Source organism: Rosa chinensis, chromosome 5, assembly GCF_002994745.2.
Source record: "Rosa chinensis cultivar Old Blush chromosome 5, RchiOBHm-V2, whole genome shotgun sequence".
Taxonomy (NCBI): domain Eukaryota; kingdom Viridiplantae; phylum Streptophyta; class Magnoliopsida; order Rosales; family Rosaceae; genus Rosa; species Rosa chinensis.
In genome coordinates, this window is record NC_037092.1 from 40,101,757 (window position 1) to 40,173,845 (window position 72,089).

The following is a 72,089-nucleotide window of genomic DNA, read 5'->3' on the forward strand; positions in this document are numbered from 1 at the left end:
ACAGTCACTGAAATCAGAAAAATTCAGTTTTTATAGAACACCATCTTTTATTAACAAATTCATTCTTTCTTTTGAAATGTGTCCTAATCTTCGGTGCCAAAGTGTCGCTGAATTTTCTTTAAACAAAAGTCTTTTAACACCAATTGTTGTTTCTGTGTTTGCAACAGCCAAAACAGGTTTAGAAAAATTGCAGTTTAACATTAAGTAATCATCAATATAAGAACCAGAAGCAATTTGCTGAGAATTGTTAAACTCTTATTCCAGAATCATCAATCAAGAAACTACAACCAAGTTTGACTAAACGAGAAACACTTAACAAATTCCTTCTCATGGAAGGTATAAAAAAGACATCATCTAAAAACAAAAAGTTTCCAAATCCTAAGTCTAGCTTTAAACTGCCTATGGCCTTCACAGCTACCCGCATGCCATTGCCTACACAGATGTTGACTTCATTATTCCTTAGTGCCCTCCTTTTTGTGAACCCCTATAAACAATTAGTGATGTGAATAGGCGATCCTGAATCAATCCACCAATTACTTGGTGTTACATCTAATAGATTAACTTCTATTGAACAAATAGGTTCAGACATGAAATTAAGGTTACCTTTCTTTGACACCCAATTCTTGTACTTATTACAGTCCATCTTCATATGACCATTTTTCTTGCAGAAATAGCAAGTGAACTGGAAAGGTTTGGATTGCTGTTCAGGTTTCACAACAGCAACACCGTTTGTTTTCTTTGATTTCAGCTTGTTGGCATGTTTCCACTTGGGTTTGTTGACCAAATTCACAGTAAACTCTTTCTCCCTCGTCATTCTATTCTCATCTTGAGTACAGATGGCAATAAACTCATCAAGGCTCCACTTGTCCTTCTGAGAGAAATAGCTGGTTTTCAGCTGGCTGAAGCTAGTTGGAAGGGTGTTGAGTGCGTGTTGAATGACATAGTCATCCTTCAATGGCATCTCAAGGTCATTCAGCTTGGTTGCAATATCTATCATCTTCATTATGTATTCCCTCACATTCCCAGTGCCATTATACCTCAGTGTCGAAAGTATGCATAAGTTGAGAGGCTTCAGCTTTTTCATTTTCCTTAAATTTCAAGGCTACAACTTCGAGGTATTCTTTTGCCAACTCCTTCTTTGGTATGCTACCCTTGACAGTTTTGGACATGGAGAGTTTTATGATGTTGAGAGCTATACTGTTTGCTCTAACCCACTTATAATATTCGTCTTTCTGATCTTTAGTGCTTGTTGGGGTGAGTTCAGCAGGTTTGTCTTGCAATAGACACACATCTAAATTCTGCATTCCTAGATGTAGCATAAGTTGATCTTTCCAGTCATTAAAGTTGGAACCTCCTAGCATTGGTATCTAGTTTAGGCTGAAAACTAGCATTCCTATGGAGCAAAAGAAAATTTTATGTAAGTATATCTTTAGTTTTGCTGAGATTAAGAAATTGTTCTTAAAATTCTATGTTTAGTTATGAGAATAAACAAAAGAACAGTATAAACACAGAAAATGCAAATTCAGCAAAAACAAACACAATATATTAGACATATATATCTCAATCAAAATTAACCATAGAGAGAAATTTCTTTAACAATACCAGCCTAACATGTGAGCATAGGACATATATTCCTTAGTTTCCTTTTTATACGACTAAAACAAGTAAAACATGGTTGTTCTAGACTAGTCATCACCTGCATGGTTGAAGAAAAAATCTAGAAGTCTAAATATGTTCCAGCTGCCTTATCATATGCTACTTTCATACATTTAATTATGTAAAGTTTATAGCCTCCTGTAAGAGATACAATCACAATTCTATTGCATGAAAGTACAAGCTTTGATCAATTTTTAACCTTATGATTACATAATGAACTCAATGAAGAATTGCTGAGTGCAACATGTTCATTAAGTCCATTATGCAGCCATCGATCAAATACAAATGGTTTCTTTATCTTTTCTTCTGAAAAGCCAACTTATGTTGCTTGTGAAAATCTGTAAGCAATACTTTATGGAGAATGTTTTGCATCCAATTCACAACAGCAATGTATAAATGTTCATTGTATCAATGTTCATAATAGCAATATTGTTTTAAAGATTAATTTCAGTTTACCACTCTGAGATTTGGGGGTGTCATCATTTCACCCCCTCTACTTTCAATTTTGAATTTTTACCCCCTAAACTTTCCAATTTCAATCAGCCATGTCCAATTTCTACTATTCCGTCCAAATTGGACGTTAAGTTTGACTTTTGAGGGCTAAAATGGTCATTTCAACATAAAAAATTAAAAAAAAAAAATTCTGTTTTTTCTTTTTTTTAAAAAAAAAAATTTTGTTTTTTTTTTTATTTTGTCTTCAACCTATACACCACAAGTTATAATAGATTTATAAAAACAAAAAAATACTCTAGGTAGTTGAAAGCCGCTCGCTGGTCCACGATATTTGTGACATATCTCCGATAAAGTGAAGAATTTAGGATATATCTCCAATAAAGTGAATAAATATCTGTAAAAAATAATTTTACACTTTATCTGTAAATAAATATCTGTAAAAAATGATTTTACACATATATTTCTTCACTTTATTGGGGATATACAGATATTTACAGATAAAGTGTAAAATCATTCTTTACAGATATTTCTTCACTTTATTGGGGATATATCATAAAATTCTTCAATTTATTGGAGATATATCACAAATATCGTAGACCAAAAATGATTTTACACAGATATTTCTTCACTTTATTGGGGATATATCCTAAAATTCTTCACTTTATCGGAGATATATCACAAATATCGTAGACCAGCGAGCAGGTTTCAACCACCTAGAGTATTTTTTTATTTTTATAAACCTATTATAACTTGTGGTGTATATGTTGAAGACAAAATAAATAAAAAATAATTAAAAAAAAGCCAAGAAACATAAAAAAATAAAAAATAAAAAAAAAACAGAAAAGAAAAAATATATATATTTTTTAGTTTTTTATGATGAAATGACCATTTTAGCCCTCAAAAGTCAAACTTAACGTCCAATTTGGACGGAATAGTAGAAATTGGACATGGCTGATTGAAATTGGAAAGTTTAAGGGGTAAAAATTCAAAATTGAAAGTAGAGGGGTGGAATGATGACACCCCCAAACCTCAAGGGGGTAAACTGAAATTAATCCTTGTTTTAATCACAATCTTCGCTTCACATATAGGAACTTCATACTTATTCCATTCAACCCAAAACAGAATTCAACAAATTTGATGCCAAAACTGAGGCCTTTACAAAAAACTAACCTGCAAATCTCCAAGGCACTGCATAAGAGAGTTAGCGGAAGCAAAATAGATATGCAGACAAGCTTTTCGAAACCTTCTGACCCTAATTCAAATGTCAATTTTATTCCAAAAGCTGTATTTAGGGGAATCCTAATTTTCATGTTCAATGATGAACCCTTGAACCCAAACCCAGAAAACGAGTTTATGAACAAATACGCTACACATCCGTTGAAATCTTTTTTTTTTTTTTTTTTTTGATGACGGGCTTGGGCCAATTTGGGTAAAAAAACTTTAGAATATAATAGAATAAACTCGGCCTTGAGTGGTGTTTTCCTTAAGTGAAAAATATTCAAGCTATTCAAAAAACCAAGCATGTATAATAAATTGATCTAAAGATTTGTGAAAGAAGCTCTGATACCAAATATAAGATCAATACAAACAGACAAGGATCACAATCACAAAGTCTATAGATACAAAAACATGCTTACGTGAACTATGTAGAGAAGAATAGTACTAACCTTTAGTGTTCATGTTGATCAAGTTGTCGATGGCTAGGGTCTTCTGCTTTTCACTAAGATTGAGTTCCTCTCTATTGGTCAAGGTTCTGTATTCTCGGTGATAGTGAAACAGGGACCAGAGCCTTATATAGAGAACCTGCAAAGATATCTCCCATAAAGAATATCTAAGCAATATGTTCTCTATAGATTTCCTTATGACATACCATATACTACTTACCATAAGTAAATAGTTATAGGATTCTCAAATATTCAACATTCTAGATTACATGTTGAACTACAAGATTTAATTCACAATACAACCCCATTATTTGATCTCCAAGTAAGGCATACAATCAGTGTTAATTAACTAGATGATAGTGATGAGTTCACAAATTTTCCTTACATCTCTCTCTCTCTCTCTCTCTCTCTCTCTCTCTCTCATTTTTCCCGAATTGCATTCACTTAACTACAAGCCAAAGAGATTCATTGATAAGCTTTATTCTTGTTCAACCTTTTTTTTTTAGAATATTATTCTTGTTCTACCTAAGCTTTGCATAACCAGTAATACGTAGCTTCCATAAGCATTGGAGCTTGTTCCAATATTTGAGATTGAAATATGACCGTAGCAACTCAAGTAATTGGCTCGGCTGATGTTCAGATGGAAGGAAAACATGAAAAATGGCGGGGGCTAAGATCCAAATTTTAGGGCTTGCCAGAAAAAAAAAAAAAAAAAAAAAAAAAAACTGTACATGTAGAGTAAACTGCCGAGTAGTTTTAAATACACACCTCAATCTACTTAATACACATCCAAATATTTATCTTTTATCTTTGTTTTTGGAAAAACTGAATTCCTATATTACCTTTGCAACAACTAAAAAGAAAACCAAATCAAGCGATATGAGTTGAAGAATGATCGAAGCACAAACCAGGTACCAGAGGGATTTGAGAATTTTTAAACAATTTCATATACCCACGCTATTCAATAGCAATTGCAGTCTATTCTTCTATTCTCTAATGAATATGTACTTGTTGTAAATATTATATATATATATATATATATATGTGGCTGTCCACTGTAAATACTCATTAGTTATTTAGTTATGTCCTTATGATGTAAACACTATTCCTATATAAAGGAGTCTAATGAAAATGAAACACACACTTCTACCTCCTTCTATATTCTGTTTTCTCTATTCTATCTCTCTTAAACTCCATGATGATCTGCAAGCCTATGGTGCAACATAGTTGGCTAATGATCTATGAGTTTTTCTCTCATTCTCAACGAATTGGTTCATATATGACATAGATAAATTATATTATCGCATAACAGATATGTGTTTCATGTTTATCATCTTTGTTCCTATTACATATGAACATCAAATTTTTTTATGCAATCATACAATTTACATATATTTATATGTATCTTTTATATTATTTAATTGTTGAGATTTATGTTTCATACATATTTGACTTTGAGAACCATTGTTCCAATAGTCAAGACTCGAGTCCGCTGACCAAGTAGTCTTAGACCTATTGCTCTACAGACATCACACAAATGTTTTTTTTTCCGTGATTTTCTCTTTGTAGAAAGATGACGCATCTAACAAAATTGGACATTGATCCTTCTGAAATTTCTGGCAATAACTATTTGATGCCAAAATTCACCTTATGGCACCTTGGAAACGCCATCAAAAATTGACAATAAGTCATCAGTGCAATATCACGCCAAGGCTATGATTTTCTTGCGTCATCATATTGACAAGAGCCTAAAAGATGAATACCTTACGGTGAAAGACCCGCTTAAGCTTTTTCAAGTATTGAATGATCAATTTGCTCACCAGAAAACCATTGTTCTAACTAGAGCACAATATGAATGGACGCATTTGCGCCTTCAGAACTACAACTCTATCACTGATTTCAAATTTGCTATGCATCAGATTACCTCCAAACTAAAATTATGTAGAGAATCTGTCAGTGAAGATAGCAAGCTCAACGTCTCTGATATTCCATTTCCAGGACTTGAACCCCGGTCCTTTAGGTGAGAGCCAAATGTCCTAACCATCTCGACTACAGCAAATTTTTGATTATTTTGTTACAATGTTATATTAATGCATGTATCAATTATTGACTTTAAATGAATACTCTATTTTGACATTTGGTACTCACCAATTGATATCAACAATATCATTATATTTCCAACAGAATCAAGGTATGTATTTTTATGAGTTTGACGACTTCAATTTGATTTCCATCTTATTATTTGATCTGATAATTTGATAGTAAATTGTCAATTTATAATGACATCGAAACTATGTTTTGTAATAAAATTCCTCCACTGATTGTTATACAATCAAATAGATTGAAACCTCTTGTTTCTTGATATTCAATGATGTTCGGATTTTTGTCCCTTCTCTTTATGAGTACATGTGAATCTCTGTTCACTCCACTTTTAGAACATGCTTCTAATTGTGAAGACACAAACCAAATATTTTGAGTATGAGGGCTATGATTCCTAAATCTATTATTATTGGAGTATACACTTATACTCACATGGACCACTGTCCCAAACTCAAAATTCGAGTATAATATTTTGGCATTTATTTTCAGTGTCAAACAATAATATGAACCACATGTTCATCAATAAATTCAAATTGACCTATGAATGGTCATGATAAATTGTCATGCCCCTGATTTTACACACATGAAAATCGATACATATAATCCCAAAATTATACATGCATGAACGTTCAGTCACCAATACAAAATACCTGGAATCTTTTTCCTTTTAAACCAAGTACATACTAATGCCCTGAACCCTCAAAGTTAATATACACTTGCTCCAAAGAGTTATATATTACACAAACTTACGAATTAAATTGTCAACAACAACATAAAACGTAAATGCTCCTCAGAGCTCACTACAAGAGAAAGTCTTAATAACGGTAAGGTCACAAAATTGGCTTCCTACCGTAAAGTTGCTAGTTCGCTGCCTCAGTCTTCAACCCCGATTACCCTGACCTACAGGATTAACCCCTACATCGTTTGAATAGTGTACCGCGTTGCCACACAACAAACCCGGTAAGCTTTTGCAAGCCCGTATGAGTAACTCAAAACACACATGCACAACTCACGCCAAAAACGAGGAAAACCTTTCAACTCGCGAATAAAGAAAACATACCATGCTTCCAAAAACAATACTCTTTTCCCAAAAGAAACAATGAAAGTCACACCGTGACAAAATCATATAAATCGTTAACCTAACAATTCAAATATGATAAATCGATCCAACCTGGACAAAACTATAATTAGGTCCAACCTGGACAAAACATCAATACAAATCAATCATATCTATAGTTAACCTAACAAATAGAATATGATAAATCGATCCAACCTGGATAAAACAATAATTAGGTCCAACCTGGACAAAACATGAATACAAATCAATCATACCTATCATTAACCTAACAAATAGAATATGATAAATCGATCCAACCTGGATAAAACAATAATTAGGTCCAACCTGGACAAAATATGTACCCAGGAGTCTTAAGTAACCTACTTAGATCCATGAGGTACGATAGCAGACAGACTAGAGCTCTAACTGAATCGTAACCTGTCACCCGGCCAAGGTTCAACCTTACGATATAATATTGCCATGAGGATGCAACTTGCAACCCCAGATCCTTAGGCCGACTTGACCCTTAGATCAAAACGTCAAATCAAATCAAAAGGAGAAATCACAACCTGTGACTCTCAAATCCTCAGACCACCGGTCGTAAGATCAAAACGTTAAATCAAATCAAAATGAGAAATCACAACCTGTGACTCTCAATTCCTCAAACACTTTTCAAAACAATAGAAATATCATTTCCCACCAATCATTTGTTTTCCAAAAGTCACAACCCAAAACAATAAAAAGCATCATTTCATGCATATTGTTTCAAAATCCACAAACCACAGAAACATATATATTTCACGTATATATATATATATATATATATATGTAGTCATCCGCTCAGGAATGCCTACTAATACCAACTATAGTTTGCAGTTAACTAAATAACTCTCAAAACGATAAAGGTAAGCCCGTTTGTGAATGAACTTCGTGAGATTACTCACCTCAGAATCCCGCTGCGTCTTCTATACAGAACCGAACTAACACTATCACCAACAACTCGTCCAATTCACCTTTAGAAGCATCTAATCACCAATGATCTCAAATCAGTAACGATTCACAATGATTTAAGTCCGAAACCCTTGTTTTGAACTAAAATCCTCAAAGTGGCGCCAATCGAGGCGAAACCACATCCGAGACCTCCCAAAGTCTCCGGAATACGTCCATGATCGATGTGACCAAACCACAAGTCGATCGGACGCTCAAATCCTCACAGATAGAATAAATCGATCGGTATGAAACTGCAAAAATCATAACAATTCCAAACGAACTCCAAAATTTGCATATTATATATCGAAACGCTCGTGTCAATGAGTAGAACATATATAATACCAAAAACAGTTCCTTAAGTGGCTGGAACGCCGCCATAGGCGGTGGCGCACCGCCGCCGGCCAAAACTCAATATTTCACAAAACTCCCAACATCAAAGTTCTTCATCTAAGCATGCTTGTGAACTTTCATAACTAGCTCGAAGTCAGAAAACAAGCATAAAGAGTCGAAAACTACCTCACAAGCCATGAATAGTAATTCCAACTGAGTTGAACCAAGTTTCACGTGAATCGATCCAAACAACCACCAAGGATCGATCAAGGAGGCTGCTCTGAGCTCAACCAAGAAGACTTGAAGCCTCACCTACGTCGGAACAAGGATTTCCGACTGGGTCCGAAATCACCCAACTGCGCCGCCTTCTACCGCCGCATCACATAAACATAATGACAAACATATTTGTTTTGTACATAATGCAACTATGGACACGATCCATTGCAATTGTTGATAATTTTTCACAATTGATGCTTCAAAAAGCCAAGGTAACAATCATCTCAAGAGCTGCAGATCTTGATTGATGGCTCCATATGAGCTCATGTTATGTTACCCATATGGAATACCATTGCATATATTGGTAATGAAATTTCCACCTACTTTATGTTGTATTAATCAACTATGAGTATACTACTGTATACTATATCATGAATTAAAAATTTCATTGAGCCAAATAAAAATTATTTTGGCGTGACCATTGTGTCCTTATTTTATGTAATATGTCATGTAGACTCATCTACATACTTTACATTGTTATATAATACAACAATAATTGCAAATCTTCCTAACGAGGATATTATAATTTATCGCATATTTGCGAGTTGTCACTTTAATAAGACAATCTCGCGCTATTAGGGGAGAAATATCGTGTATGAAAAAAAACATGAATTGATGTGTGATATCTATCTACCATGTCTCATTTAATTTTGAGGAAAAAAAAATATAAATTCATTATCTTTTTTACCTAAAATTTGGTTTGGACTCGCCGCCCCCCAATGGATATCATAGATCCAATATTTTTTATCGCACATTTTGCGAATAGTCAAACTATATAGTCTTCCCGCAGTTAGGGGGAGGAAACACTATTGTAACGGCGTGAATTTATGTGGAATATATCCACCAAGTCCAATGTTTCAAGGTCCCTATAAGAGAAGATTATACAAGCCCTATAACACTCTTCATAAGGTTATACAAAGCTCCACATTCTCTAATTAATTTGTCATTGAGAGACAATACATACATTCCCTAAAAGATGAATGAGTACTTGATATCCATAAAGCTTATTATAGCTAATGCATGCATATATGAATGTGTGACAGATCTCTAATTGATTATCATTGATGATATCTCATCTATATATAGTAGCTACTAAATATCATCAAGGGCTGTATACTATACCACGTTTTGCTGTGTCGACAAATTATAATATTGGCCAAATTGGAAAGAGACAATTCCAACGAATTTGATTATTGGAAACGTGATAAAATATTTGGACTTTATAACCTCTAAAATACAATAGGGTGTTCATTCTAGTGAATTGGAATCACTATGACACAAATATCTCTTTATAGAGGAATACGATTATCATTCTTCTCTAAAGGACAACTTTTCTATAAGTATAGTGTTACATATAGCTGTTATATTGACGAGAAGTTTATAGCAGGTTGTCATGGTTATTATGAAGATCTAAAGGCAAATTGCTAAAAGCAAATCTCCAAATGTGTCATTATAAGCATATTGCTTACTCAAATCCTTGACGGATCATCATATTGCCAAAGGCAAGTCCATGGATGAATGAAAGAGTTTAAAGCTCACTTATGGAATCAAAAAGTCTCAAGCTCATATATACTCATTCAATTATGGTCAATGTGACTTATTGCCTCAATGAGTACTATGACAAATACTAAGAATTCGAATTTGTATCATGCTCACAATGTTGCAACATATTCTAACTTTCGAGAAATTATGAATTTATCTAGAGCTCATAGTGAGCCTATATGAAATTATCAATTACACAAATTGATATTTATGGCTAAGTACGCCATACTTAAATTTCAATGCTCAGACAAAGGTAAATGTGTCAATTGTTGTTCCTTTATATTGTTATTCTTTAACTTATATCTTTATCTATAATTTGAGCATATGAAATTGGTTCTACTCTTATCATGTTAGGTAAGATTAATTAAGAATATCATAGTTTTATTGGTATTGCCCTAACCTTTGCAGGAATTGCAATTCATGATGAGTCCCTTTTATGCAAAGCACACATAGTCTCACCTATGTGATCGACACACCATATCTAATATACATGGTGCATATATTTTATTACATACATGATTGAAGCTTGCAACAATCAGGGGGAGATTCTCATCAGGGGGAGCATTCAAAATTATGCTACCTAGGACATATGCGCGTTGCACTCTTTTTCTCCTTCGACCAGGTTTTTTTTTTATCCCACTGGGTTTTTGTTATCTGGCAAGGTTTTTGATGAGACAACATTTAGCGCGTCCAACACCAATCATTCAGTAGTGGACATCTAAGGGGGAGTGTTGTAAATATTATATATATGTGGTTGTCCACTGTAAATACTCATTAGTTATGTCCTTATGATGTAAACACTACTACTATATAAAGGAGTCTAATGAGAATGAAACACACACTTCTACCTCCTCATATATTTTGTTTTCTCTATTCTATCTCTCTTATTCTCTAAAAATTGAGTACTGTTATAAATTGATGCAGGTGTGGGAGTCGCAGCTATAGCTAGGCCTCTTTTACATGCTCACTCTGCTTTGCATATGGAGTTTGAAGTATGTAGAGTGGGTCTTTTACTTGGTATCCACCAAGGTTGGACGAATGTTGATATTGAGAGTGACTCTATCCTATTGATTACTGCCCTGAGTAGGAATGAGGAGGATTTGTCCGAGGTGGATCGTGTCTTGGAAGATTGTAAAGCTTACATGACAGCTTTTCAGTCTGGTTTCGACACATATATAGAGAAACAAATGGTGTAGCAGATCGCTTAGCACACCTTGCTAGTGTTGGCTTACTTGATGATGTATGGTTAGATGAGACTCCTGCTATTATTCAGGATGTACTCTATGAGGATTATTATAATTACTCTGATGTAGCACGGGGTTCAGGTTTTATGTCACCCATGTTGCAAAATTTTACTATTAATATAATAAGTGGAACCGGGCGTAGGGCTGAGCCTCCCAGCTAGGCTGGGTTCCAAACCCCTTTAAAAAAAAAAAACAGTACTCAATTTCACAAGGATTTTGTCTTTTGTCTAATCCAGTGCAATTTATTTGCATGTTCAGTACAAACTAATAAAAATTTTATGCTATATATATATATATATCATAGATTGTAGAACATTTCATTCTTTTAATTGGCACTGAAAATAAAATATCACTATATGGCGAAGTTATAGGCTCTGTTGTTGGAGACATAAGCAGTATTGAAACATTAAACCATTCTCAAATTAATTTTCTTCATGAGGGTTTTTTGAATAGTGAAAAAAAAAATTGTTCCAATGATTTCTGCAAATTGAGAAACATATAGAGAGGTACAATTGTATATATTGAAGAGAGGCAAAGTAGGAAGTTGGGGGAGAAAAGTATTAAAAAAAAAAAGGAGTCTGTATTAAGAAGATTGGGATGTGTATATAAAATTTCTCTACACTGCCATAACGTGTTGGGAAGTTAGGATGATCGTTTCTTCCTTGTACAAAAGTATAATTACAAAACAAGAGGAAGAGTTGAAGTTTTCTTGGGAACTTGGGATGATTGTTTCTTCCCTGTACAAATGTATAATTACAAAACAAGAAGAACCGTTGAAGTTTTCTTGGGAACTTGGGATGATTGTTTCTTCCCTGTACAAAAGTACAATTACAAAACAAGAAGAAGAGTTGAACTGTTGAATTTTTCTTTGAGGTAATTATATATGCTTTGGCAAACTTGATTGATCAAGTAATTTTGAACTCATTACATCTTAAAACTTGCAAATCCCATGTTGTACATACAGTTTGAATATGGCCAAAATTCATGCTAAAATCGAAGAACGAAAGATATCGTCATTAAGAGTAGTATGGGAGTGGTGTGCAGTTGATATGTGGTTATGTGACCCTCCCTCTTTACAAAACAAGAGGAGTTCAAGTTTCTTTTTTTAAATTCAGTAACCTTAGTTCTCTAGCGTTGAAAAGAGTTGAATTATTCTTTGACGTCTTGTGCTCTGGACACCAATTAAGTGTTGCTGTTCCTTATTCATTTATGTATCTATTAGGTCTTGTAGTTTTGAATCTTTTCATGTCTTTGCTGATGAAAATACTCTGAATAGAACCACCATTTTTCTAGAAGTATATTAGGTTTTTTTTTAAAAAAAGATCGAAGTAACATATATTAGAAATGATTAACGATTACAATTGTTTCTAGAATGGTCATTAATCTAGAAAGATTAAAAAGAAATCCTAATTCTGAGTGAACCAACAATTTTTTTTCTTTTGGTAGTCATTTTTCATAGTGAGAGCTCACTTCCTAAATAGAAAAACAAAGCTTCTATAAGATGATGCAGATTATCGTCCTTCCAAAGAAGCCGACTATGCTGCTCGCTTGGATACTCAATTGTGGTGCTCATAATGAAAGCCAATTCATTTTATTAAAATGGAAATAAATTTTCACCTGCATGATAAAGTTAACCAGGATGGTAATTAATGTACAAGAAAAGTGATCCCTTAAAAGAAATGCCACTCAACCATTGTCCAAATAGGGAAAATTTTCCCATGCATATGGTAATTCACACTTGTGCAAAAATAACAGCGGGGCTGGTCTTATTTTACGAGATTTCAGTTTTCAAAGAATGATATTTTCTGAAATGTTGCATGCATCGGTTTTTTAAAGGGAAATACATGGAAAAATGGTTAGGGTTTGCATTAATGCTATTAAGGTTTGAATTAAGTCGTTAGGGTTTGTTTTCATTTAATGCTGTTAAAAAGTCCTATTTGTTAGAGACGTGTAGTTAGGGTTTAACTCATTCATGTGATTGTGTACCACGCACTTAGAGTTGTGCTTGGCGTGGGCTGTTCTTGTTTTCAGTTTTCCCTTGTAAGGCTATATATGCCTCTGTTGCCAATAATGAATATGATAAAAGATATTCTCCCAATTCTTGTTATTTTGTTTGTAAGCCTTGGTACTCAACAAATCTGGTATCAGAACCCTCATAAAGGGCCTGATTGGGAGAAATAAGAAACCTCATTTTTCTTATAGAGAAGAAAGAGAGTGATCGGGGAGGATAGTTTACTTCACTAGAGTTCAACGAGTTCTGCAAATCTAATGGCATCAGGTGACAACTTAAAACAGCATACACCCCCCAACAAAATGGGGTTGTAGAAAGAAGAAATAGAACCATCATGAATCTTGTGTGAAGCATGTTGTTCGAGAAAGGAGTTCCCAAAAGCTTTTGGCTTGAAGCAGTTAATTGGACTGCTTATGTAGTGAATAGAAGCCCCATATTGGCAGTACAAGATGTAACACCTGTGGAGGCATGGAGTGGAGTTAAGCCAAGAGTCGATCACTTTAGGATTTTTGGGTGTATTGCTCATATACACATCCCTGATGCAAAGAGAACCAAGCTTGATGATAAAAGCTGCAAGTGTGTGCTGCTAGGAGTAAGTGAGGAATCAAAAGCTTTCCGATTGTACAATCCCATTTCAAAGAAGATCATTGTCAGTAGGGATGTTGTGTTCAAGGAGGATGTGAGTTGGGATTAGGGGAGGAGCGTTGAGGAGGCAAAGCTAAACGTGTTGGTTTGGGAAGACAGTGAACAGAATCAAGATGAGCAGGAAGAGATAGATGGAGAAGAAGAAAATATTGAACCGGCTGTTCAAGAAGAAGGTTTGTCTGGTTCATCTTCAAGTAGTTCTCTACAAGAAAGTCCATCAGCTTTGCAAGAAGAGAGAAACAAAGGCATCCGGTATGGATGCAAGACTACGTTAGTGGAAAGGGATTAGGTTTGTCTGAAGAAGAAGAGGAATTTCACAACTTAGCTGTGTTTAGAGTGAGTGATGATCCAGTTGGCTTTGATGAGGCTGTGAAACATTCAAAATGGAGAGTTGTAATGAAAAGTGAGATTGATGCAATTTAAAGGAATGACACTTGGGAACTCACAAGTCTACCTAAAGGTGTGAAGAACATTGGGGTCAAATGGATTTACAAAACGAAAATTAATGAGCATGGAGCAGTAGATAAGTGCAAGGCTTGTTTAGTTGCGAAGGGGTATGCGCAACAATTTGGTGTGGACTACACTGAAGTCTATGCACCAATGGCTAGGTGGGATACCATTCGCATGATTATAGCTTTGGCAGCACAAAGGAACTGGATCATTACCAACTTGATGTTAAAAGTGTATTCTTGCATGGTGAGTTAAATGAAGCTGTGTATGTTGAACAACCATGAGGTTTTGAGAAGAAATGAGATGAAGAGATAGTTTACAAGCTTAAGAAGGCTTTGAATGGGCTCAAGCAGGCCCTAAGGGCGTGGTACAGCAAAATAGAGACCTATTTTCTCAAAGAAGGGTTTGAGAGATGTGATTTCGAGCACACATTGTTCTTTAAGGCTAGAGATGGAGGTAAATTTTTGGTTGTTAGTTTGTACACGGATGATTTGATATTTATCGGAACTTGTGAAAGTATGTTTGCCAAGTTTAAAGATGAAGCAAGAGTTTGACATGAATGATCTCGGCAAAATGAGATACCTCCTACTAGTTGAAGTTATGCAATGCTCTGAGGGTATCTATATTTGTCAGAAGAAGTTTGCTAGAGAGGTGCTGGAAAGATTTGGGATTGAAAGGAGCAATTTTGTGAACAATCCTATTGTTCCTGGTGTCAAGCCAAGAAGAGATGAAGAAGGTATTAAAGTAGATGCCACTGAATACAAGCAAATGGTGGGAAGCCTTATGTATTTGATAGTGACAAGGCCGGACTTAATGTATGTGGTGTGTCTAGCTAGCAGATTTATGCCCAATCCAACTGAGTTTCACTCACAAATTGTGAAGAGGGTGCTTTGATATGTAAAGGGAATGGTGAACTTGGGAATATTCTATAAGAGAAGAGGTCATGAGGAATTACTGGCCTATAGTGATAGTGACTACGCAGGTGATGTGAATGACCAAAAGATCACATTTGGTTATGTGTTCTCTTTAAGTGGAGGAGCTGTCTCTTGGAGTTCTAAGTCGTTACACTGTCAACTACCGAAGCATAGTACATTGCAGCAACTTCATGTGCTACTCAAGGTATATGGATGAGGAGAGTGCTGGATAAGCTCGGTCATACTAGAAGCAAATACATCACAATATCGTTGATAATAGCTCAACAATCAAGCTGTCTAGAAATCCAGTTCTATGTGGTCGAAGTAAGCACATCGACGTTTGATTTCATCATGATCTACTAGGGATGGTAAGGTGGAGCTGATTCATTGTGGTTCTCATGATCAAGTAGCTGACATTATGACCAAGCCACTCAAGCTTGATGCATATGTGAAGCTACGTGAGTTGCTCGGGGTCTGTGAGGTTTTAAGTTTAAACTGATTGCTCACTACAATTCAGTTTAGGGGAGGACTTGTTAGGGTTTGCATTAATGCTGTTAAGGTTTGAATTAAGTCATTAGGGTTTGTTTTCATTTAATGCTGTTAATAAGTCCTATTTGTTAGGGACGTTAGGGTTTGACTCATTCCTGTAATCGTGTACCATGCATTTAGAGTTGTGCTTGGCGTGGGCTGTTCTTGTTTTCAGTTTTCCCTCATAAAGGCTATATATGCCTCTATTGTCAATAATGAATATGATAAAAGATATTCTCCCAATTCTTGTTTTTCTATGTGTAAGCCTTGGTACACAACAAAAATATGAAACTTACCTCATTTAAATTATCTTGTTTATTTATTTGTGTTCACTCACACTAACATGCATGTTTTTCAATACTTTCCCCTAGGCCCTTCGTTTCAAATGCCCAGTTTGCAGACTAGATTAGTTGAGGTTAGGCGTACCTTAAGTCGAGGCATATTCAACAACATAGCTTCTGCATATTTATCTTAGGGCTAATTACTGTTTAGTACCTTGTGGTATGGGTCGAACATCAATTCAGTCCCTCGACTTTTAATTTCATCAAAAACACCCCTACACTATCATTTCTCGTCCAATAGGTCCATTCCGTCAATTTCAGCGGTTTAGCTGATGACGTGGCGTTCCAAGTCAGCACAAGTGGGGCCCACACGGAAGTGAAATTTCCAAATTGACCCTGGCCAACCAAATATGAAAAAATCCAAAATAAATTCCAATCTTTGAGATTGGGGAGATTCGAACCCACACCAACACTTACGCAAATGAAATGCCCAACCACCAGACCACTTGTATTGTATTGCAATATTACAAACAAAAATAATATATGTATAATAGTTTAAAAACTCTCCTTCTCCACCCACCTCTCTCCTCCTCTCCTCTTCTTCTTCCTCTGTGCATTCCCAGTTTGCCGGACTACAGCCCAGACCGGCCTCACTGCCTAAGGAAGCAATCCCAGCGCGCTGCTGCTCACCTCCGCCTTCGCCTACAGCCCAAACCGGCCTCGCTACCCACGGCATCATCCTCATGCTCCGATTCGTCCTTCGGGTCGGGTCTCGAACTATCCATCACGTACAGTTTTGACAGGGGGAGAACATCGGAGTTGGTGGACCGCATCTTCCGGGACTCCCAGGCCGCCTCGGGTATCGCCAAGTTGTCTGGGCCGGAGAAGCCCAGCTCGGCGCAAATCCGTTCGAACTCGCCGTCATTTCCTTCGACCCGGAAGCTGGTCCGGTCCGACAGGTCGAGCGACAGAGCTGCTGCGGCTGTCGATTTTTGCCGGGAAAATCGAACCGGAAAATCGGGAGGTTTTTGGGGGTTCGGGGAAGAAGAGAGAAGAGAGAAGAGAGATTCTTCATTTACCACTGACCTTTCCTTCGCAAACTGTGAATGCACAGAGGAAGAAGAAGAGGAAAGGAGGAGAGAGGTGGGCGGAGAAGGAGAGTTTTTAAACTATTATACATATATTATTTTGTTTGTAATATTGCAATACAATACAAGTGGTCTGGTGGTTGGGCATTTTATTTGCATAAGTGTTGGTGTGGGTTCGAGTCTCCCCAATCTCAAAGATTGGAATTTATTTTGGATTTTTTCATATTTGGTTGGCCAGGGTCAATTTGGGAATTTCACTTCCGTGTGGGCCCCACCTGTGCTGACTTGGAATGCCACGTCATCAGCTAAACCGCTGAAATTGACGGAATGGACCTATTGGACGAGAAATGATAGTGTAGGGGTGTTTTTGATGAAATTAAAAGTCGAGGGACTGAATTGATGTTCGACCCATACCACAGGGTACTAAACAGTAATTAGCCCTTTATCTTATTTCTATTCCTTGTTTACCTTGTGAATTAGAATTGCTCTGATAACCAACCTATTATGTAAATTGTGTATTGTGGGTAGTTACAGTCGTTTATTTGTGTTGTGGAGTTTGTTGTGGAAATGGAAAGCAGGTAGGTTTCAAGAGTGGAGGTTGGTTGTGAAATGTTTATTAGTATGAACTTTGTCTTTCACAGGTTTTTGGGTAGTCCATTTTCAAGGGTAGTTCTGTCAAATTTTCAGTAGAATTATTCCTTAACTGGGTCCTACAAGACCACTTCAAATTTAAAGTGAAATTCGAGGCGGATATTGTCATGAAATCTCCTTAAGTGGGTCTAGATGACGTGAATTCCCCCAATTCAATTGAATAGTCTAAGTACAATAAGGGGCTTTTGGGTCTTTTGTTGGACTTGGTCTAGCTACACGTGATCTGGTTGTAAAATGTACCATTTTAGAAGGTAGATTAACACCCTCCTGCATTATTTGGAAATTTGCCAATAGGGGTTGGAGGTTCTCCTAATCTTTTATCTAGGAGGAATTTTTCTATTGGTTTTTTAGTTAGAAGTATATATATATATATAGGACAGATTCAGTTGATAACTTCCTTAAAGCTAGTACAGTTCAGGTTGGACAGATTCAGTTCGTCCATTGGTTTAAGCGAGTTAGATACCTTAAAGACCATCAATTTCGTTGAAATTTTGCAGAGATGATCTATACATTAGTACCTAAAAACTGAACGGTTGAGATGTGGATATGCGACCGAAAAGTGACCCTAAACCCTAACCTCGCTCTGAAATTTCAAAGCGATGCCTCGCTCTGGATAAGATCTGTATATATATATATATATATATATATTTTTTTTTTTTTTTAAAGAGAAGTAACATATATTAGAAATGATCAACGATTGTAATCGTTTAGAGAGACATCCTCAATATCAACTGGAACGGTCATTAACCTAGAAAGATTAAAAGGAAATCCTAGTTTTGATTGAACCAACAATTTTCTTAGTAGTCGTTAAATCCTAGCTGAGAGCTCACTTCCTAAATAGAAAAACAAAGTTTCTATAAGATGATGCAAATTATCATCATTCCAGAGAAACTGACTGGGCTGCTCACTTGGACACTTAATTGTGGTACTCACAATGAAGACCGATTCATTTTATTAAAATGAAAATAAATTTTCTTATAAACACTTGCATGGTAAAGTTAACCAGGATGCAATTGCTGAAGCTACTGCCCTTCGAGACAGCCTAGCTTTTGCAAGGGATAAAGTCTATAGAAGAACTAAAGTGGAAGGTGACTCCAAGCTGGTCGTTGAGGCATTCAATGGATGCAATTGCTAACTTACATCATAATACCAAATTACCAATATAGATGTCTCTTGGAACGATAAAGTTCATCATGAGACCTCTGGAGGCTTATTGTTCAATGTTGTAAACTCTGGTTGCCTAAGAGAATCTCTTCTCTAATTTATTTCTTTTTATTAAAAAAAAAAAGTTAACCGGAATGGTAATTCACCTTAAATAAAAATGTACAAGAAAAAATGGTCCCTTAACGAAAATGCCACTCAACCTTGGTCCAAATAGCGAAAATTTTTCCATGGTAATTCACACTCGTGCAAAAATAGCATAACAGGAGATTTTTTTTTCTTTTGGTAAGTAGCAAATTGGGAATTTGGTGTTAATGGCCTTTTGGCTGGGGGCAGTAGGGATCTTTACGCGTCCTTGGCTCATTGTCTTTCGAAATATGCCAAAGGCCATCCCTTTCTCATTTTTAAATCAAAATTTCAGGTGTCCTAGATTTTGAGACTCTCTCTGTCTATATCTATATATATGAAGCCCTTCATTTGTTGCTGTGACCACCCAGCCTCGCTTTCTCCGTTCCCAGCCGAAATAAAAGTACTCCCAAGTCTTCTTCATCAGCTTTCTCATCTCCACCTCACCTAACCGTCTTACTCCGTAAGCTCTCTCTCTATCTTTTGTTGTCTACGAGCATTTAATTTTGTTTGGGCCTGTAGATTCATGTCATATTGGATATGTTGTATCTCTGATTTGTTGTTAATGTTTGTATGTTTCGTTGTTGGTCTTATCAATCTGGTTTTTTACTTTCAAGATCGGGAGTTCGGGACTTTGTTGTTTTCCTTGCCTGATTTTCTGTGAAAAGTAAAGAAGATAGGATAACAACTTAGGTTCTGTGTTTGATTCTGGCACACTCTGATAGACAAACACTTTAATTGTTTACTTTTAGCTTTTGAAGTGTACTTTGTGCCACAAAATTTGTCAAAGCTTTAGTCTTTATATGGTTTTAATTGTAAAGATGCATGCTTTGAGCTGAGAATTTGATTCTGCAAAAACCCAAGTTGTATAATGTGACCTATTTGTCTTGGTGTTTGCTGGGTTCTGATGCTTTGTTTGATTGGACAATCCTTTTGGTGTTCATGTGATTAGCTATGGTTTGAATTTTGATGTGCCTTTGTTTGATCATGCAAGGTTAATGCCCATGAAATTAGGTTTTTGGATTTTTCTTACCATGTTCTCTTAATGGTGATTTTAATCCTGAAAAATTTAAATTGTAGTTTGGTGGTTTGCTGATATTTTGGTTATTCAGGCTGTTTTCTTTTTTGCCGTAATTTCTTTGTGAAAAAGCCCAAATGTAAAATGTGACCTATTTCGATTGCTGTTTGCTGGCTTCTGTTGCTTTGGTTGACTGGACAAATCAAATTGGTTTTAATGTGGTTAGCTATGATTATAATTGTTCAGTCATGTTAGCTTAGTGGCCATGATGAATTACAGTTTCAGATATGACCTGATTTTGGATGTTTCCTACCATCCTTTCTGTTAATGGTGATATAATCCCAAATTTGGTTAAAGGCTTTTTCTTTTTTCTTGATTTTTCAAATGTTACTAATTTTATTATTATGCCATGTCATATTTGGTGATAATGTAAAATTTAGAAGTGTAAATGTTATTTGAGTTTATCAATAGTTCAATGATGTTTCTGACCAATACAAGAAATGCAATAGTCAATGATGCCACTTTGTTGAAAATTAAGTTATGTAACTTTATCTTTTAAGTACTAACTAACAGTTTTCTTTTGGGTGGCTTTGTTGTTCAATTTTTATGGGCACCACCAGCATAAACATGGTATAAATATATGGGAGGATCATACAAAATCAACTGTAGTATTAAGAAATTGATTATTTTGTATGAATTCTTGCAAGTTCCAGTGGTAGATTTAGAGTTTTGGTTGGGGATCATGTTGAGTTTAAAACCATTAGTCTTCTCCCTCTCCCCTGCGCTAGTGAAACTTCTAGTTTTATAAAACATCTTATGATATAGTATGGATTAAATCTATATGGTGGTTAAACAAAATGGAGGCTCGAGTGAAGGGCAGAGAGCCATGAGCTTGCTTCTTCTCATAGTGCTCCAGACATCAATTGCCTTGGCGTTTCAGAGTGATGGTTTGGTTCCATTGTTTCATAAATATTGCATTGGCATAAAAGTAAACTTTAGTTGCAAGGACACCTATCTTATTCAGTTGGGCCATTATAGTCATTATCTAAAACTTAACCTTGTTAAATTGTTATTGGACTAGAAAATCTATGCTGTGTATCATGCTTTCCATCAGTGTTATTGCTGGCTCACTATTGAGTCTTTTTGAAAGAGATAAAGCTGATTTTTTATTTTTTATTATTATTTTTTTACTTTTACATTTTGTTCGTTTGCTCTGGTTTATGTGCATCTGTTAATTTGTTGGGATGGTGGTACATGGATTCAGGTCTAAACATGTCAACCATGACAACTGTGAATGTTCCCTCTCAGTGCATGCTCAGAAATGCACCTAAGATGCAATTCAACAGTTCTATCATTAAGTTCTCATCTTCACTTGGATCTGTGAAGAGTGTCTCCAAGTCTTTTGGCTTGAAAGCATCCACCTCTTCCCGAACATCAATGGCAGTATACAAGATTAAGCTGATTGGGCCAGACGGTGAGGAAAACGAGTTTGATGCTCCAGATGACTCTTACATCTTGGATTCAGCTGAGAATGCAGGAGTTGAGCTGCCTTATTCTTGCAGAGCTGGGGCATGCTCCACATGTGCAGGAAAGATGGTAGCAGGTACTGTGGACCAGTCTGATGGTTCCTTCCTTGATGATAACCAAATGAAGGAAGGTTATGTGCTAACCTGCGTCTCGTACCCATCTTCAGACTGCGTGATCCACACTCACAAGGAAAGTGAACTGTATTAGGTGCATTATTGATGAATTGAGTAGTATTATGAAGTCTTGGTTGGTGGTATCTAGGATTTTTATGAATCTCATGTTGTTTTAAGGCTCTCATGGACCTTGTTCTGTTTTATGGTGTTTGTTGTGGAATTCAGTTGCAGTTTAAATTTAGTATTACTGCATCGATTTCAGTATAGGAGTTTAACACATCTAGAGATGAATTTGATAATAATCCTACTAAGGATCATTCCGACTCTGAAGAGAGTTCAGTCCATATAAGACTGTAAGTTGAAACTCAACGTTTAGAGTTTTGGTGACTTCGGTCACCTATGTTGAAGTGTTGAGCTTAATTATTTATAGCAATTTTATAAAACAGTAAAAGTTTGAAGTTCAATACAGTTTTTTATGCTTTAAATGAATGGTTTCACCTTTTATTATTAAAGAACATATATCTTCTGAAGTGAAATCAAATCAAGCAAAAGAACTCTATTTAAATGAAGTTTGAATCTCCGTACAGGTTCCATACTTACATATCCTTGCCTATTTCCGTTTCCGCTTCCTTGTCTATTTCCGTTTCCGCATTCCTCTTTTTTCTACCTTTTGCCGCACTGCTAGATTGCTGAGACTCCACATCTGATAAGCCATTTTCTAATGCCCTTACCAGATTCTCGAAGTAGTTTTTAGTCACGGCAGTCAATCCAGCTAGCTTTGTTTGGTAGTCGTTGAAGTCTTTGGACGGGCCATCTTCCTCGAGGAACGGCTGTAGCTCCTTCTCGGCACATTGATGAAGCCTTTCCAAGCCAGATTCTGCCTCACCCTGCAAGTACTCAAAAAGTTGCTTCTTAGCAGTGTCATGGTCAGGTAGGTAGTACCCATACGCATAAGTCCATTTCAGCACTCTCCTACATTCAACAATCTGTTGCCAAGCCTTCACTAAAAACTGGGCAACACCCTCGCCTATGCCCTGATTCTCTCTCATCTTGTCCATGTTCACAGTCTGCATTTGATGTAAATCCTCAAGAGCTTTCTGCCTCGAGGATTGATTGCTCTGCCAGCGCTCAAAATAATGTGTGTATTTCTCCAAAGAACTCTTAGCCATCTCTCTCCTTCTCTCCTCCTCATCGTAAGCTCCCTCTTTCTTAGCTTTCTGGTAGCTGTTACATGCATAATAACCACCTGTCCTCTCACCATGTTTGGACCACGGACCAAGGCATAGCCAGCAGAAGTGAAACTTACAAGGCGGTGTGCATATCATGTGCATACACCCTTGATTTTTCTCAATCGGTCGCTGGCACTTTGGACATGGCTTAGAGTTGGCCAATATCCAGTTCGTGTTCTCAGCTTCGGAGCTGTTCTTCAAAATCCATTGTTTCACAGTCTTACAGTCCACAGGCCGGTGAGGTTCCTCAGTACAATTCCAGCAAAATGCATATTTGCAGGGGCAACAAACATCATAGTTTCCATCATAACCATCATAACTAATAGCATGTTCGCAACCTGGAGCAGGACACCACTTGGTGTCCTTGCTGGCTTCAATATAAGACCTACGCAGGTAATAAGAGTACTTGCTTTGATGCTCCTCGGAGCAGAATGTCGCAACCATGTCTCCATCGATAGCAACACGACAGGCAGGGTCCGGACATCTCAGCATCAAACACCCCGGACCGTCGGCGGTGGATATACCAATGTAGCTTCCCCAGCACTCACAGCAAAAAAGATGACCACAGCCAGCCGACTTCATCTTCTCACTAGGGCAGGCTTCAAGACAGATCCTACACTTGACTTCTCCCGACTTGTTCCAAGACTCAACAACCATTAGTCTAGATGCAGGTAACAAGCCAACAGCTTCTCGGACTTTATCTTCATTATCAAACCAGGCCTCCTTAACCGAGTCCAAGTTCCAGTTATGGTGGAGAAGTACAAGGGTTGAGGCAGCTCTTGATAGAGAAAGCACAGCAGCTACACTAGTGATGTCATCTTCCTGGTGTTCCTTTAAATCAGACTCGTTCAACACCTTAAAGCTATTCTTAGACGGCTGAGAGAGCTCATCATCATCCTCCATGTCGTAATCGTATTCATCGTAGTCATCTTCGTCCACGGAATCATAGTAGTGCATCTCGTCCTCGGAATCCATAAGAAGACCAAAACATATAAAGAAAGAAAGAAGCTAAGATCCCCCAGATCTTTGTATTTAAAAACCTAGTTGAAGAACTAGTGAAGCACCATTATATAAGCATAGGCGTTTATAGCCGTCCTTGTTAGTCAAGTCTTCTATTTCATATAGGGAAATGAATCCGAAATGAATCCTAATTGATTAAGAATTCCAATCGTGGACGGAATCTTGACCCAAAAAAAAAAAAAAAATCGTGGAACACGAAGACGTGAAAGGAATTAGGAAAGTTTGAGGAGAAGCAAATTGCGAAACCGTTTTTTCTTTAATACAATTAAAAACGCAATTGATTTGGAGATTTATGACGATTCTGAGGAACTAAAATATAGTATAGAATGTATAGTGCTTAAGATGACTTTCGTTACATATCCTTCCTAAAACAAATAACCATTTCTTAAATAAAAGAAAAGAAAAAAAAAATCAAGAATTGTGCTTCGATCCTTTCTTCTAGGGTTTTCTAAGGTTTGTGATTCCACAGTTCTTTTTTTTTCTCCCTCTCTCTCTCTGGTATGGGCAGACTGAAGTTATGTCTGTTGGTTTTTTGTAGTCAACATTGGTAAATTCACAATTGTGGATCTTGCAGTTCCTAGAGACGACATTATCTGCGATATCATGGTCGCGCTTTATCCTCGGTCTTCATTAATCACATGGGCATGTGTCTAATCGATTGTTGGTTGTAGCTCTGCTTCATGAACAAAGAGCTGGTCGGTTTCTGGTTCAATTTAGAACCTAAGAGGTCAAACACAATACTCACCTCTATGGAAAATTCTATTTTGTTAAAACCTAAAAGGTCAAACACACATGATAGTAGGAAGGGTGATGATTTTAGTTTTTTTTTTTTTTTTAAAGGAAGATGACAATGTATTGAGACTAAAGTCACACATGATATCATATCCTTTTTGAAGCCATGATAATAAGAGATATCACGTAGGTGATTAGCATCCTCACCTAACGAGACCAATAAGAACAATTCTTAGGTTCACCCCTAGGGTGAATGAGCAGATTCACACTCTCTTGCGATTAACGCATAATAATTTTATAATTTTCTAATTCAACTATTCATGTTGTATAACGTAATATAAAGATTAGTTCTGTAAAAAATCAATCAAATTGAAGACCTTTTCGTTATTCATTTCTATGAAATACATTGACGATTCATCATAGTAGTAGTAAGTGTTGTTAAAACCATCCATTTGTTTGATTCAATTAGATAATTAAACGATTTTTGATTCGATTGATTTTTTACAGAGATGATCTTTACAGGATAATTTAAGATATAGACCGTTGAATTATAAATTTATTAAGTAAAAATATGTTAATAGACAATGACGATGAATATGCTCATTTACCCTGGGCTGAATCTAAGAATTGTTCAACCAGGTAATAGAAAGACGGAATCCTGAAACTGTAAAATTAATAATAATAATATATTATAATAATAATAATAATTTATGAGAGAAGCAATTGCCTATCTTAATTATGGGCCCGAAGCTAATGAATCCTCTTAGTGCAAGGATAGAGAGTGGTGACTTGATCCCAAATCCTCCTCGTGCAGGGTTTGAACTTTGAAGACAGTAGCTGGAGCCTAAAGTGAAAAATCATCACCCGAATATGTATGGTAATTATTAAATATAATGTGTTAATTATATTTCGGGAGCATGTATGGGCCGGTCATGCTGAAATGGTTGACGCAAGAAGGTATCCTCGTTATCTAGATTCTAGCCCATTAGTTATTGCGCATATGGTGCATATGATTCTAAAGAGTGATTACTTTCCCGTTCTCTCATAAGTTGCATATGAATTATTTTGTCCCGACCTGAAAATAAAAACCCCAATGAACAAAATAAAAACCCTAGAATCTAAAAACGCTCTTTTTATGAAATTTTTGGTTGGCAAATCATTTTTCTCCCTTAGGGTTTTCCGTTAGTCTTCTTCTTCATAAGTAACGCAATCGAAAACTCCTCCAATTAATCCATCATTGGTGTATTAGTGTGGATAATTCCAAAAGGCTCAACACTTGGAGGGTTGAGGCACATGATCCAAATCAAATAAAAAGATGAGGAAGCAAAACGCAAGAATGATCCCCAAGCTTGTTTATGCGCAAAAAACTGGCACTATATGCGGTCTCATTCTTTCGGTTTCATGTAAGTTCTTGATTGTGTTCTTTGATATGCCGTGTATATTATGCTATCGAACTACAACCACCTAGATATATTATTAGGACAACCATATTGTTTATGTCCTTTATTTTAAAAAAAGAAAATTCCAACCAGGGCCGGCCCTGTGAGTTTAGAGGCTCAAGGCGGAAAAAAATTCGAGGCCCCAAAATATTACAAAAGAAAACAATATCCCAATTTCAAAATATCACTTAAATATGACTCGTCTTGCATTTTTAGATGCAAACTTACATAATCAAGTTTTCCAACAATATCGTTTTCAATAGATATCATAGCCAAACCACTCAATCTCTCTTGTGACATAGTAGACCGAAGGTAAGATTTGATCAATTTCAACTTTGAAAAACTTCTTTCTGCAGAGGCAACTGTGACTGGTATAGTTAGCAGAATCCTATAAGCAATCCAAGCATTTGGATAACAGCCATCAACTTCTTTTATATAATTCAACACATCAATAGATCTTTTTGTTTCATTGGGTAAATCTTCACTCAACATTCGTAAGTCATGATGTAGATCATCTTCATTAAGATCAGAAATCTAGCCATGCTTCAATAAATTTGTAAGGTTAGCACAAAAACTCTTCAAACTATCTCTATCTGCATACCTTAACTTGTCCAAATCAAACAAAAGCCCAAAATTATCTTCAAAAGTCTTAAATTGTTCAAACCTGGTTTAGGAAAAAAAAAAAAAAGTTCAATAAACTATATAAACATGTCACACCCAGATCCTTTGTTAACTAGCAAAATAGAAACCTATCAAAATTTCACGACATTTGGAGATCAGTAAGTAGGGCACCACATTTGGACATTTGTTAACATCATGCTCATTAACTGATTATATTAAATTTGAATGAAATTGTGCTAACCTAGTTTTGAATGAAGAAATAGCTTGATCAACTATGTAGAGAAAATAGTTGACTTTAAAGGATTCTACAGCTGATTGTGTCACCGCTTCGCTAGAGCTTTCATCAAATTGTCTCTTTTTGTGAATTGTCTGTTTGTCCATGAATACCGGTTCAATCCCCATCACACTTGCAATCTCTTTAGCTTCAATCAAGGACTCCTCAAATCCAGTTTCTCTAAACTTTTGAAGAAAGGAAAGAAGACGTTCCAATTCTTTGATGGCAGTATCAACATGCATATCTTCAGTTTGCAGAACTTTGCTGACATTGTTAACAGCATGTAACAATTCATACCATATAATCATACCGAACAAGAACTCAAAATTCTGAAGATTATATGTTGCTAAAGTCTCAGCATCACTTTTTGTCTTCGCATCTTCTTTACCATTCACCAAGTGAATCAAAGCCTCTCTTATTTCTGGAGCTTGATACCTAATTGCTTTAACACTCTCCACACGACTTTCCCAACAAGTTTTTGATAATGGCTTAACAGTAAGACTTGTCACATGCTCTGTAAAAACCTACCATCTCTTTGTAGAAGCTGAAAACAAAGAATAGATTCGTTGTATTACACCAAAAAAAGACTCGGCTTTGGGACAACAATAGGCCATATCAGAAAGCACAAGATTTAGAGAATGACAAGCACAAGGTGTGTAAAATGCTTTTGGATTTATTTCAAGTAGTCTACTTTGCACACCTTTGTTTTTTCCTTTCATGTTGGATCCATTGTCATACCCCTGGCCTCTTATTACATTAACATCAAGTCCAAGAGTCTTCAATGCAGTTAGAAGTTCATTAAGCAGTCCAAGACCTGATGTGTCAGCTACCTTTAAGAATTCTAGAAAATATTCTTCAACCACAATAGGAGTAGCCGAAACATTGACACTTCTTAATACAAGAGACATCTGTTCCTCATTACTTGCATCTAGAGTACAGTCAAGTATAACTGAAAAATATTTGGCTTCTTTGATTCTACTAATAATTGAGTTTTTCACCTCACCTGCCAACAATTGAATCATCTCATTTTGAATTTTGTGACTCAAATAATGATATTGAACCTCATGTTTATTAATACGTCGAACATGTTCTTGCATAGTCGAATCAAATTTAGCAAGCAGTTCTATCATCTGTAAGAAAAGGCCATTGTTCTCCTCATATAGCTTTTCACTATCTCCACGAAAAGCTAAATTATTTTTCCCAAGTCTTTTCACAACTGCAAGAATTCTCTCTAATACTTGCTTCCAGTGTTCCTTTTCTTGATTGATTTTGTCACGCCCCGAATTTTGAATACAGTAATTCAAATCTGAAACGCGAAGACACACAAGGAAACACATAGAAAATTTTTCATTTAAATTAAGCAACTGAGCTTACAAATTAAACTGAATGTAAATTCAACATGTAACCACACTCACCAACTCACTACACAACGGAAGACTACAAGTATAAGCGCCCTTCTACACCCACGTGACGGAAAGTCCACCTCAGCTTCGATAACGATAACTCGATATTCTAACCTGCACAATAACCCTACACCATAGAAATAGTGCACCGGGATTGCAAACCACAAACTCAGTAAGCTTTCAAGCCCGTATGAATAAACTCAAGTAAAGTGACTCACGTCACGCATGCTTATAATTCCTCAATTCGTGAGACAATTAAAGCATTAACATTTAATTCCACAACGACATGCTTTCACTATCTCAGTCTAACAAAATCAATATGCAATTATCACAACAAAAACGTCGAGTTCTTACCAATCAATATCATGCTCAATAATTTCAACCTAACTAAAACCCATATGCTCTGTCTCTCAATTCATTTTATCTCTTTTCCCACAAACTCCAATTACACAATTAACTCCAAATGTGTTAAACATTTTACGTCCCCACAATCTAACAGATCACCATTCCTTTGCCTCAACAGAACAACCACGAAATCACACTCACTCCCCTCAACATAAAGCGTTTGCCAAAATCATGGCAACTCAACTCATTTCACGATCGCTACGGATCACAACCCACAACCGTACACACAATAAGAATTAAACAAAATCAGTAATTCCTGCATAGAACTTAGTTCAGGAGATCACATTCAAACAATCAATAAAAATCATAGTAATCCCTGCATAGAAACTTAGTTCAGGAGATCACATTAAACAAACAAAAGAAATCATAGTAATCCCTGCATATAGTTTGGTTCAGGAGATTACATTAAAATCAAACAAATGAAATGAAAAGAAAGTAGATAAAGAAATCACACGATAGAAATGAAAAAGAAATATATATAATAAATCAACCAACTCACGCCAAAATCAAGAATTCACCCTTCAACTCCGCATACACAATCTTACGAATAACACATTTCAATTGTAGCCAGTCACCGCCCAGGGTTATGGCATCCAATATAAACACCTCAATCGTAGCCCGTCATCCACCCAGGATTATGGTGTCCGACTCACTTACTCAATCGTAGCCCGTCATCCACTCAGGATTATAGCGTCCAATATAAACACCTCAATCGTAGCCCGTCATCCACCCAGGATTATGGCATCCGACTTACTTACTCAATCGTAGCACGTCATCCACTCAGGATTATGGCGTCCAATATAAACACCTCAATCATAGCCCGTTATCCACCCAGGATTATGGCATCCGATTCACTTACTCAATCGTAGCCCGTCATCCACTCAGGATTATGGCGTCATCCACCTATGATTATGGCGTCCGATCCCATGCCCTCACACTAGTCACCACACATGTATTCACACAAATCACCACACATGTACTCACACAGATCGTCACATAATATTGTTTCCTCATCTCTCACAACCTCAACAAATTGCAAAACCAATTCCAAATAATATGTTCTAGTCTCCAAGCCATCATCAAAATCGAATCCCACATGCTCAATAATTTCCCCAAATCATGAATCAATCAAGTCATACAAATCGACACCACAATCAATAATGATCCAAGTCTCTCATGGACAATAAATGAAAGGATCACACTTTACTCAATTACGCTTTATCAACATCAACTCAACAATATATGATAATTTATATCTTCAAGAGAAATGCTCGGAATGATAAATCAATCAATCAAATCAATACTTCACCCAATGCCATATATATACGTAGTCAACCACACATGAATGACTACTAATACCAACTATAGTTCACACGTAGTAAAAACCGAAAAATTCATTTTTATATACTTAAAAACTCATTTTCTTAAAATCATTTTTCAAACATAACAATTAAATGTAATTAATGAAATTCCGTTCGTAAATGAACCATGTGAGATTTACTCACCTCAAATCTTGCTGCGTCTTCTTAACAGCTCAAAATACGATTCACAATCGTTCGCCAACTCAAACCGTCAATCACCTAATCAAATAGGGTCTCAACTTAGCACACAATTCATAAAACGCACTTATACGAAGGTCGGATCTTCACCCATGACCACACAAAGTCATCGGGACATGCCTACGATGAATAAATCAAAACTACAAGTCTATCGGACAATCCGATCTTCACAGATCACAAATCGAACTATCGAAATCGTAAAATTCATAACTTAATCATACGATCTCCAAAATTTACATGCTATAAATCGAAATGATCATAACAACATGTAGAACATAAAAATGGGCAGAAACTGCCCTTGGGGTCACCGGAAGTGGCCATAAAAGGCCGTTGGAGTTAGAGGCAGAGCAGCCGCCGACCACCGCCAACGGCATCGTGGTCAGGCTACTCCTCTTCGTTTCATCATTTTGAGCAACTTTCATAACTAGAACGAAGTCAGAAAACAAGTGGAAGTGATCGAAAATTACCAAAACGTTCCGTTTGGCTGAAAAATCGGCAGAAAACGGCAAGGCCTCCGACAAGCATGAAATCGATCACTTCAGGTGCTGTCCTTGTTGGGGATTGATCAAGGGGTTGCGGTGAGTTCAACAAGAAGAACCTCAAGTTTTGGTGGCCCAGAACTCGAGATATTCACTTCGCACTCAAAACGGCCGGAAATGGAAACAAACTTCCCGCCGCCTCTACAAGCCGTGCCACGGCGCAAGGCTGCCACTGGCAGCTGCACAAGGTCGAGGCGAAGATAAGGGAAGAAGTTGTGTGAGGATTGGTGGCCGGAGGAGTGAGAACGACGCCGGAGAAGAAATGCTCTGTTTTCGGCTCGGGGAGAGGAGAGAGAGAGATTAGGGCCAGCTGCCAAAAATGGAAACTGACACTTTTGAAAAATTTCCAAAAATAGTTAGGTATTTATACCGGAAATGGAAACTTTTCCAAACGCGATAACTTCTTCATACAAACTCCGATTCTTGCGTTCCGCATATGCACGAACTAGTATCGATGGGCTCTACGACTTTCGTGAAGGGAGTTTTCCCAAATTCCATATGTTAAAAAAGTCGACTTCGTAACCCCACTAAAATGTGCATTTCGAATAATTGTTAGCCCTAAAATAATTTCACTCCACCCTCGAACCATGAAATCGTACTAACGAACACTTTATTAATTCAAGAAAATTCCAAGACATTAATAATGAATTTCCGGAGTCTTACAGATTTGTTCTTGCAGACTTGCATCAATTGTTAACTTCAATTTCAGCCTTTTGCCAACTCCATCCAACTTGTCATTGAGCCAATGTGATACCTACTTCTTTCATGACTTTTAAGTCGATCAGAAATATTGTGCCAATCATTCACACCTTCATCAGCTAATTGCCCCACAAGATGTTTCTTTGCAAACAATTTACAACAAAAGCAAAAAACTTTATCCAAAGAAACCGAATATACCAACCACTTTCTTTCATGCTTCTCTCCATTTGGTAGTTCTGTGAAGTAATGCTTTGAGGAAAAACATCTGTCACATTTATCTTTTGGACAGATGACATTATTGTCTCTTTTCTGGCCTCTTTCAACCAAGAAATCTGTAATATTTTGGTCTGTCCTATTCCAATTCCCTGGATCATCCATGTCAAAAAGAATTTCCTCAGTTGAATTTGTAGTGTGAACATCTTCATTGATAATGTCATTAATTTCTTCATTCTCTGACTGATTTGACTCTGCAGTGTGAACATCTTCATTGAGAATTTTATTATTTTCCTCATTTTCTGATTGATTTAGCTCTTCTACCTCTTCAATATGATGATCATTCACCACCTGCTCTGGTTCCTCACTTGTATTCTCATTCACAGCTTGACATGCCTCTTCTTTGTTGCTACTAAAATACTTATTAAGAGAACCAACTTGAGTCTCCTCTCTTTCTTTTTTCTTTTCTGCGCCCTGGACTTAAACTTTCTAGTAGGAGCCATGATAACAACTTCAAATCCAACCAACAATTGAATGATTTGAACCCCTAAAGAATATCATACAGTGATATAGAAAGCCTCAGGCATGTAGCAAATTTTCAACAGAGAATGAATGAAACAGAGACGAAAGTTGAAACATGCATAACTCATAACTCTAAAATCCCTAAAAACAAAAGATCAAACAAAATCATTGTTCATTGTTCTGCAACATATTAAATAGCTCACAAGTCCTAAATTTTCAACAAATCATGATTTCATAATTACATGATTCAAACCAAAATTGAGAAGGAATGGAATACAAGTGCATCAAAAACACAAATAGAGAAGGAAAAAACCAAAATTTATTCAAAGCATAAAATAAAACCTTCAAAGATCTTACCTTTTTGCCTTTTTTGAAGATAAAATCAACTCTTCAATCTCTTGAATTTACTTTTTCATCTGATCCTCTCAATCACAATTGGATTTTCGATTTTGTTCTTCAGCCACCGTTGGGAAATTATGAGATGCTCAATCACAATTGAACTTTCATCTTGGATTGAGAAAGAGCTTCAAAAACTTGAACTGAGAAAGAGGAAGATCATCTCCTCTCTGCTGCTTTGCGTCTTAATCTGATGGAAGTATTGAAAATAGAGCTCCATGTTGGCTGTTACGTCTATGAAGACGCAAAGTCATTTAGATTGATTCTTTTCTTTCTTTTTTTTATTATCTGCAGGTCTACATAATAAATTTTTTTGAGGCCCCTGAAATTTGAGGCCCTAGGCCTGGGCCTGCTTCTCCTAGGCTCAGGGCCGGCCCTGATTCCAACCGATATGTGGAGGAAACCCAACACTCCTCAGCGTCCAATGTTATGGGAGTCCATCGTATCGCTGATCAGCGGCTTCATATATCGTGGGAAGGCTTGCCCAGATTCATGGGTGGTTGGTTATTTTCGGTGCCCACAACAGTTTAAATGCAAGAAAGTAATGGAAACCAACCCATCAAATATGGAAACCAACCCAAAGATTTTGTTGCTATGGATTTCGAGAATGGGTCTGGGGTGGGACCGTGGGAGGCAAAAGTATTTTGGGGTTATTTATTCAAATGTTCTTAAAAGACTTTCTTTGGGTGTTGCTAAATGTTCCTAGCAAATATCTTAACACATCTAGTCCTAGAATTTTGTGTTGAACATTCCAAATTTACCCTTTTGAAATATACACCGAGCAAACCCCTAGGAAAAATACACCCAGCAAGCAAACTTTTTCGAGGGAGAGTGCTCCTAGATGAAAAACAAGAAGAAAATGCTGCTTCTTCTCCTAGCAGAACAAAAAGAAGCCATTCTTGTCAAGTGTCCCAACCTTTCTCAAAAGCGATAGGTATATTATGTATATATTGGACCAAAATAATTGGATGAAAGAGGTTGGAGATGGGTTTTTTATATATAGAGGGAAAGGTCTACATTTTTTTTATATGAGGTGTGTGTAATATATATGTATATGTAAATGGCTCAGAGAGAAACTGTGATACTAAACCAAAAAGAGACACAGAAGCCGATGATAAAATGGTTTGGCTACATGGAAGAAGCAATTGCCAGGGTGATAAAAGATCAGCAAAGACACGTCAAATTGGTAGTTAAAAAATCAATTTGCAGTTGCAAAACTAGCTAGTTAAGAAATTAGGCCATCTCCAACCCAAAGGGCTAAAAATAGCCCTGGGGCTAAATTTTTGCCCTGAATTCTGTACTATTCATCAATGTGATATCAACCATCTCCAACCCGTCAAGGCTAAATTATAGCCCTAAAATATATTTTAACATTTTGGATATGTTATATATATATATATGTGTGTGTGTGTGTGTGTGTGTGTTTTTTTTTTTTATCAGCAATTTACCTATAGTAATTGAAATCATTTTTATGATAAAAAATATTTTTCGGTTGTATTTTTTTTTTTTTAAGATAATCAAAAATATCTTTAGCTGGTTTTGAAATGGAATAAAACTAACTTCAAAATGGAATAAAGCTGGTTTCGAAATGAAATAAAGTTGAATTCTGAATGGAATCATATTCTCAATATTTATTTTATTCATGACAAAAGCATTTAAAAAGGAACACAACAAAGTAAGAAAATACAAACACTTGTCAGTGACAACCCTGACAATTATTAAAAACACAAATTGAAAGCTTTGAAAACTCAAGCACATAGCAAAGATCTAATTCATGGTGCTTGACCTCGCAGACTCCAGAGGTGTTGGACAAAATCATCTAGTAAATGTCGGTTGCCAACAGGAGAACATATTATTCTGTATCGAGACATATATTCTGACATTGTAATTCTTCCGGATCTTGGATCCCTTTCCAAATTTTCTCTCGCTTCATCTAAGATGCGGGCTTGAGCTCTTCTAGACCTATTTGGATCTGGTTAGTCATCATCAGACTCGCCATTGTAGTAATCGACATGTTCATCCTCAACAATTATATTATGAAGGATAAAGCATGCATTTCCATCTCTTCATCTTCTTCATCCTCTTCCTCTTCTGCGCGTAACCTTTCTTGCCGCTTATTGAACCAATTAGAACTCATTTCAAAAGTGTTTAAACAAAAAAAAGAAGCTGATGAAAGGTCAGAATAAAGGGAAAATCTCACAAACAGTACCTGACCTATAGGCCACTAATAACTTTCGTACCTCAAGTTCAAAAAATATCAGATTGGTACCTGAACTTCTGACCCTGACCCAATATCAGTACCTAGAAATAGTAAAATCGTTAACGGAGTTAATTTTTGAAGGGTAAATCTGTCATTTCACTGTTCATCATCTCCAAAACTCTCCCCTCTCTCTGCAATACCAGATTTCTTCTTCTTCTTCTTCATACCTCATCACCACTATCAACCAACCTTTCACTTCTTCAATAGCCACCGTCCCATCCACCACCAACTCCTCTCACCTCTCACCTCTCCTTTGGTCGATTTGGGTTTGTGTGTGTGAGGTATGAAGAAGATAATGAAAAATCTGGGTTTGCAGAGAGAGAGGGGAGAGTTTTGGAGATGATGAACAGTGAAATGACAGATTTATCCTTAAAAAATGAACTCCGTTAACGATTTTACTGTTCCCAGATACTAATATTGGATCGGGGTCAGAAGTTCACGTACCAATCTGATATTTTTTGAACTTGATCGAGGTACGAAAGTTATTAGTGGCTTGAAGTTCAGGTACTGTTTGTGAGTTTTTCCCTAGAATAAATGTGAGATTAAGAATAGGGAGAAAATGAAAGATTTAGAATAGAGATATATATATATATATATATATATATATATATATATATATATATGAGGAAGTAGAAGGAAGATGTGAAAAAGAAGGTTGAGGTGATATGTATTTATAGTGTAAAATAAAAAATAAAAAAAACGAATGGTTACATGACGTCATGCACATGTCACGCAGCACTACCACAGGTGGGCCTCCCACAGTTGCTGACGTCATGTACATGTCACGCAGCACTACCACAGATGAGCCTCCCATTTCTGATCCATTTGGCCCTAAGGGCTAAAGGGCTACTTTGAAGGCTATATTTTCCCCTCTCTTTAGCCTTTTTGCCCTCAATTTTAGCACTTTGGCCCTAAGTTGTTTGGGTTGGAGACCAAAAGGGCTAAAAAATAGGCTTTTAGCTCTTTATGTAGTTGGGTTGGAGATGGCCTAATAGAGAATGATGGTGGGTTCAATCAACAATAGCATACAAATCAACCACTACGCAAAACCATGAATATAATTTTCATTCTGTAGCTGCATACCAGAGTAGGAAGAGAGAGAGAGAGACAGAGAGAGAAGAATGAAAGATAGAGGGAGGAAGAAAATGCCGCTGCAGACGAGGGGAAAGATGAGCCGTCAACAACGGTTGATTGAGGAACTCCACGTGTAGTACAATTCTTTTTTGTTTTTTTTTTCTTTGCTTTTGCACATATACAAGGACAAAGTTGGAAAAGTTTGACATAAAATATTATTGTTGGATCTATTTAGAAATATGCTGGGTACAAAGTGGGGTTAATGATGACATTTTTTTAGTTCGTTTGGCATCTACATCACTTAGTGTTCATATATTTCTTCATGTCATGATTTTGTGGATGACTTGGGATTTCAATTAGTATTCTACTGGTATTTTATCTCTGTTTGCCGACCAGTCGTTGGTCTCCGCCAGCCAGTTGTTTGTGTTCATTTCGTGTGATTTTTGTTTCGCCGACCAGTCGTCAGAAATTTCCGACCAGTCAGCAAGTCTTAGGGGTCAGAAGCTCATTGACCAATCGGCAAGTGTCGCCGACCGGTCGTTTCCCCTGTTTTCAGAATTTTTCAATTTCGTGTTTTTGGTTTCTTTTTGTATCTAAACTAATGTTCTTACCTTTGTTTTGAAATGTTATAGGTGTTTATGTTTCACGAATCACCTACACGTAGCCCAAGGATGAACATATTCCACTCCATCATCTCCAAGCACACCAAGTGGAGATAACATATCTATTGATCAAGTTCTTGAAGATATTGGTGAAGAAACTCGGATACCGCAAGAAACTCTTGATCTCATAAAGAAAAATAGACCGGATACCCACAATGGTTGAACCACGCCCCATGAAGGAGTACACTTTGCCAACAATCTCCAATCATCCAAGTTGCATCGTGCTTCCACCATGTGCCATTGCTTTTGACATAAAGCCAGGGACTATTGCAAACTTACCCATTTTCTTTGGCTTGCCAAGTAATGAGCCATACTTGCATCTCCAAGAGTTCAATGAAGTATGCTCAACCGTTCAACTTTTGGGTATTGATGAAGGCAACTTGCATCTTCGGCTCTTTCCCTTTTCATTGAAGGACAAAGCCAAGAAATGGTTGTACAAGTTACCCCCAAGTAGTATCCACACTTGGGAAGAGATGCAAAGGGTATTCCTCAAATTTTATTTCCCTCCTCACAAGTCCAATTCAATGAGGAATGAGTTGATGAACTTTCGAGAGCTACCAAATGAGTCATTCTATGAGACATGTGAGAGATTCAAGGATATAGAAGATGGTGTTCCCAATCATGGCCTCTCTAAGGTAGCGGTTCTAAGTGCCTTCTACACCGGACTTTCACAAGACACAAGGAGGAGAGTTGACAATGCTTGTGGGGGATGTTTCATGAACAAGATCGAAGATGAAGCGATGAAGATCCTAGATGAAATGAGTGAATCTTCTAAACTCTTTGATAGTGCCTCGGATAGAAAGCCAATGATGATGAAGAGTGCACAAGTACCTATGAGGGAGCAAGAGCAAAGGAGAGGCATGTATAATGTTGACATTCCAAGTGTTCAAATGCAACAAGAGTTGAAGCGGATAGAAGGAGATATGCAAAAGAAGCTTGACATGATTCTACAAGCACAAGGAAGACCCCTCAATCAAATGGCATCACCAAGCCAAATTCGGGAGCCTAGTTTGGGAGTCAAAGCCATGGAGCAAGCTTGCTTGATCTGCGAAAGTGTGTATCATAGCACAACAGAGTGTTCACAAAGCGATATGTATCCGGAATTGATAGAGCAATGCAATCTCCTTGACTACCAAACAAAGCTAAAGAATGATCCTTATAGCAACACTTATAATCCCGGGTGGAGGAATCACCCTAATTTTGGTTGGGGTGGGAATCAAAACCGTGAACAAGGTCAAGGTTACCAAAGGCAAAGAGGTGGATATCAAGGTGCAAGTAGCTCACATTTCAACAATCAAGGAGCACACAATGCTTATCATGCTCCTAGACCACCTTATCAAGCACCATCTCAATAACCTCTACCTCTACAACAACCCCAAGTACCAATACAAGAAGCAAGAAAGACACCTACCTTTGAAGAAATGATGGCGGACTTTGTGAACAATCAAGCAAAGCAAGATGAGAAGATCAATGTCATCCAACAAAGTGTGAGCAAGCTTGAGGTACAAATGGGGCAACTAGCCCATGAGTGGAGCCAAAGGAAGCAAGGAGTGTTTTTAAGTCAAGTGGTCAACAATCGGCAACTAGCCCATGAGTGGAGCCAAAGGAAGCAAGGAGTGTTTTTAAGTCAAGTGGTCAACAATCCAAGGCATGAAGCCAAGGCCATCACTATTTTGAGAAATAGAAGGCAAGTTGAGAACAATGTGTACATGCCCACTAATGAAGAAGTTGTAACTCCAAAAGAGCCACCGGGTTTTGAAAGGAGATTAAAGCATGAGCAAGTTGTGTTGGATTACAATGACGGACAAAATGAGGTCTTGAAAAACAACTCAAATTCCAAGGCCAACCATGAGAAAGAAGTGTCCAATGATCATCCAATCGATAGACCATTCCAAAGAGGTATCACTTTCAATCCTTCTTTGAAGATTGTGCAAGAAAAAGAAGTGTCTCTCTCTTACCCTCAAGCTATATGGCAACAAGAGAAAAAACTCAAGAAAGAGAGCCAATTGAGGGAGATGATTGATTTGTTCAAGAAGGTTCATATAAACATTCCACTCCTTGAAACCGTGAAGACAATCCCATCTTATGCTAAGTTCTTGAAGAATATGTGCATGAAGAAGAAAAAGTTCAAAGAGCAAGTGTCTCTTTGTGAAGAAGTGAGTGCTATCATTCAAAGAAAGCTTCCACCAAAGCTCAAAGATCCGGGAAGCTTCACTATTCCAAGCAAGATTGGAGAAACTACTTTTGACAATTGCTTGATGGATCTTGGGGCAAGTATCAATTTAATGCCATGTTCGGCTTTAAAGAAGCTTGGTCTTGAAGGAGCTTTGAAACCAACTTCAATCACTCTCCAATTGGCGGATAGAAGCGTGAGGTATCCTAGAGGAATCTTGGAGAATGTGCTTGTCAATGTTGCAAGGTTTGTGATACCGGTGGATTTTATAGTCCTAGACATGGAGGAAGCCCCCATGGTTGACAGTGAGCTTCCTATCATCTTTGGAAGAGCTTTCATGACCACTGCCGGTGTCAAGATTAATGTAAAGAAAGGCACCATGAGCATGAAGGTTCTTGGAGACAAAATCAAGTTCCAAATCTTTCCTCGCCTTGAAATTCTGGATGACATGAATGAATGCTACTTTTTGGATTACTATGGAGAGGCAAGAGTAAGGGGAGATGAGAAAAATAAGAAATAAGTTTGGGCACCTCTTCCGGTCTTACCATGTTCACAAGGCTTTGAGTCACTCCTCACCCCCATCAAGAAGAAGAAACAAATTGGAGGATTGCTCAAGGGAGCACTTGTTGACATGGGAGCTTGCCTTGGAAGTTCAAAGAAGGTAAACAAGGGAGACGGTTGTCTCAAGAAGCCCCCTTGAGTGAATGAAGAATCAACGGACCGGCAAAATGTCCTTAAAGCAAAGCCCTACTTGGAGGTAGCCAAGCTCATAATGCAAGTGAAGGAGGAGGAAAACCCTTGGAACCATTCTTGAAGAAATGACACCATTAAAGTTTAGCTTGGAAGGCAAGGGCTTAAAGCCTTGCATGTTGGTGACTGTTGGTGAATTGAATGAACTTCATGGTCTACAAGGGGGAGCAATTTCTTACCTTTCTCTTGCTTTATGTACTTCATTGTGTTCAAATTCCGGTCACTTCTTTGTTTTTGTGATAGTTTGCATGCTCCTTCTTACCATGCTTGACTCTTTCATTGCAAAACTTTCAAGAAAACACTTTTTAACATTGAGGACAATGTTAAGTTCAAGTGTGGGGGGAAGGTCTAGTTTAAATTCAATAAATTCAAATTGTTAAAAAAAAAAAAATTGTTTTTAGCTTTTAGTTGTTTATAGTTATTGTGTGTTTTGTTTGTGTTTAGTTCCTTCCAACTCCTATGATGAAACTTGAACCTGATTTGTAAAGGGCTAGAAAGCATGTCTATGTCTTGTGAACTCAATTTTTCAAATAAAGGTTATGAGACTTATGTTTAACTTCATTGTTACCTTTGATTGTCAAGTTGATGCATTGAGATATGGTTGGCATGATGAGATTTGTGAGAACTATTTGCACCACAAATGTGAGTTTTGAGCCTAATGAAAGTGCATCCAATAGCTCTTAGCACTTTATTCTTCATGTGTGATCAATCTTTTGTGAATTGTATCTTTAGAACTTGCTTTATATCTCTCAAAACTTTTGTCAAGCATAAATACATCGCGGAAATGATTGAGGTAATAGGAATTCCACCATGGCCAAACAAGCTCTTGTCCTAAAAAGATGATTATCCTTAGATTGCCAATTTGTGTCTTTTGTTAGCCTTTCATTTCTTTGCACCACAAATGTCATACCTTCTGGCTTAAACACTAGCCTTACCCTTTCCAAGTTTTCTTAGTGAGCAATGTGAGATTGTATATGTCAAGATGCTTCAAGAAACAAAGTTTGGGGGTACTTGAAAAGAAATAAGAGTGGGGGAGTGTATTATGTTTGTTGTGCAGTTGTAATTTGTCTTTACATTTCAAGAAAGTCAAGAAAGAAAGTAAAAAAAAAAAAAAAAAATCCAAAAAGAAAGTTTCTCTAGTTCAATAAATAGTTTTTAGTCTAAAGTTTGGGGGAATGGTTAAGAGAGTGAATCATATGAAGCATCTTAAGGTCTTAAGTTCGTAAAATCTCAATAAGGGAGTTGCTTGCTTAGTTACTTGGAATTTGTGATTTCCTATCCACTTCATTTCTCTAACCCCTTTCCCTAAGCCTCATTACAACCTAATAAAAGTCCTTTTTGATCCAAGGTGGTTTGTGCATGACCCGTGGAGATGAGATTGAAAAGCAAGCATATGGCGGCATTTGCATGAGATTGTTTGAGTGATAGTGTAGCTAACCTTTAAACACTTGTGTGAAAATTAGAGTGAAAATCTAGTGAGTTTATGGTTAGCACGGTTTTGTTGTGCAAGCTTGGTTTTGGTGCATCAAAGTGACAATCATGGCATGACATGCATTCTACTCTAGCATTTGTCCCATAGCTTCATAAACTTTTGAGACATGACTTGATTTTCTAGCCTTGAGCAAATTGTGTTCTTTGAGGATAATGTTGGAAGGATTAGGTTGTGTTAGTTTTGTTATGTTTCGGATTTGTGTTAATGCTTTTGCTTGAGGACAAGCAATATTCAAGTTTGGGGGTATTTGTTGAGTCACAAATTATTTATGCAATTGTGCCCCATAATTATGAAAATTGATTTGTCTTCCATGCTATTTTACCTTTTTTAATCCATTTCCTTTTAATTGTAGAAAACCTTGCATTGAGAATAAAATGACTATTTGAGCCTTGAAATGTGGAGATTTGAAGTTAGGGGAAGAAGACATGCAGATTGGAAGAAAATTGCAAATCGACTTTTTCGGTGAACTTTTCCGGTGACTTTTCCTGCAAACCACCACTCATGGAGGGTCTTTTCTCCAACAAAGGAAGACCATGGTGGTGAGAATCTCCCATCACTTAAAATTCAAATATCTCCCTACACCTTGTCCTTTTATCACCTTGCCAATTTGGGACCATTTGGGGGGACAATGGTGTAAGAGCATCTCTTCCACACTTGGGGACCAAAAATGACAAACCTAGCTGATCAAATAGAGGCCAAAGACCAATTATTCAGCATTCTTGACTACATTCAATCATCTTCATCCTATCCAAGATCCATTTTCTCTCTAGAGAAGACACCACCATTTCCACCACTAAAACCACCATCTCTACCTCTAAAACCTCCATTTCCACCACTACAACCTCCATTTTCCTCCACCACTCAACACCACAACTCATCTTAGAGATCCCAAATTTTACTATTCTTACCAATATCAAGAGCTTGGAGTAAGGAGAAGGAGGTGACTACCACCACATCATGTTCTTGAAGACCCATCTCCACCACCTCTTCCGGCATCATCAATAGTCACCTTTAATCTCTATCTCTTTATGTATTTGATGTTTAATAGAATGTTGGAACTTGTGTATCTAGCTATGTGTGAGTAGTGAACTAGTTGGGGCTAGGGTTTAAAGCCCTAGCCAAACTTGCTTGTATTGATGCTTTTGTTTATAAATTGATGCAAATTCATGTTGTCATTCTCACATGCTAAGTCAATAGTTGAATGCATTACTTAGACCTAATCAATTTGAGTTATGTGTTTGCCATGGCATGAAGTTTTTCCTAGAGATTGATTACCTTTAGGCAAAAAGGGAGCATGAAAGCATAGCATGTGTGCATGTGAGGGTAGTGAGCTAAAATCACCTAGAGATAGGATTGGTTTGCTTGCTTGGTTACCTAAACTCTAAGCTTTATGCATTTAGGGGCAAAGGATTGAGACCTATCCGGTAATTGAATTTGTCTCTAGGTAGTTAGCTCTAGACTTATCCGGTTAGAGTTAATAAAATGAAAGGGGTTTAAGCTTTAGTAGTCCTATCCGGATGCTAAGAGGGTAGTTGGATAATTAGTTTTGCATCATTCATATTCAATTGCTTTAATGCTTGCAAGGGAGGCAAAAGGTGAAACCCGATGCCCTAACTCTCATCCATTTGATAACAACTTGTTTTGTTTAGCTTAGTTTATATTACTTGCTTTCATTGTTTCAATTTGAATATAAACCAATCTCAAAATCAAAATCAAATCTCTACACACCATCTTGCACATACTCACCATGAACTTTGGTTCACTTGTGAGCCTTTGTTTGTGATTGTACATTTGCATATTCTTCTAGTTTTTCCTTAGGTTTTCCCTAGCTAGGAGAGGATTTACCAATCCTCATGGGTTTGACATCCTTACTTAATTCCCTATTCTATAACTTGTATCTCTTGCACTAGGGTGGCTTTAATGCTAACAGGGACCAGCAGTCAATTCCTCCATATTGATAACAAAGATCATGCTGATTTTAGTGGCGGCGGGCAGAACCAGTGTTCCTTTCCACTTTGACTTGTTGGGAAGGGGCACTATAACATGGGGCCATGTTTTGGGCCGGTTATATGGGCCATTTATGAGCCTACCTCTCTTTCCTTATCTCAAAAGATCAGACTTTTTGCCCCTTCCATGGCCACAATTTCTCCTTTCGCAATTAGGTTTGCGATGAGTAACATCATTTGCTTCAAGCAAAAGTGTTGCTTAGGTACCGATGGGCTTGGCTTGATCATTCCTCAACAGGAGCTTGTTGTTCATTTCAGTGAGCAAAAAGATAGTGATCAATTCTGAGAATTAGTAAACTGCCTCTCCTTGTATTGTTTTAGGCAGATGGGCTTGTTCAATATCTTGCTAATCATGTCTTGCTTTAGGCAAGAAAATGATCATTTGATGGTTAAAGTACTCTTCTAGAGCGACCCAAAGAGTCTGTGGATCCTCTTCATCAAATACTCAACTTCGAGCTTTCTCTATATGTTTCTTTATGAACATTATGACACTCGCCTTAAAAGCCTCAGTGACGACATTGTCAATATCGATTGTTGATCTCATCTTCTTTGTAGTCAGATGAATTTTCACATCTTGAGTACACTTTAAATAGTTTCTTCCGGAAACCTCCAAAGCAACAAAGTCAAACATGTTGAGATTTGACATTTCTTACAGGAAAGGAGCAAATAATATTAGTGCTTTGGGTAATATCATCCATAAGCAAGTAATGAGAACTTCAGGTTCTATAACATGGTATGAAAAATCGGATTAGACATGTAAAATCTACTGGTTTTATCATGTGTGGTGAATTTATGAAAGAAACTTCAAGTTTCTTAAATAACATTATCGAAACTACAAGTTTGATTTATGTATGAACTACTGGTTCATTTAGAACTTCTAGTTCATTAGGTACATGCATTTTCTACACATATATTCCGGTGCGAAAATTTAGACAAGTAACACAATAATATTGAATTGAGCAAATTAAAATAATCTCACAAATTTGATAAATAAAAATCACAAATCAATTGAGATATTAATTGCATGCTAGTAATATAATAGATTAATTATCACACAATTATGTGAATAAATGCTTCTGGCAATTAATTACACATATTAAATATGGTGAATCTATTTACAATATCAAATCATTTTTCCTTTTATATGATTCTGCAGGACCAAAGGAGTGGACTTGATAATGAAGCCTACTGGGCTTAGTTTGCAAGCTCGTGACCTAGGCTTTCATGCACTAGTCAAAGAGTATGTGAGGCCTGCTGGGCTGCTAGGTCCTGCGCAAGGAGAGTGGGCCTGCTTGGCTCAAACTGGTCTGCCAAGGAATGAAAAGTTATTACTTAACCCTTTTGGTAACTCCAATTGAATACGACCAGATAAGGAAAGATGAGGTTTAGGTGGAGCGAGGCTCACTTAAGTACACGGCCTCATCTGAACCTTGCCTAGACATCGCATCCAACTGGATAAGCCTAGTTTGAGAAGATTCATAACTTTTGTCATGGCAACATGTGGTGAGCTTCTGTTCTAGCCTTGTAACTTGGGCCTAAGCTTCTGGCTCGAATTTGTTGTTGTGACTTTGGGCTTGATTTGAGCTTTTGACTCAGCCTCTATTAATATTCACAATTATAACATAATCAAATTCAATATATGTTCAAATCCCATTAATGCTTCTGGCATTTCGTGTAGGTAATAAATTGGGTAAATGCTTCTGGCATTGTAGTAATATTAAATAGGAATCATACATGTGAATGTGTCATGATATATGTCAATCAAATCCAAAAACATGAACAAATATATACGACATATATATATGTATCAACCAAATAAATTAATAAAGTAAATTTGGGGGTTCATGCATCATGGTGATTGTTCATATTCAATCAATAGGCTCAATAAGTATGAATATAAAATTAAATTTTGGAAAAAAAAATACTTGATGAAGAACAGACGAATCTTCAGTTTATATGAGGTTTTCTTCTCAGCCAATCCAATAACTCAGGAGTTATTCGCCTCTTCTCTTCATTGAATGATGAACCACCTCTTCTCCGCAACTTGCAATCTGAATCCTAGAGTTTGTCGTGCTGATAACGTGTTGTAAAACGATAGTAAAAGAATTTGAGAGAGAGAGTTTAGACACAGAGAATGAAGTATGAGAAAATGGAGTGATTCTATTCATCTCACAATGAGGTTTATATATGAGTACCTCAGGTTTACAAAAGGTAACTATTTAACGATTACATGAATCACTCGTCTGATTACAATCAATCAATCGCTAATTATATTCTGTTAATCACCAATCAATCTTAATTGGCGTATATCACGCAACACTAATTGCTATTACATGGATAGTTACATTAATATTTACAACACTAATTGCTAATACATGGATAGTCACATTAATATTTACAACACTGAGTACATTTTATATATGGTGGGATTTGAGTTAATTTGATTTTTTAGAACTTTTGTAACAATTAGACCACAAGAATAAATAAAAAGTATTGTGCAACACGTACGTTATAGCACAATGGTGAAAGCTCAATGTGTCGTCTCAAAGCACAAATACATTTAATTGTTAGTCTTCACAACACATTTTTTGTCAAAAGAACTGTCGAATGTATACAATAGTCATGACAACTACAAAAGAAAAACTGTCGTATGAATAAAACTCACACAATGGCCATAAAATAAAGTGACCTCTAAATTGCCATCACACAACAGTTTCTAAAGTTGCCCATTGTCTGAATAACAGTCACACGACAGCTAATGCTGTCGACAGGCTGCCAGCATGCTGTCGACATGCTGCCAAGTCATTCACACGACGGTTCCCTACAATCGACTTTCATCAGACGGCGCCTCGATATACGACGGTTTGCCTCCATATCATACGACGTTTTTTAGCCGTCGTCTGATTCAATTTTTATAGTAGTAAGGGCTTTTATTGGATATAATGAGGCTTAGGGTGAGGGGTTAAAGAAATGAAATGGAATGGAATAACAATTTTCAAGCAACTTAATAAGCAACAATCCTTTTGAGATTAAAAACTTAAGAACTAAAGATGCTCAAAATTTACACTTTCTCAAACCACTGCCCCAAACTTAAACAAAGACTAATTATTGAATTGAAATAACATTTTTTTTTTTGATATTTTCGTTTGTTTTCTCCTCTTTTTTCTTTCTTTTCATTTTTTTTTTTATACTATTTTTTTCTCTCACTAATTTAAAGTAAAATTGCAAAACAAAGAGCACCCCAACACTTATTCCTTTCCGAGTACTCCCAAACTTGTTTCTTTTAGCATTATGACAAACAATCTCGTATTGCTCATTAAGAAAACTTGAAAGGGTAAGGCAAGTGTTTAAGTTAAGGGTAGACATTTATGGTGTGAAGAATTGAAAGGCTAATTATACAAAGGCTCAAAATGGCAATTTAAGGATATTCAATCTTTTGGGACATACTCATTTGGCCATGGTGGATTCCTAGTTGCCTAAATCAGTTTCAAGATGTAAAATTGAGACAAAGAGTTTCAAAAGATATGGAGCAAGTTCTAGAGATGCAAAGCAAATGAGATGTCCACTCATGAAGAAATTAGTGCTTAGAACTATGCATGCACTTCAATTAAGCTCAAATCTCACTATATAGCATGTAATAGCTCCCACAAGTCTCACTATGCTTCTCTAGCTCAATATATTGATAATATATTGATATGACAAATATGGATATAAATGAAATCAAACACTTGATCCATAATGGTTTATTTTTAAAAATAAAGCTCATTAGACCCAAACATGCTTTCTAACCCACATATATATTAAGCTCAAGTTCAACATTGGTGTTGGAAGGAACCTAAAAGAAAGACACAGATACTAGAAAAGAAGAGACTAAAACAATTTTTTTTTAAATTTATTTCAAAATTAAACACTAACACACATTCCATATTCCCCCTACACTTGAACTTAGCATTGTCCCTAATGTTATAAAGTGTTTCCTTGAAAGAAATTTCAATGAAAATTCTAAGCATGGAGAGAAAGAGCATGCTAACACACATTTACACACACACACAAAATAAAATATAAAATAACTAAATAAATAAATAAATAAAATAATAATAATAATAATAATAATAATAATAACAATAAAAAAAACAAACAATCAAACAGACTAATGACTAAATATGAAATAAAAAATTTAATGCAAAAGAAGGTTTAGAATTTGCTCCCCCTTGTAGATTACAAGTGCTCCGAAAGTCACCAACAACAAGGCATGAAAGCCTTGCAATCCAATGCTCTCAAATTTGGTGATGCTATTTCAAAAAGGTGGCTTCAAGGGAACTCATCATACTTCACTTGCATCATATTCATGGCAACCTCCAAGTAGGGCTTTTCTTTAAGGACATCTTGCCGGTCCGTTGACTCCCCAAATCAATGAAGAGGAACAAGAGGAGCATCCATGAAGTAAAGGGCTTCCTCTTCATCTCCCAAGCTTGCTAACAAATATGGCTTCAACCGATGGCCATTAACTTTGAAGGTGCTCCCATCATTTATATTATTGATCTCAATAGCACCATGGGAAAAGACTTGCACAACTTTAAAAGGCCACTCCACCTTGATCTAAGCTTTCCGGGAAACAATCCAAGTCTTGAGTTGTATAGAAGAACAAGTTATCCCTCATGAAATTCCTTCTTCACCAACTTCTTGTCATGATAAAGTTTTCTTCTCTCCTTATACAACTTAGCATTTTCATAAGCCTCCATTTGGATTTCATCAAGTTCACATAAGTCAAGCTTCCTCTTCTCTCCTTCTTTGTCAAGATCGAAATTGAGCTTTTTGATTGTCCAACTTGCTTTGTGCTCCAATTCCACCGGCAAGTGACATGCTTTACCATATACTAACCGGTAACGTGACATACCAAGTGGAGTCTTGTAGGCGGTCCGGTAAGCCCATAGTGCATCTCCAAGTTTGGTGCTCCAATATTTCCTTGTAATTCCCACAACCTTCTCTAAAATGCTCTTGATCTCCCGGTTTGAGATTTCAACTTGACCACTTGTTTGTGGATGATAAGGAGTGTCAACCTTGTGCTTGATGCCATACTTCTTGCATAGAGCCTCAAAATACTTGTTGATAAAGTGGGATCCTCCATCACTTATGATGGCTCTTGGAGTGCCATATCTTTGGAAAATATTCTCCTTGAGGAATTTGAGCACAATATTGTGAGCATTCTTGGCACTTGCAGTTGCTTCTACCCACTTAGAGACATAATCAAATCCAACAAGGATGTATTGATTGCCGTAAGAGCTTGGGAATGGTCCCATGAAGTCAATACCCCAACAATCAAAAATTTCTACTTCCATGATGTTGGTAAGGGGCATTTGATTCCTTGAAGCAATGTTACTACTTCTTTGGCATCTATCACAAGTACTAACATAGGCATGTGCATCTTTGAAAAGAGTAGGCTAATAAAAACCACAACTTAATACCTTGAATGCCGTTTTCTTCCCTCCAAAATGACCTCTACAAGCAAGTGTATGGCAATGCGAAAGGATACTAGGAACCTCCTCTTGAGCTATGCATCTTCTCAACATTTGATCCTTGCCAAACTTGAACAAATATGGGTCATCTCACAAGTAATGGCGTGCTTCCTTGAGGAACCGCTTCCTTCCTTGATAATCAAGCTCACTTGGAATGTACTTCCCTTCACTTGCATGGTAGTTCACCAATTTAACAAACCATGGGAGCTCTTTGACATTGATGTTGAACAATTGCTCATCCGGAAAAGTGTCCTTCAAAGGAATGGAGGAGTCATCACCTCCTTCAACCAATCTTGATAAATGATCTGCCACTTGGTTTTCCTTTCCCGGTTTGTCTTTGATCTCAATATCAAACTCTTGCAACAACAAAATCCGTCTAATCAATCTTGGCTTAGGCTCCTTCTTCGACAAAAGATACTTCAAGGCACTATGATTCGTGTGCACAAAAGATACTATGGTACCAAAGTTGTTGTGCACACGGATCATAGTGCCTTGAAGTATCTTTTGTCGAAGAAGGAGCCTAAGCCAAGATTGATTAGACGGATTTTGTTGTTGCAAGAGTTTGATATTGAGATCAAAGACAAACCGGGAAAGGAAAACCAAGTGGCAGATCATTTATCAAGATTGGTTGAAGGAGGTGATGACTCCTCCATTCCTTTGAAGGACACTTTTCCGGATGAGCAATTGTTCAACATCAATGTCAAAGAGCTCCCATAGTTTGTTAAATTGGTGAACTACCATGCAAGTGAAGGGAAGTACATTCCAAGTGAGCTTGATTATCAAGGAAGGAAGCGGTTCCTCAAGGAAGCACGCCATTACTTGTGAGATGACCCATATTTGTTCAAGTTTGGCAATGATCAAATGTTGAGAAGATGCATAGCTCAAGAGGAGGTTCCTAGTATCCTTTCCCATTGCCATACACTTGCTTGTGGAGGTCATTTTGGAGGGAAGAAAACGACATTCAAGGTATTAAGTTGTCGTTTTTATTGGTCTACTCTTTTCAAAGATGCACATGCTTATGTTAGTACTTGTGATAGATGCCAAAGAAGAGGTAACATTGCTTCAAAGAATCAAATGCCCCTTACCAACATCATAGAAGTAGAAATTTTTGATTGTTGGGGTATTGACTTCATGGGACCCTTCCCAAGCTCTTACGGCAATCAATACATCCTTGTTGGATTTGATTATGTCTCTAAGTGGGTAGAAGCAATTGCAAGTGCTAAGAATGATCACAATATTGTGCTCAAATTCCTCAAGGATAACATTTTCCAAAGATATGGCACTCCAAGAGACATCATAAGTGATGGAGGATCCCACTTTATCAACAAGTATTTTGAGGCTCTATGCAAGAAGTATGTCATTAAGCACAAGGTTGGCACTCCTTATCATCCACAAACAAGTGGTCAAGTTGAAATCTCAAACCGGGAGATCAAGAGCATTCTAGAGAAGGTTGTGGGAATTACAAGGAAATATTGGAGCACCAAACTTGGAGATGCACTATGGGCTTACCGGACTGCCTATAAGACTCCACTTGGTATGTCACCTTATCGGTTAGTATATGGTAAAGTATGTCACTTGCAGGTGGAATTGGAGCACAAAGCAAGTTGGGCAATCAAAAATCTTAATTTCGATCTTGACAAAGCGGGAGAGAAGAGGAAGCTTGACTTATGTGAGCTTGATGAAATTCGGATGGAGGCTTATGAAAATGCTAAGTTGTATAAGGAGAGAAGCAAGCTTTATCATGATAAGAAGTTGGTGAAGAAGGAATTTCATGAGGGACAACTTGTTCTTCTATACAACTCAAGACTTAGATTGTTTCCCAGAAAGCTTAGATCAAGGTGGAGTGACCCTTTTAAAGTTTACCGGTTAACATAAAGACTTGCACAATGAATTGGAGTTGAAAAGGTTCTAAAGTCCAATTTAATGTTGACTAATCTAATTTCATTATTTTTCTAATCTTGTACTTTACTTAATCTTTGTGTTTATTTATATATATTTATTTTTCTTATCATGTTAGGAAATGATGGAGAAGCATGGAAATGCACTAAAAAGTCAACCTTAGTACATTTTTCTACTCCGACTAGGAGAAAGTGAGCTAGACAAGAAATGAGGGGTAGCCGCTGGACCAATAAAACTCCAAATGAGTTGAAACTTTCTAGTTTCATTCTAGACATCCCAAGGATCATTTGTTATGAAGAGTACCAGAGCTAGTTTTGAGTGGAAAGCTTTCAAACAGTCAGTCCAATTTTCTAAAAGAGGAAAACTGGAAAATCTGACCTGTAAGTATTTCAGAAGCATTTACTGCCGAACCACAGTGAATTTAACTGTCAAATTTTACCAGGATGATCTACACTCATGGAGGAACATTTGATATGCAGAAGTCAGAGGCCCATTCTGAAGTCTTAATGGAGAATTATTTGAAGGAATTAAGGGGCAGAAAGTGACCTAAAACCAGCTCAACATTCATCATGTTCATGTTTCCCACCCACATAAAGAAAGCTAGATGCTTTTCCCTTTTTCCTTGGATATATTTTTCTACTCCAATCTCTTTAATAGATCATCATTACTTTCATACTCCACCTTCATGCTTTATTTTTATTCATCATTACTTTCCTCTTTTTCTTCTCTATATAAACCATCACCCATATACCACTCCATCACATTGGTGGAATGGTGAAGGTTTATGTATATGAAATAGAATGGGCAGATGGAAAAGATGATGGCTTTGGTGGTGGTGGTGGTAATAGATGTTATGGATTGATGGTGGTGGTGATGGAGGTTTTGTGGAGGAGATAATAGTGGATTGTAGAGAATATAGAGAGAAAAAGATGTGATGGAGTGGTATATGGGTGATGGTTTATATAGAGAAGAAAAAGAGGGAAGTAATGATGAATAAAAACAAAGCACGAAGGTGGAGTATGGAAGTAATGATGATCTATTAAAGAGATTGGAGTAGAAAAATATATCCAAGGAAAAAGAGAAAAACATCTAACTTTCTTTATGTGGGTGGGAAACATGAACATGATGAATGTTGAGCTGGTTTTAGGTCACTTTCTGCCCCTTAATTCCTTCAATTAATTCTCCATTAGGAATTTAGAATGGGCCTCTGACTTCTTCATATCAAATGTTCCTCCATGAGTGTAGATCATCCTGGTAAAATTTCAGAGTTAAATTCACTGTGATTCGGCCGTAAATGCTTCTAAAATACATACAGGTCAGGTTTTCCAGTTTTCATCTTTTAGAAAATTGGACTGACTGTTTGAAGGCTTTCCACTCAAAACTAGCTCTGGCACTCTTCATAACAAATGATCCTTGGGATGTCTAGGATGAAACTGGAAAGGTTCTTTAGGTGTGTCAATTCAAGATGACTAAACTGGAATATGATTGAAAAACAAATATGACTAAACATTAATTTAATGAAATTGGATAAGTCAACATTAAATTGGAATTTAGAACAAGTAATTTTCATGTTTTAGGGCACAAATATGTATATGAATTATGATCCAACACTAGAGACTTATTGTTTCACTTGACATGAATTAAGAGTTCTTTAGGTGTGTCAATTCAAGATGACTAAATAATAAGAGATTGCACTCTTCACACCTTGATTCTTTTGCAGTACGACCTTTTTTTTTTTTCTCTAAGTAAATAGAAGAGGAATCCGATCTTTGGGTGTTGCCTATCGCACAACAGTTGGGTAATTCCTTTTAATGTGACCAGGTAAGGAGGGAAAAGATTTCGGTGGAGCAATGCTCACTTTTCAACCTTTCGGTTACTTTTCTCTTATTCGATCCTTGCCTAGACATCACATTAATTGGGTAAGCCTACTTATGTTGAGCGAGTAAGCTCGACGTTACAAAGATAAAATTCCTAATCTAATTTACTCTAATATATATAATTATTTATTTTATTTTTTCTAAATTTCTACCAACTTCTAATACAAAAGAAATAAATCTAACTATCAAATATTTAATTTTGCAACTAAAAGGTGAAATTGCAATAAGTAATAAGCAAATAGCAACTAGCAAATAGGCAAGATTAATTTTTTTTAATTTTTATATTTTCCACATGCTCACACTTTATCTTTTTCTTACCACAATTTACTAATTTACTTATCAAAGTAGTTACGACAATTTCGAAAGTAAGGTGACTACCACAAAAAATAACAAAACAAAGAAAATATAAGAACATAAGTTGAAACAAAAAAAAAAGAGTAAAATTTCTAGCCACCCGAAAGCAAACCGAGCTAGGAATCGGATTTTGCTCCAATTCCCAGCAACGGCGCCAAAAACTTGTTAGCCAAATAGCCACCCTCAAGTATAAGGGCCAAATTTTAGTGTCAGGATTATGAGTAGGGGATATCGTACCAAAGGGATTGGAAAAACCCACTGTAGCTAAGGAAAACCTAAAGGATGCTAGATGAATATGCAAATGTACAAATTACAAACAATGGCTCACAAGTGAACCAAAGTTCATAGTGATTATATGCAAGATGGGGTAGTGTTTTGATTTTGGTTTTGGAGATGATTTGATTCGGAAATAGCTAAATGAATACTTCAAATGTAATATAATAGATGAGAGTTAGGACTTAAGGTTTTCACCTCTAGTCTTTCTTGCAAACAATGATGCTTCTGTAATGAATGTTGTCATTTTAATTAGCCAATTTCTCTCCTTACATCCCTCTCGGGTATGACAAGGGACATGCTCCTTTGATGATATCAAGCAACCCCTCTCGGGTGTAGTACTTAACTACTTAAGTCATGCATTTCAATCCAGTTAGGTATCTAATGCATTTACCTAAGTGCATAAAGCTTGGACATGAAGAAATTATGCAAACCAACAAGTTTATCTCTAAGTGATTGTAGTTCACAACCCTAACATGCACATATGATATGCTATCATGCTTCAAACAACCAAGGTTAATCAAGCCTTAATTATTTCTCATGTCATGGCAACCTCATATTCATACCCAAATTGATTAAGTTTAAGTATAAACATTCAACTCTTGAACTAGCATGTTAAGGTGCTAAAGAAAAGTGCATCAAACATAACATTTACATCAAAGTCATACAAGATTGGCTACGGCTTTCAACCCTAGCCTCAACAAACTAACTACTCACTCATAATCAAATACATAAGCTCCAACATGTTTATGAACATCAAACTAAAAAGTAAGGATAGAGAAGTAACTAGTGATGATCAAATTTAGGATGGTGTAGATGAACTCATGGAGGTTTTGTCATGGTGATGATGATTCCTCAAGTGATGCTAGACTCCGCTCCTTCTTCTTCAAAGATTGATGATGAAATATGAGAAGTAGAAATGATCAAGTTGTGAAATGGTGGAATGGTGAAGCTTTATGTATATGAAATAGAATGGGTAGATGGAAAAGAGGATGGCTTTGGTGGTGGTGGTGGTAATAGATATTATGGATTGATACTGGTGGTGATGGAGATTTTGTGGAGGAGATAATAGTGGATTGTAGAGAATATAGAGAGAAAAAGATGTGATGGAGTGGTATATGAGTGATGGTTTATATAGAGAAGAAAAAGAGGGAAGTAATGATGAATAAAAACAAAGCATGAAGGTGGAGTATGGAAGTAATGATGATCTATTAAAGAGATTGGATTAGAAAAATATATCCAAAGAAAAAGAGAAAAGCATCTAACTTTCTTTATGTGGGTGGGAAACATGAACATTATGAATGTTGAGCTGGTTTTAGGTCACTTTCTGCCCCTTAATTCCTTCAATTAATTCTCTACTAAGACTTCAGAATGGGCCTCTGACTTCTTCATATCAAATGTTCCTCCATGAGTGTAGATCATCCTGGTAAAATTTCAGAGTTAAATTCACTGTGATTCGGCCGTAAATGCTTCTGAAATATGTACAGGTCAGGTTTTCCAATTTTCATCTTTTAGAAAATTGGACTGACTGTTTGAAGGCTTTCCACTCAAAACTAGCTCTGGTACTCTTCATAACAAATGATCCTTTGGATGTCTAAGATGAAACTGGAAAGTTTCAACTCATTTGGAGTTCGTTTGGTCAGGCGGCCACTCCTCATTTCTTGTCTAGCTCACTTTCTCCTAGCCGGAGTAGAAAAATGTGCTAAGGTTGACTTTTTAGTGCATTTCCATGCTTCTCCGTCATTTCCTAACATGATAAGGAAAATAAATATATTTAAATAAACACAAAGATTAAGTAAAGTACAAGATTAGGAAAATAATGAAATTGGATTAGTCAACATTAAATTGGACTTTAGAACAAGTAATTTTCATGTTTTATGATACAAATATGTTTATGAATTATGATCCAACACTTCTCATGAAATATTTTGATTTTTTGAATGATGCAATTGAATTAGAAAGTAATCAAGACTCTTGGCTAACTGTGCACTATATATAGGGAGCAATGTGAAGACGTTTTCACCACCACAAAATTCAGAATCATAAACGCAAACACTCCCCTTTCTTTCTCTCAAGTTTTCGTCAATCTTCCAAGTTCCAAAGTTGAAGGCTGTGAGCATCCTCTCCTCCATTCAAGCATCCTTGCCGTAGTTATCATCCATTCCACTGCCTTTGAAGCTTCTGGTGTCCTTGAAGATTTCAAAAGTGTAACCATAAACACCTCTATTTTGTTTTCGGTTTTGATATTCTGTAAAACAATTTCGGATTTGATTTTTGTTTTAATGAATTGGCTTCTGCGATTTCATGTTAGATTGAAAGTTTGATTGTGGATGTTTAGTATTCAAATACTATGAAGCATGTTTTAGGTTTTAGGATTTCAAAGTGATAAATTGCGATTTCATGATGTTATGCATGTTTGTTGAGCTTCAATCCTATCGTTTATGTGTTAATTGATCTTAAGATGCATACTTTGATTGATGAGCATGTAATTGAATCCATATTAAGATTTGCTAGCGTTCTAGGTCTTAGTAATCGAAGTGGAAAACCTATAATTCCTTAGGTAAATCAACAATGAGTTTTGCATGATAAGATTAGCGTTCCAACTTATTATCTTTGTTTGAATTGATCAAACTTCCATATGTGCTTAATGCGTTGAAAGTGTTTTTGTAGTGATTAGCTACCACTAGTAATTGCATGCTTTAATAGGGTTAACTATGGTGTGTTTATCCAGTTAATTTAATTAAGGGAAGTAAAAAGGACTTTGTATATGTTCATCTTTGTTCTTCATTGATTCCTTGCTATAACATGTTTTTATTCGTGATTGATGCTTTGAAACCTTGCCAACATGTTAATAGTAGTTGACTTCATCTATATTTCGTTCCATTCATAATTATCTACTTGATTCTTTGTTTTGGTGAGTCACTTGTATATTATTTACTTGTTAGAATATAAAAAAAAAAAAACTAAAATCCCCTTTTTTTTGTAAAATCGTAAATAATATTGTGTAAATATATTTTAATTTTCTTTATCTAACATTTTTCTTTTGCAGGAATAAATAATCATTAATCTCCAGTTGAGAACGATCCCTACTTATTCTGACTACATTGATAGAGTTTTAAATTGTGTACTAACATTGATGCAGTCATATTACATTAGAATGAAAATATACAACTTCTAATTTGTGAGTCGAACCCAGGATCTTTGAGACACTAATGTCACGAGACCAAATAATATTGGGCTTTCAATACTTGTTTGAGTGCATGGAAACTTTGAGTGATGAAAAAGGAAAAATAAACAAAAAAACCCTCCCACTTTAATAACGCCATTGTGGAGTTGAGTGTCAAAATCACTCTCCAAAATAAATCGACCCGTAGGCCGCATTTTTAGCTCAAATATTTTGGTGCAGCTTGTGCACCCCACTTAAAGGAGCTTACTATACCGTAACAAAAATTTTACCTTAATATTCATTGTTTGCCCATTCTACTCAGTCTATAGCTACATTCTATTGTAGTTTCTGTTTTTCTTTACAGAGAGACAACAGAAAGGATGAATGATCAAAGGTTGGCACCAATTGAATTGTCTTCTCCCCCAAAGTCAAAACTTTTGTTTCTGGAATTTCCATCACATAGGCTTCTTCCCTAATAATGTTCGTTTAATCCAAACCCATACAAAGAGTACCCTTCTTTTCCAATCTCAAGTTTTGTTTGTTTCTTGGTGTGTGTTTGAGATATCAGAGCGGTTGAAGAAAATCTTAATATAATAATACAATTTGTCTCTTATATTTTTTCTCTTCTTTTTCCAAGACTCGTTGTTCCATCTCTAGATCTTCTCCCTCCATTTCTGTTCCTTGTCTTATTTACAACCTAAACAACAAAGCAAAAGAAAGCAAAATAAAACGTCCACTTCATAAGACCCTAAGACATCAAAGTCTTCGGTGCAGCTATGGTGTCACGTGACACGGTGTGTCTATCAATCATACTTCTGACTTGGGAAGCAACAATCATGATATTTCTGCTTCTCTTCCTTATCTAGCAAGTTCTTTCTTTTCTTATATCTATAGGGAATCGAATATGTTAGCTCATAAGTTTGCTAAACATGCCTTAGTTTCAGGGCTGCAAGTTTCATGGAGGGGGAGTGTCCCTTCAGAACTTGATGGGCTCCTTTCTACTTCGTGTACAACTTAGTCCTATCAATAGAATTTGTTATCCTTCTTTTCAAAAAAAAAAAAAAAAATCTTTTCAATTAAAATTTTATAAATTTGACTCCTATAAATGTCTAACGAAATTTCAAAATTACCTCTCACTTACTCTTTTACTGGCCTGCTGCACCACACACATACTGGCCGTATTGAAAAAAATGCTCTGACAGCCATGTACAACAAAAATATATTCGATAGATGAGGTTGCTCTGTGGAGAGATAAAGAGAAGCGGCAAACTAAGAACATAAAAGTTTCTTAGAGGAGTGCAATTAACCGTAACTAATATATATATATATATATATATATATATATATATTCAATTTTCAACTTGAAACTTTGTAATTATATTTTCATATTTGGTAAATGAAAAAGGATTAAAAAAAATCACATAAATATAGTAAAGAGAAGAAGGCACACGTCAGAAAATGCAATCGATGTAGCCGACCTATGTGATGCACGCGAGGGAGACGAAGCCGCCAGAAAAATAATGGTCAACACGTGCGCTCTCACTCAGATTGGCATCAGCAGATGCAAATCCATCTTATTAAAACTACCACTCAATTAATTAAATTAATTAAAAAGTACTATATTCTATATGGCCCGGTTCTTGTGGGCTTCTATCCATCTGTATCACTCTTTTGATATTTAGAATAAAAACTCACCTTTTAGACAACCTTTTATTTTATTTTTCCTTTTCAAACCCAAATGAAAGATTCTCCTGCTGACACCTGTCACCTACTCTGCTTATATATTATTCTTTTGAATGGAAAACAAAAAGAAATTAAAATGAGGCAGATTCATAGAGCACTAAGAATTTCCCCTCTAAAAAATGAAGTTATTATGTGATCTGAAACAGTTTTTAATTAAGAACGTACTTCAATTTACTAAAAATAGGCTGGTATACATCATGAACATTTTGGTTAAGCAATGCATATATAAAAGACTATATTATCCAAATGCCAAATAACTATATTACCCAAATGCAAAATGACTAATAAGTACATTAATTTTCTAAAATTCAAATATGTAAGGAAAAATAAATACATAACCAATTAATTAAATACAAATATTACTTAATTTCTCATTAAATAGCATTAATCTTCATTTTCTCCACCCAAATGTGAATTTATTACTATTTTTTATCTTTTTGTTGTCTTCTCATCGTTAATTCATTATTCAATTCATAAAACCATTATTGTGAATTTCATCAAAATCTTTGTAATACCCTTTGTGAACACCGAAAGTGAAAAATTTAAAATACAAAAAAAAAAAATGAATCTCTTCTTCATTGCTCATAGTTATTAACTTACTAATATTTTGACATGAATTAAAATAGACGAACATTGAAATTGAAAGAAAAAAAAAGGAAGTAAATCTTATTATGATTTTATTAGGAAACTTTAATATATTTTAGTGTTTTTATTGGTATAAATTAAATGAGAAATTTAAGTTTAAAAAAATCTTTTTTTAATTGAATATATCTTATAAGGATATTTCTGGAAAGAAAAATACGTTAGATAAGTAAATTTAATAATTGAAATTAAAATATAGGGTGTAATGAGTAAATAGGGTGAACTAAGAAAATAATAGGGTGGCAATAACTGCACCCATAATATTTTGGCTCTTTCTTTTGTTTTTTTCACTTTTCTTTTACATAAGTTTTCTTCTTCTTCTTTTTTTGAGTGGAAGACGTCAATAGAACCAACACACACACCCATGCAGTGTATCCCAGCATAGCCAGACTAATCACTGCACCGCAGACGCACGAACCGTTGGGTGTTTTAACTAACCCAGGTCCCTCAAATCTGCTGGCCACGGGATGGAGCTGGGATTCGAACTCTAGACCTGGGGGTTCCAGACTAGGCAGCTCGACCAACACACCACACCACGTGGTTACATAAGTTTTCTTCTTTGTTCTTTGTCATATTGGACTCATGATTAAATAAACTTCAATTAGGGCAAGGAAGGTTTTACTGGGTTGACATGTAATACCTCCTTGCATCAAATGATAAAGACATCATTTTCAATGGTTTCTTTTATTTGACATTCACATCCGATCTAAGCAAATTAGTAGGCTTTAGAGCATCTTTAGCAGACTCTCTATTTGGGCTCCTTAGCTATTTTAGAGAGCATGTTTAGCTTTTTATCTATTTTAACAGTTGCACCAGACTCCTAAATGGCTCTTTATTATAACTTTTAGCTATCTCGCTCCTAAATATAGAGAGCGGGATGAGGCTCTCTAAAATTTAAAACATTCCTTTTAAGTTATTTTATGTAATCTACAAATACATCTAAACTATTTAATCTTCATTTAAAAATTAATTTAAATGCAAAACTAGCTAAAATAGAGAGCATTGATGCAGACGTAATTTTAAAGTGGCTAGCTAAAATAACTTTTTAGCTACTTTAGCTAAAATTTGATTCAAAAATGGCTAGCACTGCTAAAGATGCTCTTATGCATATACAATTTTATATATTATATAAAATTATACTCTTCAGTAGCGCGTCTAATAAAATAATCTAATTATTGTCTTTTTCAGTCATTCAGTAGCAACTAGCAAGTCGAATCATAAATTGTGAAACTGCGGTGAAATTATAAATGAATTCATATTTTATTCATATAAGCATATGTAAGTTAATATTACACAAAAAAACTCGCTATAACCCCAAATATTGCTCCGAGAAACCAGCAAAGAATTCTAGGGTTGGAAATCGCAGGGGAAAGGTCGCAGCTTATCCGGCGGCGCCCCGGAGTCGATTGTGGTTCCCTGCTGCATCGACAAGCGGCGGGTGCTTCTAGATGGGTTATTGGGGTCTCTAGCCTCTATGTCTGGGCTGTGGACAACTCTTCTCTCTTCCCAGGTAGCAACGTTGGGGTGGATGATAGGCATAGGGCGAACGACGGCAGCGTAGCGGTGGAGCAGGCGGCCAGTGGCTGGATCATGGCAGTGGCACTCCATGGATCGTACGGTGCTGGGTGCTTCTCTGCGGTGGGATGCTAGGCGGAGATTGCAGTGATGGTCTCGGGTTCTTAAGCTAAAGAAAGCAGACCTTTGGAGTTTTCTCTCTCCGAGGCGGCAGGGCACAGCATTCTGGCTTGCTGTGTGGTTTGGGTTTCTCCGGCGAGGTGAGCTCGAAGGGGTAACCTTGTGGTGGTGGTGGTCTGCCGGCAAGGCTCCGGGGGAGAAGGATGAGGATTGTGGCAGCTGTATTTTATTTTTGTTTTTGTTTAAAGTTATGTTTTTTGTTAGAGTTTTGGTTAGGTTTTCTCGGTCATTAGTATGTCCCTACTCCGTTGAGATAGGGTTGGGTCAATTTGAGGTGCCATGGATGCGGTGTTATTCCTGGGGACGAATTGGTTTACTTTCAGTGTTATCTTATGGTCAGTGTGTTGACTGTTGACGAGCGATCTTTGCACGTGGTTTGGTATTTGTGGGACACGGTGTGGAAGAGGGCGTTGGTTTTTCTGGCGATTGTCCATGAGGTGGTATCAAGATACTCGGGATTCGTTGTAGCCCGAGAGGTTGGGCGCTATAAGTGGTTAGGGGTTGGGCCCTTTCGGCACATGGAGGTCATTCATGATAACGGACCTGTAACTGGTTTAGGTTTTAGGGAGGAGAGTGGGGAGTTCATGTCCACCACCGGTCATTCCCGTATGATGGAATTTGGATTATTATCAATAAAGGTTTCTTATTCTAAAAAAAAAGAACAAAAAAAGTTAATGTTACACAAGTTTCGAACTCATCACCAATTTAAAGATAATAATAGTTCTTATTATTGATGCAAATGCTTAAAATTAGTTACATATATAATTATACCTATTTGAGACTTTAAGTTTAGCTCACCTCAAGTTTAGCTCTACCCGCTAGTCACATGGTAGCATAACAATACTTACTTAAGACTTTACCACTAAAAGTGCATTATGTCCTAAAATAAAATGAGAGGATCTGATATTTTTATAGCAATCTCAAGCTCTCAAGAAAAAGAAAAAAAAAAAAAAAGATTTCTGATAATATTAATGGACTAAAGACTACATATTCATCTTGTGACAAAGAAAACATTATCATGCGATAGTATATATGACCAAAAAATGGAAGTCATTTTTCTTGAGAATTATATAAAATTTTGTCACATCACAAATTTGAAGCATGACTCAAAGGATTCTAAAGCAAGAGAAAAGAAAAACAGTCTAAAACTAGACCAAGGTTGATACAATTCTTTGCCTTAAAGATATGAAGTACTTTCCCATATGGAATTTGATTTATAAGGGAAAGTGACAATGTCACTAATGAAAACTAAATGTTACTCAAGCAACGAAAAATGTTTCATCAGACCTTGAATATTGTAGGTGAAAAGAACTGAAAAGCTAGTCCAAATATCTCAAACAGTTGGAGGTCCTAGAAAGAACGCATAATGGATTTTTAAAGGGGAAAGTGCTTGAATGATATATTGACTTAAACAATAGGCTGACAATGCAAACAATAGAAAGAAGTTTACTCCATGATAGGTGGAAGTTTTCAAATGAAGGTCACTATTTCTGTAATTTTCCCAACTGCAGATCAAATTTAGGAAAATCACCAAAAATTCACCTTACAGCGGAATGAGATGAAACTTTTCAGTTCTCTTGTGAATTGACTAGATAGAAACATATCAAAAATTCAGTAAATTTAAAGATCAACAAGTTGGGTTAAGCGAAGCTCAAAGTGAGTAGTTCAACAGTTTCCTAAGAAATTCAGGAAGACCGTTTTTAACTTTAAAATGGGGATATAGATTCAAATTAGATTTGTTCCAAGAAAATTTATTTATAAGACTAGAAATTCTACTTTAAAATACCAGAAGCTTCTTTGGACACATTTTGTTTCAAACAACTTAAAAGTTTAGAGAAGGGATATCACATTTTGTTGAACACATTTTTTTCCTATTCAAAAGAAAGAAAGAAAAAAGTTGCTGTCACATAAAAACATTATATGCTTCATGGATAAATCTGTCAAGACACAAATAGAATCATAATATGTAGGTACAAGTTTTGACCAACTTGGTGTATTGGCATTCCCATACAAAACGTTAAAGTATCTTACAGGCTGATCTAAGAGAATCTCAAGTAAATGCATCCATGCATACATGGTCAGTCTCGTGTGTTAATTAGTGGTTAGTCTAGGAAAGTATCTTTGGGGTTTAATTTTTTTATTTAAAGATATTTTTTCTGTTGGCCAAATCGTGTTATTGATTTCCTAAGTATTTTAGGATTTGGGGTCCTTAATTAATTATCTTTAACACAAAAGATTGTTTCCTTGTAGAAGTCCAATTAGGGTAAATATTTGTGATTGAGGATTTGGTTTTGGTCCTCCATATATTCAAAAACATGAGGTTATTTGGGGACTGCTTTTGAGACTCAAGAATCATTGTTCTTCTTGTGTTGCTTAGAAAGAATTGCATAGGAGTCTTGAGACACTTGTTCCATGTAGAAGTGTCTCACCAATCATTCATATACATGCATTGATTCTCTTGAGATTAGTAGAGAAGATTGGTGTTGCAAGTGGAGCGATGTTTGCAGATCGTTCAAGTGAAGAAGAAGGTTAAGATTCAAGACAAGCACCTCTTTAGTGAGTTTAGAGATTGTAGCCGCGTAGAGAGCTATATGTGTTTGTAAAGAACCATATCCTTCATCAATAAGTTGATTGATTTTATTTGGGTTCTCAAGAGTAAGAGCCCCGCAGTGTTTTTAATCTCAAAATTGAGGTTTTCACTGCGTAACCAAAATTGTGTTTTCTGTGTGAATTTTTTGATTTCTGCCCTGTAAGGATTTCAACGTGTCTATCAATCCCCGTTTTCCAGAAAACACATTCTGCTCTTGCATTTTCATAATATATTCTAGAAAAACATCGATCAATCTTTGCACGACATATTGAATTCATCAACTTGGAGAATTGTAGCATACTTGATTATACATCACATGTTCATCATAACACCCACACAAGGGGTTTTCTTCGGGAAAATTTCCATGACAAGATCCAGAAGTAAAATTATTTCTACTTTAAAGAGCAACAATGCTTTCATGATTTCCAGGTGAACGAAGAAGCTAAAAACATAAGAAGAATATTTTGAACACTTTGTTAAACTTGAAATAGATGAAAGATGTAAATCATGTTAAGCATGTCGAAGAAAGTTTGCAAAATAAAAATCACAATTATAAAAGTTGAAGTACTTCATTTTTGTTTTTAAAAAACCCTACCTCAAAATCATCAGGTATTCAGGTGGTATTTACATTCCCAGCTTGTTCACCAATTGATTCATATCGATTTCCTTCTTCTTCTGCTTATCCAAATAAACAATAATTTATGGACTAAATTCAGTTTAGTCTCTTGAACTTTAGGACTAAAATCACTTTGGTCCCTGACTTTTTTTTTTAATCACGATGGTCCTTGATCTTCCAAATTGCATCAGTTGCGTCCAAAATTTGAAATTGGCTCAAAAGATAACATCACTTGCTGAGTTGGAGCCGACATAGGGCCCCATTTTTCAGCCTTTGACCTACAGTTTGGACGAAATGTCCAAACTACCCTCGTCACCCATTGTTTCCCTATCAGTTCAGTACGCTTCTCTCTCTCTCTCTCTCTCTCTCTCTCTCTCTCTCTCTCTCTCTCTCTCTCTCTCTCTCACAAATTCCCGATCCTCTATTTCGTTCTCTAAAAATCCCAATCCTCTCTCTCTTCAATTCACAAACCCTTACTGCTACACTTGTTCTCAGAAATTCAAGGCTATCTTTTCTCCGATGATCTTGGCATCCGACGGTGGCGTTAGAGGAGGAACTGCTACTGAAGATGAGATCTTCAAAACCATCTGATCGATCTCAACCTCAAAACCGACACCGAAGACGAGATCCTAGCCCCAACTCCTCCTCCTCAATCCAATCCCAATTCCTAAACCCTAGCTCCCAATTCGACCAAAGAGGCCAATTCGTACAGTGGTCCTAGGGTTGGCTCTGTGCAGACCAAATAGGGTAAGTAGCAGAAGATTTTTCTTCATAAATCGATCCCCGATTCCGCAGCCTCTGATTTCATTCAAAGCAATATAGCGGCTGAAGCTCATCAAGAATCTAAGCAGCTCGTCCGGGAAGCTCTCAACACTCACCAATTTAAGCTCTGCTCTTTTAGGTCTGATGGGTCGCCGCACTTCCCCCTCCGGCCAAAGATGGTGAGCTCATATTTAAGGGAAGTGGAGGTTCTTTACAGACTAAGAAGGTTTGTCCTTCATTTTAGAGTAAAAATCTACAATAATCATCTCGCATTTCATGTTTTTGTTGGGAAATTTGATGAAGAAAGTAGCACAAATTTGGGCCCTTTGAATTTTTGGCTTATTTTTGCAACGTTTCTGTTTCTGCATTGAAACTTATAATACAGTAAGTTGATACAATCAGCATTATTTGGTAGAGAAATAGTATGAATTTGGGTCTACTATTGTTCTTGTTGTACTATTTTGGATTGAAAATGTGCTATACCTATCTGGTATTTGAAGTTTTTGTGGTTAAGTTTGTAAAAATAGCCAAATTTTACAATTTGAAGCAATGTACGTTGTCATTTTCTGGAAATGTTACGGTAATGTTAATTCTGGTAAATTTAAAGGATTAGATTAGGATTTGCACCGGAGAAGATGCTAGGAGGGAGGGAGGGAGAGAGAGAGAGAGAGAGAAGGTTTGGAGTGGGGCGGTGGCAGTGGCAGTAGCAGTGGCAGTGGTGCTCTACATTGGGGTGGTCAGTTGGAATTGGAGATTGTCGAGATGGAAGGACAGGATTCTGATTGGAAGAAGAAAGGTGGGTTTGGAATTGGGGAGGTAAGGGGAAATGTTTATTTTACCCTTCTCGGCTGGTCAAAGGCTGAAAAATGGGGCCCTATGTCTGCTCCAACTCAGCAAGTGACGTCATCTTCGAGCCAATTTCAAATTTTGGACGCAACTGATGCAATTTGGAAGATCAAGGATCTTCTTGATTAAAAAAAAAAAAAAAAGTCAAGGACCAAAGTGATTTTAGCCCTAAAGTTCAAGGGACTAAAATGAATTTAGTCCATAATTTATTTAGGTCTCCAGCCAACATCGGTCCTAAATACACTATCGTAAATACAAATCATATGGTTTTCATTTAGGTCATCTGCATGTTTATCAATTACACCAACATACCATATTTCGATGAGAATAGATAGATTGATGAAAGGACAAATGTATACCTTTCATTGTTTAAGAATGAAAATCTAAATCACTTTGATCACCACAAATCTCACATGCAAGAGCAAGAACCAACCATCTATACAATGAAAATACAAGGACATAATGTGTTTTCTGGAAAACTGGGATTGATAGGCACGTTTCAATCCTTACTGGACAGAAACCAAAGATATCAAACAGAACACTAGATTTTTGGTTACGCAGTGAAAACCTCAAATATGAGATTAAAAACACTGCGGGCTCTTACTCTTGAGAACCCAAAATAAGAATTAACTTGTGATGAAGGATATGTTTTTTACAAATTTGAATAGCACTAGCTCGGCGACAATGATTAGATAAAAACTAACACGAAGTTTGTCTGCAGTCTTGAACTCCTTCTTCACTTGAACGATCACCAAATATCGCTCTTCTTTCTTCACAGCCTCTCTACTGATCTCAAGAGAATCTATGCATATGAGAAATACGACCAAGAACATTTAAGCATGGAACAAGTGTCTTTGACTCTTATGACAAAACCGATCTCAAGCAAGCAAGACTACCAAACTAATTCTTGCGTCTCTACTCCTTTGACCGTCTCTTTCCACAAATATATATTAAGGGGCCGTGCAATACTCAATCAAACAGAATACAACCTTAATTCGACTTCTACAAGGAAATAATCTTTTGTGTTAAAGATAATCAAATAAAGACACCAAATCCTAAAATACGTAGGAAATCAATTACACAATTTGACAAACAGAAAAATATCTTTAAATAAAAAATATTAAACCACAAAGATACGTACTTTCCTAGACCAACAACTAATTAACACACGGGAATGACCATGTATGCATGAATGCATTTACTTGAGATTCTCTTGGATCAGCTTGTAAGATACTTCAACGTTTTATATGGGAATGCCAATACACCAAGTTGGTCAAAACTTGTACCTACATACAATCACCAAGAACTTGCAATCTCTATTTCTAGGAAGGCAGGCGTCTACTTAACTAATGACAAATTTTGGATTATTGATGTACTTTAATTCATAAGGATGAGATGAAAGTAATCTCTCCGGTTCTTCCTATTTTCTCTTCTTCCTTTTCTTGGGGCAAGGGATTAAGACATTCAAACTTCATCTATTGTATCAAACAACTTGGTTACACTGTTCCATGAAAAGCCGAGGCAAAGAAGTGAAGTTTTCATTCTAATCGCAAAATTGAACCAAACTACAAAAAAAAAAAAAAAAAAGTGGTTATGTATTTTAGCTAAAAATCGAAAGCCCACCCTAAATGATATTGACAAAAGGCTACGTTGCCAAATGTACATGACGATGCTACTTGAATTCCCTTTCTAAAGCTTAAACCCAACTGCCCAAGATTGGAAATAAGCAAGAAACCATATAGAAAAACCATGGAAAACGATGTAGCCAACTATCCTAGTCCCTACTCCCTAGTTCCTATTCCATTCTTTCATAAATGGAAGGAAGTAGCCAAAGCCATGCCATACACTTTCGCGTTCAAGTTTCTCCTAAAACGGAAATAATAAGTAAAATGCCGTCAAATTACATGTCGGTGAACGTAAACTAAAATATCAAACATGACTGTACAGACCAGAGAGTTCAATACGTGTAAACAAACAACTCGAAATAAAAATAAAAAGATCCCTAATAAAAACAAAAATAAATAAAATACAATAAGCCTATAAGAACCAGTAGAGATCCACCGCAGTGTAAACAAAGATAGACGAAAACAGAGCTACAATACTCCATTAAAGAAATACGCAGAGATAGCTTCTTTTTTTGACACGAAAAACAGAGGAGGCTTTAATGCACCAGTCTGTATCTACTCCCCTACATATATAAAAACAAAGCTCCATTGTTAGGTGGCAAAAGCGATAAGCGGTTGCTGGATACAGGGGAAAGCTCTAGTAGTGGGGGTTGTCGTGGGGAAGCTGAAGCTGAAGCTCTCGAGGCCAAGATCCGATCAGTAATGGCAAGCTTCACCAACACTGTCTTATTCAGAATCATTCTGGTCCTTGTTAGTCTCTCAGGTTCGTTCTTTTGTCAAACCACTTTCTTTAAGCTTCCTTTCTTCTTCTCCCAGTTTGGTTCCCGAGGAGAAAGTGCATGCAGATAAAGAAAACAGATCCTAATTTCAGCTTAAAGTCTCAGATTTTCTTTCTGGGTCCTCCTAAATTTCATTTCCTCGACTGAGCATTATAGAACTCCTTTTTGGCTTTTCTTCACTAAAAGTAACTCCAAAATCAGTTTTTTCATTAACTTTCCTCTTTTGGGGTCAATTCATTTTCCTTCTTTGCGATCGCCATCTTTGTTTCTGTGATGAAATTCAGTTAATCAGTGGCTAATTAATAGTGGGTTTTTCATAGATTTGTCAATGGCATTCAAATCAGGATCTTATGTTGTGAATGTTTGATCTGTTTATGCATAAAATTTCTGACTCTGTTTTTAACAATGTTTCAGATTCAGCTCTGTTCCATGTGCAGTGCTTAAGCTTCGGCATCAACTACGGCCAAATCGCCAACAACCTCCCTCCTCCTTCCCAAGTAGCGGGGCTCCTCCAGTCCCTCAACGTCAGCAGAGTCAAACTCTACGACGCCGATCCCAATGTCCTCCAAGCCTTCTCCAACTCCGAGGTCGACTTCATCATCGCACTCGGAAACGAGCTCCTACCCAACATGACCGACCCGCTCAAGGCCCAGAATTGGATCCAACAACACGTCACCCCTCACCTCCCGCAGACCAAAATCTCCTCCATCCTCGTCGGCAACGAGATCCTCGGCGGAACCGACACCCGTCTCATGTCGTACCTCCTCATCGCAATGCAATCCGTCTACGCCGCCCTCGTCAACCTCGGACTTTCCAAAACCATCGTCGTCACCAGCGCGCATTCCCTTAACATTTTGGGAAACTCCTACCCGCCGTCGGCCGGGACTTTCCGGGAAGACCTCGCCCAATACATCAAGCCAATTCTAGACTTCCACTCGCAGACCAATGCCCCGTTCCTCGTAAACGTGTACCCTTACTTTGCTTACAAGGGCAGTCCTGATGAAGTTTCCTTGGAGTACGTGCTTTTTCAGCCAAACTCCGGCATGAATGATTCCGGCACCAATCTTCACTACGATAACATGCTCGATGCTCAGATTGACGCTGTCTATGCCGCAATGAAAGTGATGGGCCACACTGATATCGACGTTCGGATATCTGAAACCGGCTGGCCGTCCAAGGGAGACGAGGATGAAGCCGGAGCCACGCCGGAGAATGCCGGGATTTACAATGGGAATTTGCTCAGGAAAATTGTGGAGAAGAAAGGCACTCCGGCCAAGCCTGACGTTCCTATTGATACGTATGTGTTTGCTCTGTTTAATGAGGACATGAAGCCCGGTCCGGCGTCGGAGAGGAACTACGGGCTGTTTTATCCCAATGGGACTCGGGTGTATGATATGGGAGATGTCGGAGCTGCCGGACCTGACGGAGCAGATGGTTATCTTCCCCAGTTTACTTTTTCTTCAGCTCATGATATTAATGTAAGTAAAGTTGAGATATTTTGAAGTTTCTGTGGTGAATTAATATTTACTGATGGTTTTGTTTGGATATTTTTGCAGGCTTTGTCGATCTTCAATTTTCTGATATTTCTTATAGTGTACTTATTATGGGAATAGAAAAGCTCATACATTTGTGATGTTTCGGGAAGGAGGAAGACCGGAGCAACATGAACAGTTCCTGAAGATGTTTTGTGGAAGGCGGAGCCGCGGAGGGAATTCTAAATAGGATATAGCTTTAGTTTTTATACTGTATATGCACCTCCTTCACATTACTTTTCATTGATTTAATATAAGCATCGATCGATCTTATTCTTACTAAGCATTTGCACATTGCTCAATGAGGGAAATGGGAGAGAATCAACTTGCATTTTGCTTCATTTTCCTTGCACGTTTTTTGTACCTTCTCATTCTCGGTCTAATAATCTGCTATGGTATGTTATCATACAAGTACCGTAATTGTATTGTATAAGAGACGATAAATGAATATCTACTTAAACATATCAAATCACATAACCTCTTTATTTATAAATATTTGATAGCGTTGATTAGCCATTGAAGAAACTAAAATCGCACTTTCCTCCAGTGTCGTTACGTTTCTTCTCACAGATTCTGTTTACAATCAGATAATGAATAATTAGAAATATTATATTGTCAGATTATAAGGCGGTTTATATTAACTTTTTTGAAAAATCGACAACGTATCCTATCACCCTATTACGTTACCGCCATATGTAGTGGGAAATCTGTAAATATTTTAATGAAAGCTTCCGAATGAATTAGTATATGTGACATAATAAGAGGCTGTCAACTTCTCTCCACTTCATACGTGCACCAAGTGGACTTTTGAACACCAACAAATGAAAATAGTTTACAATAAGCATTGGCTGGCTTGCGTATCAAATATTCAAATCAAACGCAATTTGATGAATACAATTGTCACATAAATTATTGTTTACTGAGGTAAAGGTAACGAGTCTCCATCCTCTCTATCATTCCACTGGTAATCATGCATGTGAATCTTTCTGGGAATAAAATTCTGCGTGGCTTCAACTTGACAAAAGTCCAAATTGGTTTCCATCAAGGCAAAAAAGAAAACCAATTTATTCCTTCTTTCTTTTCTCTTGGTCACTCAAATTGAACCTTATCGTCACCGTCTTAGCTTTGTCATTTGAGGTGTGAACTGTGAACTCTTATCTTTCGAATATCTACGGCCTGTTTGTCTGCTACTAGATTTAATTAGCTCCATCTTCATGCATTTTCTCTGTTTAATGAGGCCTTGGAGTCACTGAGCATTCCCATTTCAGTTCCCGGTATGAAATGAAAACGAAACGTGACCCTTGTGAACAACGAGCCGAATTAAACCAAACAAATATCTGGGTGCTCAAATTTGGATCAAGCCAATCGAGCTCGAATACTCGAGCTTGTCGTGATAGTTCTTTTAATGCTTTTGAGATTGCTTGCCTTGTTTTACATCAAAGAGTTTTCGAGACAAACTCAAAACTTACATTAAAGACCTTGTTTGTCCTCTTTGACACCCAAGAATGATTCTGGAATTAGCATAATGTTAAGTGACAAAAGCATAATAATGCATGATTAAAAAAAAAACAAAAGAAAAATGAATATTTAGTAATGCTGTCTCATGATAAACTTCAAAAGCTAGGGAGCATCACTAAACTTTATAATTTCTAACACACTAATTACTATATTTCTATCAAAAAGGACTTATTTCCATTACAAACGGATGGAGTTTGACCACGTTTGAATTGAATACGAAACGATTAAATTGTATCAAGTCAATTATTACAACCCTATATGAGAGACCAATTGAATTAACTCTTAATTTTGTGACAATGATGGTCAAAAACTGTATAATACTCAAATGAATTACGTATGTTTTTCTTCTTGTATAAAAAGTCTGACAATGAAACAGCCGCAGTGGTTGATAAACTCCTAATTCCAACGAGCTTAATATAATTCTGAATACTAGTATATTGATTCAATGACACAACCCAAGTGACCAAGTTAACCTGATCTCAATCCTATCAAAATGATTGGTCAAAACAAGTGTATAATACTAAAACGGAGGCATTAGTTTCTAAGGTGCTTCAGGTTTGTCAATAAAGCAGGCGCAGGCGCAGTGATTAATCATCCCTAAACCAAACTTCAACCTGAGAATCAATTTTTCTAGTTTGACGGATGAAAATAATTATATTTGTGGAGGACTTAATACACACAAATGTAACATCAAGAAAAAGCTTCAGCTACAAAGTGGGGGGTCACTTTCAGACTCGAAGGACCATTAGGGTTTGCCTTCTAGGATTCTAATCAGCATGGCCCCAAATGTAGGATAAGATTGAGTATTTGACAATTATATATAGAGGAGGAACCCACTCTTATCATAAGAATTAATCAGCCATATATATGTTTCTGTGAACTTGTGACTAAATAGCTAATGCATAGAGTACCTGATCGATGAAATACCCTGTTGATATATAAACCACATGTTTCATGGAGTTCTAAGATATTAGTCTATACTATCTTGCTGCTGTTGGCTGGGACACCCACTTTAATTCAACCAAAACTGGTCCTGGACAGCTTTGTCAAAACTCAAAAGTGTGGAGCAATATATGCATGGACTGATCAATGACAGGTTTTCTATTATATATTATGGTGTTTAAGGATGGGTTAGAGTAATAATTAAAAGCTTACGAAATTAAGTAGTGTGTTGCGCATTGCAGTATTTTTTGGTGTTTTGAGGCATTTCATTGAACATTTAGTTTCTTTTCTTTTCTTTTTTTTAATAAAAAAATTTGTGGGATTTTAGGCAAAAAAATCACAAATAGTCATTGAGTTATGACTTATTCGACACTTAACTAACTATATTTTCAACAATACCACTTAACTCACTCACTTTTAC

At 36.6% G+C, this 72,089-nt stretch overlaps 5 protein-coding genes across 6 annotated transcripts; 3 read left to right on the plus strand and 2 right to left on the minus strand.

Annotated features, from left to right (window-relative positions):
- The first annotated feature begins 19,474 nt into the window (after positions 1 to 19,474).
- On the plus strand, positions 19,475 to 22,289 carry LOC112166211 (ferredoxin, root R-B1). The gene is made up of 2 exons (XM_024302997.2): positions 19,475 to 19,630; positions 21,450 to 22,289. Exon 2 carries the CDS (start codon positions 21,458 to 21,460, stop codon positions 21,917 to 21,919), a length of 462 nt encoding a protein of 153 aa, XP_024158765.1. The 5' UTR covers positions 19,475 to 19,630; positions 21,450 to 21,457; the 3' UTR covers positions 21,920 to 22,289.
- A 132-nt stretch (positions 22,290 to 22,421) lies between these two features.
- LOC112166209 (probable E3 ubiquitin-protein ligase ARI8) lies at positions 22,422 to 24,056 on the minus strand. The gene has a single exon (XM_024302996.2). It carries the CDS (start codon positions 24,027 to 24,029, stop codon positions 22,422 to 22,424), a length of 1,608 nt encoding a protein of 535 aa, XP_024158764.1. The 5' UTR covers positions 24,030 to 24,056.
- Positions 24,057 to 26,779: 2,723 nt separating this feature from the next.
- LOC112203806 lies at positions 26,780 to 28,048 on the minus strand. The gene is made up of 4 exons (XM_024344725.1): positions 27,841 to 28,048; positions 27,669 to 27,684; positions 27,108 to 27,602; positions 26,780 to 26,909 (listed from the first exon to the last, which is right to left on the minus strand). The coding sequence occupies exons 1-4, from the start codon at positions 28,046 to 28,048 to the stop codon at positions 26,780 to 26,782; spliced, it is 849 nt and encodes a 282-aa protein (XP_024200493.1).
- An 8,979-nt stretch (positions 28,049 to 37,027) lies between these two features.
- Positions 37,028 to 38,227, plus strand: LOC112203807. Its single transcript, XM_024344726.1, has one exon. It carries the CDS (start codon positions 37,028 to 37,030, stop codon positions 38,225 to 38,227), a length of 1,200 nt encoding a protein of 399 aa, XP_024200494.1.
- Positions 38,228 to 67,322: 29,095 nt separating this feature from the next.
- Positions 67,323 to 69,533, plus strand: LOC112165440 (glucan endo-1,3-beta-glucosidase 14). 2 transcript variants are annotated; one of them, XM_024301944.2, is made up of 3 exons: positions 67,323 to 67,660; positions 68,097 to 69,154; positions 69,233 to 69,533. In XM_024301944.2, the coding sequence occupies exons 1-3, from the start codon at positions 67,600 to 67,602 to the stop codon at positions 69,287 to 69,289; spliced, it is 1,176 nt and encodes a 391-aa protein (XP_024157712.1). In that variant the 5' UTR covers positions 67,323 to 67,599; the 3' UTR covers positions 69,290 to 69,533. The 2 variants fall into 2 exon arrangements, with proteins under 2 accessions (XP_024157712.1, XP_024157711.1); XM_024301943.2 differs by having other exon boundaries at positions 67,324 to 67,660; positions 68,091 to 69,154.
- Positions 69,534 to 72,089: the final 2,556 nt, after the last annotated feature.

Bases quoted from the DNA above. Each gene is read 5' to 3' on its own strand.
- LOC112203807 (XM_024344726.1), top strand. From the start codon at position 37,028: ATGGTTGAACCACGCCCCATGAAGGAGTACACTTTGCCAACAATCTCC.
- LOC112166209 (XM_024302996.2), bottom strand. From the start codon at position 24,029: ATGGATTCCGAGGACGAGATGCACTACTATGATTCCGTGGACGAAGAT.
- LOC112203806 (XM_024344725.1), bottom strand. From the start codon at position 28,048: ATGTCTCTTGTATTAAGAAGTGTCAATGTTTCGGCTACTCCTATTGTG. The intron at 26,910-27,107 runs GTTAGCACAATT...TTCCTAAACCAG, and splicing joins ATTTCTTCATTCAAAACTAG to GTTTGAACAATTTAAGACTT.
- LOC112165440 (XM_024301943.2), top strand. From the start codon at position 67,600: ATGGCAAGCTTCACCAACACTGTCTTATTCAGAATCATTCTGGTCCTT. The intron at 67,661-68,090 runs GTTCGTTCTTTT...ACAATGTTTCAG, and splicing joins GGTCCTTGTTAGTCTCTCAG to ATTCAGCTCTGTTCCATGTG. The intron at 69,155-69,232 runs GTAAGTAAAGTT...ATATTTTTGCAG, and splicing joins CTTCAGCTCATGATATTAAT to GCTTTGTCGATCTTCAATTT.
- LOC112166211 (XM_024302997.2), top strand. From the start codon at position 21,458: ATGTCAACCATGACAACTGTGAATGTTCCCTCTCAGTGCATGCTCAGA.